The sequence below is a fragment of the Stenella coeruleoalba genome (genome assembly GCF_951394435.1).
Source record: "Stenella coeruleoalba genome assembly, chromosome: 14".
Lineage (NCBI taxonomy): Eukaryota > Metazoa > Chordata > Mammalia > Artiodactyla > Delphinidae > Stenella > Stenella coeruleoalba.
The window spans coordinates 23,027,166-23,099,254 of record NC_137160.1 but is presented as its reverse complement, the minus strand read 5'-3'; the positions used below and the strand labels follow the sequence as shown (position 1 = coordinate 23,099,254).

The following is a 72,089-nucleotide window of genomic DNA, read 5'->3' as shown; positions in this document are numbered from 1 at the left end:
AGCACTTAACCTGTGGAATCTGATTCTATCTCCAGGTAGAGTGTCAGACTGAGTTGAATTGTAGGACAACCTGCTGGCATCTGAGAATTGGATGTGGGGAAGCTTCCATGGACACAGGTTGGAATTGGGTCCAGGAACCCTTTTCACTTACTGTACATAATTTGAGGTTATGATAAATACCCTGTCTGACAAAAGCACATTGTTTTGTTTGATCACATACACTCACACGCAAGTCAGATACACTATAAATAGAGCCACTTGAAAATATAAAAATAAAAGGACACATAACTGGGGCAGTCACTTGACATTTCTGGACCTCAGATTCCTTATCTGTAAAATGAGGAGGTTGCACAAACCAGATGATCTCTGTGTTCCCTTCAAATTCTGATATTATTTTATTCCGTATTCTAGAAAACCATCCTCTGCTCCTTAAATTAGCAAGTTTATTAGTTTGAGCATTTAGTTTTAAGAGTACACAGGCCACTGTACATGAACGTGGTTAAGTGTATGCATTTGGTATAATACAGATAGAATGCCCCATTTCTACGTGTTTAAATTGTCTCCAGTTTTCAAGGCTTAATGCAAATGTCCCCCCCTCCAGGAAGTCTTCCCCACCCCTTCCAGCCAGAAGCAATCTGCCCTCTTTTGAACTTCCTCAGTTTTGTTTCACCCTATTTTATTGCACTTTCCAGTTTCTTCCACCTTCCAGCACCAATATTATGGTCAAGGATGTAAAAAATCTTATTTCTCTACTCAGTTGTAAAGTCCTTGGTGTCAAGAATGAAGTCTTTGGACTTCATGTGTAGCCAGGCACTTTTAGCAGAGGATCCTACAGGAGATGGATTCTCAGTAAATTGAGGGAAGAATGAAGCAAGGGAAGAAAAAAAAAAAAAGGAAGACGTGTGTTACTTAAAGGAGAGGACTTAGAGGAGAAGTCCTTTAAGGGAGTATTCAGGAGAAAGTGAAGAAGCAGAAAAGAAAAGAGAGCTGGGTTAAAAAGCCGGCTGATGAATGAAAGAGATTATGTCTAAACAAACAAGGGGCAGATAGAGGAGGGAGAGGGATGCATAGGAGAACGTTTTCTTTATGGAAGATGCTTTGCTTCATAGCCTTTCCTTCTTCTCTCTCCTGTTGCATTTCAAGTCCACTTGTTGAATGTGTTTACCTGCTACCGGAAAGAAGTCAGAGCTAGCCGTGCATATGCAATAATTGCAGACAGGCTTGCACTCTAAGAAGGCACGTTAATTCCTTCTCTGGGTTATAAGCTCTATCCCTCTGAAGGCAGTCAGCTGACTGACTTAGTCAGGAACTTTTCTCCACTGCAAATGAGCAGATTCGTTCCTACAGCGAAATCGCTGGAACATCTTATTCAGCCAAATCATTTCCTCTTCGACAAAGCTATGCCAGCTCTCACAGTGCCAGGCTGCTCCTCCCTCACCCAGGACATTGTCTTGATAAAGCAACTTAGCCTGAGTCAGCAGGGTCATGGGGCAGAACCCTCTGTCTTAGATAAGAGGCATATCACCCATATACTGCCTGTCTGACCATCCTTCCCAACTCAGAGCTTATTTTCATTTGATGCTAGCTTTGTTCCAACCATTGAGCCCCATCAGTCCATGTCTGGCTCCCCACGACTAGACTATCTTCATAGAGCCAGCACCTCAGACTCGAGGGTTCAAAATAGAACACTTTGCCTTTCCACACATCAAGCTTGCTTTTCTTTCTGATTCCTCAACCCTTGATAAACATCTCTCTCCCAGGTCAGGAAGCCTCCAGACCTTTCTACTAAGCAGCCCTTGGGGTTGCTTAGGCTTAGGCTGACCTGTGGCCGGCCAAACAATACCCACTTGTCATGCCAAATGAGGAAAGAAATGTTATGGAAGAGGCAAAAGGCTTTCAGCCCTCAAGACCTGCAGCTCAGCAGGAACTTGACGGGCAACGTGCTTCTCTTACTCCTGTTATTGTGGGTCCCCCCATGGCCAACAAAGAAGAAAAGAGTTTACTTGAACTGGAAGTAGATTTGGATAATTTGGAATTAGAAGATATTGACACAACAGATATCAGCCTGGATGAAGACATTTTGGATGACTGAATAATGCTTCCCATTTACTCAACTAAACAGATGCTTATTATGGACAGGTGTGGGTCGTCACCCTGACCACAGTGCTTTGGACTCTGAGAAACTCCTTAGATTTTTATATGTAGATACTGTGGTCCACTGAGAGTACAATACCCTCCTATTCAGAGGCGTTTATGTGTAGCATCTAAATCACAATGTTTCCTTGTTAACTAAGACTGCTGTGGGCTTTGATTTTTTTCATACTGTCATTAGACTGTAACTCATAAAATCGTCTGAATTAAAAAAAAAACAAAGCCCTTAACTCTTTCTCTCTTAGCCTAATTAAATGCCATCCATCTTTGCTACAAAGTCCAGGGATGAAGCGAGAGTTCCCCTCCTTATCCAAAAGTGGCCACCAAAGCCAAAATTAAGTCAAAAAACCCCTAATCAAACCTATTGTATAGCACAGGGAACTATACTCAGTATCCTGTAATAACTTACAATGGAAAAGAATCTGAAAAAAGAATATAGATAGATAGATATAATTGAATCACTTTACTGTACATCTGAAACTAACACATTATAAATCAACTATATTACAATAAAAATTTTTTAAAAAGATAATGAGGACTAGTCACACCACAAAAAAAAAAACAAAAACCAAACTTAATCACTTTTCCTAGGAGGGGTTTTATAGCCACTGCCATGGCACAGGAAACAGTAGTTCTCTATAAATACACAGTGCACCGTTTACAGTGTTCAAAAGGTCACAGCCTTAGGCGGCTTCCAGACTCTGTTTCCAGAGGCAAAGCCTATCAAAGCTCACTACTCCACCTACTCTGGCTGGACCTTCACTCCAAGACTGGGAAATGCTCACAGAACAGTTGAGCTGCCCGCTATCAAGTAGTTGGTTTGCATTTCTAACATTCTCCTGTTCCTGAGATCTGACCAAAGAATGATCACTTTCCATTTCCTTACATTTTTTTTTAACCAACGACACTTTTTTTTTTTTTTAATTTATTTTTGGCTGCATTGGGTCTTCGTTGTTGTGCATGGGCTTTTCTCTAGTTGTGCTAGCGGGGGCTACCCTTCATTGCGGTGTGTGGGCTTCTCGTTGCGGTGGCTTCTCTTGTTGCGGAGCACGGGCTCTAGGCACGCGGGCTCAGTAGTTGTGGTGCACGGGTTTAGTTGCTCCGCAGCATGTGGGATCTTCCCAGACCAGGGCTCAAACCTGTGTCGCCTGCATCGGCAGGTGGATTCTTAACCACTGCGCCACCAGCGAAGCCCTGGTCTTTGTTTTTTAAATAATAATTTGTTTTTGTTAAATAATTTAAAGGCTAAATTATTTAACTTCAAGGTCCTGCAAATCATCTTGTGCCTGTCGCTCTCACCTCATCATCTTGGTATCAATCAAACAGTCCTCTGTCAAAGTCTCCTTCTTTGGAGTCATCATACACCCTGAATACTCTTTCTTCACTTTGCCCATTTTCTGCTCAGCTTCAGGCCTCAGCTTTAATGTCATTTCCCTAGGAAAGCCTTCACTGATTCCTAAGCCAGATTACCTCCCCCTATTAAACACTCTCTGGCACCTTGTGCTTATCTCTTTGGAGAACTTATCTCAATTATAAAATTGTATGACTCGTTTAATGCCTGTTTCTCCCACTTAGTAGATTGTAAGCTCCATGAAGGCAAGAACTAGGCTTATCTTGCAGCCTTAGTGCCTGGCTTGATAACTTACAGATTTGTCCTTGCTACAGTTTGTTGAATAAATGTTAATTAATGTTTGAATTAAAATTAATGAGCTTTCCTTTACTTTTGTCTCTATATGAGATGATGGATGTTCATCAAACTTATTGTGGTAATCATTTCATGATATATGTAAGTCCAGACATTATGATGAATACCTTAAACTTGTACAGTACTGTATGTCAATTATATCTCAATAAAACTGGAAAAAAAATATGATACAATTAAATTAAATTAATGAGTTTCCTCACCCCTATCCCAGATGGGTTAGGTGTGTCTTCTCTGTATCCCCATTATACATTGTAATGCTCTTTCTATTACTGTACTGACATAATTACCTGCAGATGTGTCTGCTTCCCACCTCTCTTCACTCTGCAGTCCTTCACCTGCCCTGACACCTCCGTCACCTGAACCCTCCTTGAGGGCGGGGACAACCAAATGTTTGTTTGAAACCAAGTAGGCACTCAAAAAATGTTTACTGAATGGATGGAGCCTTTTGGGGGGAAAAGAACAGGATCAAAGGTGAAAACTCAGCATAAGACCCAGATTTGTGAGTCATCTCAATGGGTTACATTTAGGATTGAACCTTGGGGGTCACCCTTCATTATAGAGCAGGAGGAAGAGGAGATGGCAAAGGTGAGGCCAGAGATCCAGAGGAGTATTGTGCCAGGGACAACAAAGAGAGTTTCAAGAAGGAAGGACAAGTCCATTGGGACAAATTTTGCTGAAAGAATAAGGAAGTGGGCTTCCCTGGTGGCGCAGTGGTTGAGGGTCCGCCTGCCGATGCAGGGGACACGGGTTCGTGCCCCAGTCCGGGAAGATCCCACATGCTGCAGAGCGGCTGCGCCCGTGAGCCATGGCCGCTGAGCCTGCGCGTCCAGAGGCTGTGCTCCGCAGCGGGAAAGGCCACAACAGTGAGAGGCCCACGTACCGCAAAACAAACAAACAAAAAGAATAAGGAAGTTGAGGACTAAAAATATATGGTTGAATTCTACTTAAAAAAAGGAAGTTTTGCACAGTTTTAAAAAAGATTTGTGGAGATGGAAGCCAGATTGTATGAAATGAAGAAGGGAACATTTTCACAAGAGAGCAGAGACATAGGCTGTTTGTTGAAAGGGCTTGGCAGCATGGAGGCGAGTCCAGCTCCCCTATTTGGACAGAGTAAAATGAGCTCCAAGATATACAGACTGCCAACAAACACATGAAAGAATGCTCAACATCATTAATCATTAGGGAAATGCAAATCAAAACTACAATGAGATATCATCTCACACCAGTCAGAATGGCCATCATCAAAAAATCTACAAACAATAAATGCTGGAGAGGGTGTGGAGAAAAGGGAACATTCTTGCACTGCTGGTGGGAATGTGAATTGGTACAGCCACTATGGAGAACAGTATGGAGGTTCCTTAAAAAAACTACAAATAGAACTACCATATGACCCAGCAATCCCACTACTGGGCATATACCCTGAGAAAACCATAGTTCAAAAAGAGTCATGTACCAAAATGTTCATTGCAGCTCTACTTACAATAGCCAGGACATGGAAGCAATCTAAGTGTCCATCATCGGATGAATGGATAAAGAAGATGTGGCACATATATACAATGGAATATTACTCAGCCATAAAAAGTAACGAAATTGATTTATTTGTAGTGAGGTGGATGGACCTAGAGTGAAAGAGAAAGACAAATACCGTATGCTAACACATATATATGGAATTTAAGGAAAAAAATGTCATGAAGAACCTAGGAGTAAGACAGGAATAAAGACACAGACCTACTAGAGAATGGACTTGAGGATATAGGGAGGGGGAAGGGTAAGCTGTGACAAAGTGAGAGAGTGGCATGGACATATATACACTACCAAACATAAAATAGATAGCTAGTGGGAAGCAGCCGCATAGCACAGGGAGATCAGCTCGGTGCTTTGTGACAGCCTGGAGGGGTGGGATAGGGAGGGTGGGAGGGAGGGAGACACAAGAGGGAAGAGATATGGGGACATATGTATATGTATAACTGATTCACTTTGTTATAAATCAGAAACTAACACACCATTGTAAAGCAATTATACTCCAATAAAGATGTTAAAAAAACAAAAAAATGAGCTCCAGAATGTTCCTTGTCACATTTTCTTCTAGCTTCTCCTTTCTCCCCTAATAAGCACAGAATGGGTTGAATTCATGACAGAGAGTTCAATTTCTGTTTTCTCACTGTTGGCAAATAATGCTTATTGAATGTTATTTTCACAGTTGGCATGAAATAACATTCTATCCCTTCCCCAAACTTACATAAGGACTACTGCTGCTTTTCATGTCTATTAAGAAAATGTGAATGAAATCTAAAAATGTAAAAATCATTTTTCTTCACAAAAGGTGCTAAAATATATTTTTCTACCAAGAAAAAAGAATTGAAAATGCTTTTTAAAAAAATCTTCATGGAAGCTTTCGAAAATATATTCCAGAGCAATTACTCCAAGAGTAAGAATGTCAGGAATAAATTACTTTCTTAATACGTCTAACAATACGTGCCTCTGGCACAGGGAGAGACATGAACAAATTCCTCTTAACAAAGAACAGATGATGACTAACAGAAGTGTCCTAAATTACAGACCTTGGAGACTGGGAACTTTGGCCAGCTTTCAACTTGAAAGCAACCTCTGCAATGCTAGCCAGGTAAATCTGCATTCGTGTCATAATTCTGAGTCACCAGACTACAGGAAAGCCCAGGTAATATTGTCCCAAGCAACGCTCAACAAATTAAAATGGAGTAAAATTTACTGAAAGTCACAAAAGACCTTTTGACAGAGAATGTTTCCACATAACCTTGAAATTGGAGCTCTGACAAAAGAAATTGCTACAGGAAGCTATTTTCCAGTATTGAAAGTTGAACTCGTAAATTGCCAACAGGTAGAATGAGGTTCTTAGCTGAACTTGAACCAAAACAGCCTAGTACAGGGGTGTTCTTAACCATAGGTAGTATCTGAACTTGGACTAAGAAAAATGTATTTATTCTCACTAACCTCTACCTGGAATTTAGCATTTTCTTCAATTACGGATGTAGGTAACAAACTGCTACGATTATAGAAACCATGAATTTTCGTATCACCTTCCAGTTGTTGCAGGTACTGTGTAATATCATTTATACTCATCTTTACTAGTTATTAGACCCATCTTTAGATTTTTATTTAATGCAATATAAAGTAGCATATGTATTATTATACCCGAAATTTGAGGTTTAAAATATTTTGATAACTTCATTTCATTATAATTGGATTCCTCAGTTATTCTATGTATTTTATTTTATGCATTTAAGAAAACATCCTGAGGAGTCTGTAGGCTTCAACAGACTGTCAATGGTGTCCATTGCACACAAAAGATTAAATACCCCGATCTGGTATTTTATGAATAGAGCTTATGGTTCATCATTTCTAATTGCAGCCACAAAGATATGAACAACAGATTCTGTTTGCACCATTTGGTGCCCTTAGTAAGTTAGAATCCAGATATAATTTTTTCAAGGTTGCATTGTTTAGGACTAATCATTTATTCCATGTTGTTCTATGCAACTTAATTTTGGTTCAAGTGTAAGAAAGGAAAGATATTCTACTTCCCTTTGGATGCCTGTTAAACAGAATGCTCCCTATTAATTGCCGGAGCTGGTGCAGACCCCAACATGAACCATCAGAATTGAATCAAACCTCCAGGGAGGTCCCGGGGTCCCCCAGACATTCCTAAGATAACCAATGGCCATGGAAATAATATCTAGAATTCCCAGCCCAGGAATGCAGATTGGTGTAGGAGGTGATTCATTTTGGGAAGCATTTCAGAGTGCTAGTCAATCTAAGGTCAAAGAGCACTGGGAGGAAAGGCACACCAGGTTTCCTTTGTGGTTAGACCACATCTTGTTGATGTAAAAAATACGAAATATTCAACTTAGTGTCAGAGCTGTTCTAGGGTTCTGATATTCCATGCACCAAGAACCCACCATTTATTGCTCAGTAGGAAAATATATTGGATAATCAAACTCAAGTTATCAATTCAGGTTCTTCTATAGCTACTCTCTTGGCCAGAGAAATCTTGAACACTTTATAGAAAAATGTCCCTGTATTGCCCCCAAGAGACAGAATCTCAGGTAGCTTTTCATCCCACGTAGTCAGAGAGCCATGAAGCCTCCTGGGTCTATTAAGGACCTGTATATAAAATTATGCTCAAGATACCAGGAACACTACTTGGATGGTCAAGGCAAACATTCCTGAGATTTTGTTCCTAGACATTATTCAGAGACTTTACATGCATCCTATTCGGTGCAAACATTCCACCTGGTGCCTAGTTCGTAATTACACATCTGGTGAATTAACAATAAAATTGTACTGCTCAAGATTTAAGCATTACATACTCTCAGTGTGAGAAGGAAAGAATAACTGTTTGCCCTGGCATAAGAACCTTTTGAAGGTATAGAAAGTATCATGGGCTTCTTCTTATTCTGTATCTAGAAATAAAAATCCATTCACAGCAACATGAATTCACAGAATCTAGGACTTCAGGAGTCCTCCGTGCTTCTCAAGTGCTAATTTGTGTGGAACCGCCTAAACCTGTTGGATTCTGATGCTGTAGGTCTGGAGTGGGTTCCTGATTTCATTTTTCTAACAAGTTCACAGGTGATACCAATGTTGCTGATCCTGGAGTCCTCCCTTAAGAGCTTATAGATAATGATGGAGCCCGGACTAGGATTTAGAATAAGCAACACCAAGAAGCCTCTGACTCAGGAAGATCTTAGGGGCAGCCTTAGCAAGACCAAATCACTTTGGATCACTAAAAGAGAGAGGTTATTTCCACAATGACATGACATAGCAAATTTTTGCCTTACTCTCTCCAGTATACTTGAAAGTCTTAGAGAAAAATCAAGTGTGATACAATATTATCCATAAACATCAAAATGTTATTTTTCCTTGAGGAGTAAAGGTTCTTCGATTATTAACAAGCCTATGATATTAACCTCTTTGTTCTTCACAAAAATTTCCAGAACTTTCCTTAAAATATTTTGTTAATGAAGACACTGTTTATTATGCTATTAGTTTACTCTTTCAGACAGCCTGCAAAGTTCTATTTATTTTAATTATATAAAGAATTGTTAGCACTTTTATGGAGGTAATTATCATCATTAGCACATTATTGTATTTTGGGAATAATGAAAACATTGTTGTTTCTTAATGATAGTGCTTACCTTCACCAAATGTTTTTATGTCTCACCCCCAGACTAGGCTGACAAGTTTGTTTTTGCAGAGTGTCTAGCACAAATGCCTTTAGATATACTGTTTACTTTCTCTTGTATTTTTAAAGAGTTTACATTTTTAATAACCCTAATTTACTGAGGGATAATTCCCAGCAGCGCAGTCAGCATTCATTATTCATATTTCCTATTCTAAGGCAGATGGAGTTGTGTAAATCTAAACATGTGATTATGACTTCCCTGGTGGTGCAGTGGCTAAGAATCAGCCTGCCAATGCAGGGGACAGGTGTTCGAGCCCTGGTCTGGGAAGATCCCACATGACGCAGAGCAACTAAGCCCGTGAGCCACAACTACTGAGCCTGCGCTCTAGAGACAGTGAGCCACAACTACTGAGCCCGCGTGCCACAATTACTGAAGCCTGTTTACCTAGAGCCCGTGCTCCGCAACAAGAGAAGCCACTGCAATGAGAAGCTCACGCACCGCAACAAAGAGTAGCCCCCGCTCGCTGCAACTAAAGCCCGCGCACAGCAACGAAGATTCGATGCAGCCAAAAATAAATTAACTTAAAAAAAAATGTGATTAGCACAGTCTGCTTTAGCGATAGATGATGTGCCAACCTAAAACCAATGATCCTGCTCACGTATATTCTCATTACAAAGAGAATGATCTTCCATAATTCTCTGAAACATCAATAATATGGTTTTCCCTTAAGAAAACACATTGTGGTGTTTGGATTAAATCAAGCTGCTCTAGGGAATTACCTGGCGGTCCAGTGGTTAGGACTTGGTGCTTTCACTGCCAGGGCCCGGGTTCAATCCCTGGTTTGGGGAACTAAGATCCCGCAAGCAAAAAAACAAACAAACAACAACAAAAAAAAGAAAGAAATCAAACTGCTCTATTTTCATGGCAATTGATACAAAAGTTTTTCCAAGCATCCTTCTTTGATTTTGAGAAAGTGGGCAAATGTGTACCCATCTCGAGACAACTGGCTACACACGTCTTTAAACTTTGCCTAATGAAGTTTTACAGGGAAGTCATGTAGCCAAGTGTGCAGCATCAGCCTGCCCCTTTATAGCTCCTCCCACTTCACAGGTGAACCACCCCAACCAAAGGCAAACCCAGAGATGGTGGGTGGCCTCAACTCCCAACAGCACAGGACTCACACAGCCTGCTCCACACACACATGCTTCTGTTTGTTCAGTGACCTACCCCAATACGTATTTCTTCCTCCTAGTTTCCTGCTGATTTGGGCCTTGGCACCTTGTTTTACCAGATCACCGGCCTTGTAATCATCCTTCCAGGAAACGCTTGTGCCTTCTTTCCAGGCTCAGCATTTTTTTGTATTTTCTGCATGGCTATTTTGACAACTCCAGAAGGCCTGGTGAGCTACATTCTGAGCAGCCAAGAATGGTCCCCACCTTTTTCTTAGAGGGTCCAGTGGAGGACACCAAAGAGGAAAGCCTAGAAGAAAGGTATTAGATCCATAACAGTTTCCATGGAGAACATTTGCTCCAAAAGAAACAGCAGTGCACAATACAAATGGTTTATTTTATATATTTACTGGGGTGGATATAAAATTCATGCAGTAGTGTGTGTAAATTACGTCACTCAAACTTGATGAATTTTTACACATGAATACACTTGTATAGCTAGTGTCCAGATTGAGATATAGAATGTGTCTCTTTTCAGCCAACCCCCTTAAAGCTAACCTTTACTGACTTCTATCATCAAAAATTTCTCCTGGGCTTCCCTGGTGGCGCAGTGGTTGAGAGTCCGCCTGCCGATGCAGGGGATAGGGGTTCATGCCCCGGTCCGGGAAGATCCCATGTGCCGCGGAGCGGCTAGGCCCGTGAGCCATGGCCGCCGAGCCTGCGCGTCCGGAGCCTGTGCTCCGCAACGGGAAAGGCCACAACAGTAAGAGGCCCGCGTATCAAAAAAAAAAAAAAAATTTTCTCCTTAAAAGCTAAGTTCTCGGGCTTCCCTGGTGGCGCAGTGGTTGAGAGTCCGCCTGCCGATGCAGGGGACACGCGTTCGTGCCCCGGTCTGGGAAGATCCCACATGCCGCGGAGCGGCTGGGCCCGTGAGCCATGGCCACTGAGCCTGCGCGTCCGGAGCCTGTGCTCCGCAACGGGAGAGGCCACAACAGTGAAAGGCCCGCGTACCGCAAAAAAAAAAAAAAAAGCTAAGTTCTCATAACTCATCCAATCAGTCATTTCTGTGCTCACAACACCAAGTAAAATGTCATGATCATTTCTCACTCACAATAAATTTAGCTTTTTAAGTATTGTAATAAACAGTGTTTACATAAAAAGTTTTCTGCTTAATCCCAGCAAAATTGAAATTAAGAACTATACGTAGTTTTCCCCTAATTTATTTTGCCATAAGAAGGATTGGCTCATAAAAATGGGAAGAAGTTCTTGGAGCCAGTTGGGCTTCAGAATTTAGAAATTTTGGGATTTGGGAAAACATTATACGGAGCATATACTGTATGTTTTATAATATCCTCAGTGGGATCTGGGGTAGTGCCACAAAACATTCTTGTTACTGAAGAGAAACATGTGAATATTTACATTATGTTGGAGAAATGAAGACTATAGACAGCCTTGTGACAAATTCTTATTTGTCACCAAATAAATTCTGGCTCCACCAAAATTACAAAATCATGGGGAAAAAAAACCTTCTGGATTCCGGAATTATGGATAAGAGTTAGTGAACTTGTAGGTAATACATTATTTAAGGAACTTTTCTACTTAAGTCAAGATTTGCTCTTGTGCTCTTCCACAGAGCTTTCTAGGTAACCCAAGTTTAATCGCTTCTGGGAGTATGTCTCTGTTTGCCAGATGAGATGCTGCCTGATTCATGAATAAAGCCAATTAAATCTTCAAATTTACTCAGTTAAATTTTGTTTTTTAACAGATTGGAGACAGTGATGGGCTCCAAAGTGAATTTCCGACATTTGGGGACAATGAGAAACACAGGTATGGCACCCAAGAACTCTTTGAGTTCATTGTCTTTCTTTCTCATCATTTCTGAGGGTTGTTGAATGAAAACTTATTTCCTGGTATAGAGGAAACCGGTCAGCAGTTGGGAGAGAGGCTGAGTGCAGGAGTGCAATGGTTATCCTCAGAAGCTTCTCACCCTAGCAACCTGCCTATCTCTCCCACCATCACACAAAGTTAGCCCTGCACCCATGACCTCTGTCCAATCACATGGACACGGGACGGAATAGACATGCAAGAGGAGATCTCATGCCTGCTCTAGAGCTCTATTACAAAATTCAAATCTAGTCTATTTCAGGTGATATAATGGTAACGGCAATGAAAATAATCAATAAACAATCCATAATAGGAATAGAAAAGAGTTTTATTCGCGCCAAGCTGAGGACTATAGCCCGGAGCCACAGATTCGAGAAGGACTTGAATTGTGTTCTGCCAGGCTACAAAACGGGGGACGCTTATAAAGGCAAAACCCACAAAGTTGATAAGTTGTTTGTCAATAATTAGGATCGGAGCTGGCAAGAAGTTAGGGGGCTTATTAAGCAAGGATTGGTTGGGGTTTGAAATGGTGGCAGAGTTACAGGAGAGACGTTGAGACCATAATGTTGCAGCTGGCAGCTGCTAGCAGACATCGTTTTGAGAAGGGCTGGTGGTGTCCTTGAGTCTGATTATAGTTGAGAAAATTCAAGGGCTTCCCTGGTGGTACAGTGGTTGAGGGTCCACCTGCCAATGCAGGGAACGTGGGTTCGTGCCCCGGTCCGGGAAGATCCCACATGCCGCGGAGCGGCTGGGCCTGTGAGCCATGGCCGCTGAGCCTGCGCGTCCGGAGCCTGTGCTCCGCAACGGGAGAGGCCACAACAGTGAGATGCCCGCGAACCGCAAAAAAATATAAAAGAAAATTCAAGTTCTCAGTAATGCAGGCATGTGTCTGAAACCATATCCACAAGGGCCACTAGGCTCCATTTTGAATGTCTGAACCACAGTTATCCCATTTTGATTTTATTTAAAACTTTTTTTTAAATTAATTAATTTATTTTTTGGCTGTGTTGGGTCTTCGTTTACTGTGCGAGGGCTTTCTCTAGCTGCGGCAAGTGGGGGCCACTCTTCATCGCGGTGCGCGGCCCTCTCACTATCGCGGCCTCTCTTGCGGCGGAGCACAGGCTCCGGACGCGTAGGCTCAGCGGCCCTGGCTCACGAGCCCAGCCGCTCCGCGGCCTGTGGAATCTTCCCGGACCGGGGCACAAACCCGTGTCTCCTGCATCGGCAGGCGGACTCCCAACCACTGCGCCACCAGGGAAGCCCTGCCTTGCCTCTTTTTTACCCTTTACATCTTTAGTTAAAAACTATTATTATTATACTTTAAAAGCACACGAACCCGACTACAGTAAAGAATTTTGGGTGATAACATTTTCTGAAATAAGAATGAAGAAATATCCTCCAATATCATAACCGTGGGTGAGTATAGATGTATTAAGGTATGGTCCTGCAGCTTTCAAGATGACAATTTAGGGTTCCAGTGCTTTTCTGAAAGGGAACATTGAATATCTATTTATGGTGACTGTGATTGTAGGGATCATTAGTAAATTCCCTGCAGGCCAAAGTGTGTCAGCAACCGTGAAGAGTAGCAAAGAATTCGGCAGAAGAGCAACTCTTAGACAAAAACTGCTCAGAAACATAAAGCGTTCCTCAAGTGCGGAGGCTTCGCATTTCCTGGGTCCTCCCTCTTCTGCTTCTCCATTCTCCTGGCGTGTATCCCGCTCTTAATTCTCTGTAATCCTCTCCCTGCCTCCACTGGCTGTCCAGAGCCGACCCAAAGTCCCAGCCTTCCTCTCTTCTCGGGATCGGAGACTGGTACCCGTCGACACGCCCCACCCCACCCCATTCCCGGCCTCGCCCGCGCCTGCGCAGAGCCTCTTCTCGCGCGAAAACGCAGCCATCACCCCCAACCATACCGCCAGCCGCGGGAAGGCGAAGTCTGCGGTAGCCAGCCCCAGGTCTTTTCGTGGGGCGGCGGTATTCGTCTTATATCCGGACTCCCCCCACCCTACACGACCCCTCTCTCACTCCTTGGGGTCGGGCCCTTAAGGGCATGCACCTGGCCCTAAATGATAACCTCTAGCCACCAAACAGAGGAAGGTACTGCGAGGCTGGAACGCGGGTGCGCCAGTCGCGAAACCTCAAAGCGGAGCCCCGCCCCTCAAGGCTGGCTTCCTGTCTCCGTATTGGTCTGCGCGCCCGTCAGTCTCCCCCCATGGGGCCGCGCCGGCTGTACTCCCTGTTCCCTCTTCTCAGTACGCGGATTTACTGGCTGCCTCGGCTATTATCCATCCGACCCAGCCATTCCGATCCTGACCTGGAGCCGGCTCCGGAAAGCCTCGAGAAGGGGAGGGCCGAACTCGGCCGGAGCTGAGCATCGTCTGGGTGGGCTGCGGGACCGCGGCCTCTCCGCAGGCAGCACCACCTGTCGCCTGGCTAGACGTCGGGTAAGGCTCCGCACGGCTCGCAGCTGCGGGCGGCCTGCCGCGGCGGGGCCCGGGCGGGAGTTCCGGGATGGGACCGGGCGCCGGCCTCCTCACCCCGGCCCGGGGAGCCGAGCGCGGACCCGCCGCCGGCCTCCGCGCGTGCGGCCCTCAGGGTCCCAGCTTGGCGGATGGGAGGGCGGGGTGAAGGGAAGGGGTTCGTCGAGTCCCGGCTGAGACCGTGGGGAACGGTGGGGTCTCGCCACCCCCTGTTTGACCGTGGGCGGCTCTTCCCTGGCGCACGGTTTGGGAACGCGACTTCCCGGTCGAGACTCGCTCGTCCCAGGGCGCCCCCCCTTCCCAACCTGGAGTAAGGCCCTGCGGCTTCCTTAACAGGAGCATCTCTTATACCGTTTACTCCCGCGCCCCTTAAAGACCGATTTTGTCGCTCCAAATCCTTTTATCTAATAGTTCTCTTTTTCTGCAGGGGTGAATTAATGGCAGGACTTAGGCATTTTGTTTGTGTGTTGTGATTGTTCCTTGCTTTAAAGGACGTTTGTTGCAGGCTAGAAAGTTCTAAGATTGGAACGGTTCTGTCCATGCATGTGAAATGACATCTGTGGACCAGGATTGGCAGGTGTTTCTTTGACGCTGGTGATACCCATTTCTGCTTGTGTGGTGTTACACTGAGGTCCCGGATTTGACTTTCTTGGTCCCGAAGATAATTCTAGAAAATTTCCGTTGCCATTTGGTGAGAAGAAGCTTAATCAAAATAACAGACCTCAACAGAAGTGCTTCCTTACAAAACGTGTTATCGCATATCTGTTTGATTTACCTTCTTAATGTTTGTGGCAGTCACTTCAAAACAAAACAGTTGATAGCACTGTTATTTCTTTTAGTGTTGCAACTGATAACATGGAAGCACGTATTAATTGTTAATCAGGAGCCGAGTGCTGTTTTCTGCAAGAATTATCTCAAAGTAATGCCCTGAAGTTGGTACTCTTTATTATCTTCAGGTTACAAATGAAAATTAGAAAGGCTAAGTAACTTACCCAAAATCACAGGTTTTACGTGGCAAAGCCTGGATTCGAACTCAGGCAATCTAACTTAATAACTCCAGCCTCCTCTTAAGCTTGTATGCTCCTTAAGCACTGTTCGTGCTGTAAAGCTAAGTGCAGTGTTGTGCTCCTAAGTTTTGATCTTTAGTTGCCAAGCATTCTGGAAATTAGAGAAGAAACAGTCATTACCTTACAACACCCCCACATACACAGCTGTGTGTGTGCGCGTGTGTGTATACACATATATATACACACACTATAGTAGTTACACAAATGATAGGTAAATATATATTGTGTAACCACTATAACTATTTGAGTTATGTTACATGGTTTGCAGAAATAAAGGAAAACTGTTTAGCGTTATCTTCTAATAGTGGACCTTTAAATAGTCAACTGTGAGCAACGATTTATAATCTGTTATCTGATTCTTTTATGGTAGCTGTAAAGACTTAATTAAAAGTTAGGCATAGGGCTTCCCTGGTGACGCAGTGGTTGAGAGTCCGCCTGCCGATGCAGGGGACATGGGTTCGTGCCCCAGTCCGGGAAGATTCCACATGCCGCAGAGCGGCTGGGCCCGTGAGCCATGGCCGCTGAGCCTGCGCGTCCGGAGCCTGTACTCCGCAACGGGAGAGGCCACAGCAGTGAGAGGCTCGCGTACCGCAAACAAACAAACAAACAACAGCAAAACTACTACAATCTACCATCCCCATCCTTTCAAAACAACAAAAAAATTTTTTTACCACCAAAAAGGGAGGAAGATAATTACAACATGAAAACGAAGACAATAAATTTAGTATTATGAAAAACTATACTGGGGCTTCCCTGGTGGTGCAGTGGTTGAGAGTGCTCCGCAACGGGAGAGGCCACAACGGTGAGAGGCCCGCGTACCGCAAAAAAATAAAATAAAATAAAAATAACTGCATGCGTTACTTGAATATTTCATTGCAAAAGTCATATAGTTATAAAAAAAAAAAAACTATACTGAAACCATGCACCTCAGATTGGAACTTGAACCCACATGGCCGGGACTCAAACCTGGCCAAAAGCCAGATTGGGACTTGAACCCACGAGGCCAGGACTCGAACCCAGGGAAAACCCACAGTCTTCCAACTGAGATCACACACCTGGTTTCAGGACTTAATGAAGCTCAGGTTCCTGATGTCTCATCGCAGAAAGAATTCAGTGAGAGACAAAGTGATAGGTAAGAAGTGGATTTATTTAGAGAGAAACACACTCTGCAGAGGGAGTGTGGACCGTCTCAGAAGGCGAGACGCCTTGGGAGAAATGCACTCAACAAACAGAGTGTGGGCCATCTCAGAAGGTGAGAAAGGCACCAGGGTATGGGGTTGTCAGTTTTTATAGTGGTGGGTAATTTCATAGGCTAATGAGTGGGAGGAGTATTCCAGCTGTTTCAGGAAGGGGTGGGAATTTCCAGGAATTGGGCCACCGCCCACTTTTTGATCCTTATGGTAGCCTTGGAACTGTCATGGCACCTGTGGGTTTGTCATTTAGCTTGCTGATGCTAAATGTCATTTAGCTTGCTGATGCTAAGTTAGAATGAACTTTTACTGGGGCTCAAGGTCTAGTGGAAGTCGTCCTGTCTGCCATCTTGGACCCATTTGGTTCTAATCTGCTTATGTCATGTCCTTGGGCTATGTCATTCTTTCAAAGGTTGTGCCCTGCCCCCTTCCCTCCTATTTCAATACTACGTTGTCCTAGTTTTTCTCATTTGGTTATAGACTAGTGAAAAACGTGTCTCAGACAGACACCAATTCAGAGACCATTTGGGAATGACTGGGTGACATAACTGATTCCAAGCTGGTAATTAGCTGCGTCCAGATTCAGACTGACTGCAGAGCTTGTGCTCACTGTACCTAGTCATGACCTCTCTCTAATTTTGGTCTCTATTACATTGAACTTCTGCTTTCTACACCCCAGCTAGGGGGCCAGGGAGAGTATTCTCCAGCAGTCAGTGGCCTAGCAGTTTCAGTCCCAGTCCAGTTTATAAACACCACCCAGAGAGTAAATTCACTAACCCCCAGGGCAAGGCAGGATGAATGACACACCAGAGGGAGAAACCACAGGCATACCTCAATAGCCAGGAAGCTCAAGTAAGCAGCTTGAGTTTTCATATTTGTTCAAAATGGGAAGCCCCACCTTATTTTGTTTCCTGTTTTTACTTCACTCATTTTTACAGTTCCTCCATCCTGTCTGTATAACATGAGGAGTTAGGTGTGGGTTTTCCCCATTTTGTCCAGTTGCCTCCAGCTGCTATTAAGCCTGCTGTCTGTCTGTCTGTCTCTCTCCTTAGTCCTTGGTTCTATTTTTGGCAGAGATTGGTTTTTCTCCTTAAGTTTTTTAACTTATGCCTACTTGTTTTAAAGACACTATTAAAATTACTTTTATATTTTATTTTACTCTCTATCACTTAGTCATAAAGTAATCATTTGAGTGCTGTAACACTTTACTCTTTAAGTCTTTAATACTTTTCTGCATCTATTCTCTCATTTGATCATTATAGTTACCTATGAGGTAGATTTAACAGGTAATCTTTATTTTACAGACTAAATTCAGTATTTGATAGAAGTGAAATTTTAGCCAGGAGCTGAAAATAGAAGATTTTATATGTCAGAATGCTGATCTTAAGTTAACTACTGAAGGGAAAAACTTCCTTCCTACTCACAGACTCAACTCTTCTGGCCACCAAATGTGTTTTTTCCCCACACCCAGGAGTTCTCCAGCTCTAGGCAGACACTGACGGGGTGTGCTACAACTTAATTCTAACACTGTCTACCTGGTGGTAACTTCGGATCCCACAAGTTAGGGACTCAGCCCGGAAAGACTGCCCCCACTTCAGATGCCAATCGCAAGCCCCAGGTTTTGACCTATCCTTACCAACCAGCTGTAAATCAGGGCTTCCCACAGCCCCTTACTCAGGTTAGATCATTTGCTGTAATGGCTCACAGAACTCAGGGAGACACTTTACTTATATTTACCGGTTTCTTATAAAAGGATACAACTCAGGAACAGATGGAAAAGACACATAGGACTAGGTATTGGGGGTGGGGTCGGGCAGGGCATGGCGCATCCTTGCCCTCTGCTCTTGCCACCCCCCAGCACCTAGATGTGTTCGCCAACCTGAAAGTTCATCAACTCTCCTTGTTCAAAAGTTTTTATGGATCTTAATCGCCATCGTTCCCACCCCCTTTCCCAGGGGAACTGGAGTGGTACTGAAAGTTCCCACTCTCTAATAATCACTTGGTCTTTCTGGTGACCGAGGTTCTGTAGTGGCCTCACCCTAAGTCACCTCATTAGCATAAACTCAGGTCTGATCAAAAGGGGCTGCTTATGAATAGCAAAAGATACTCCTGTCACTCAAGAAATTCCAGCAGTTTTTAGGAAGTCTGTACAAGATCTGGGGACCAAGCCCAAATATATTTCTTATTACACCACAAGTACTAATTGCAAAGTGTATTTTTCTCAGATAGTCTTTGATTTTAAATAAAGTAAAAGGTATTCCATACTGTTGTAGATTTTCCTACCTCACCAATATGCTGCAATACTAATCCAGTCTTTTGGTACCAAAGTTTTAATTGTGATAAATAATGCTTTCTCTCCTGGAAGAACCACACAAACATGATCAGGGCTGCACTTTCAATTTCTGTCTTTTCAGCATTTATTTTGAAATAATTTGAAAGACGTGGTTGTATACATCATACTTCTTGGCCCCTTAATACTTCACTGTGTATTTTCAGAAAAGGATACCTCTTACATATGGTTATCGAACTCAGAAAATTTTAAATTATACAAGACTTTTACGTAAGTTACAGTATATCTCCCAGTTTTGCCAGTTATCCCAGTAATATCCTTGATGGCATTTTGGGGGATCAGGTTTTGCATTTAGTTGTCCTATCTGTTCGGTCTTCTTTAGGTTGCATTGGTTCTTTAGTGTTTTTCATGGCATTTACATTTTTGAAGAAAACCAATCAGTTATCTTATGGTGTCTCTCATGATTCTTTTTTATTATCATTATTGAAATACATTTGACATGAAACATTGTGTAAATTTAAGGTGTACAACAGGTTAATTTGATACATTGTAATATTGCCATTGTACTGATAATTAGCACCTCTGCAATATATTGGTATAGGTATATACCTATACCTATAGGTATAATTACCTAATTATAATTTCTTTTTAGTGGTTGGAATAATTAAGTTCTAGTCTCTTTGCAAGTTAGATGATGATAATGCAATATTGTTGTCTGTGTTCACTATGCATTAGAGCTCTAGGACTTATCTCTTAGGCCTCTTGTTGAAAGTTTGTACCTTTAAACAACATCTGTCCTATCCCTTTCCCCAATTCCCGTCTCTCATGATTCTTGATGTGCTTATGATCATTTAGATTTCTTGTTTTGTGCCCATATTTAGGTACCATATTTATATGAAATATCCAGAATAGGTAAATACAAAAATACAGAAAGCAGACTGGTGGTTGCAATCACTGGGGGAGTGGGGAAAACTGCTTACTGGGTGTGATATTTCCTTCTGGGATGATGAAAATGTTTTGAAACTAGATAGAGGTGGTTGTACAACATTATAGATTTTCTAAATCCCTCTGAATTGTTTATTTTAAAAGTTAATTTTGTTATGTGAATTTCAGCTCCATAAAAATTAACTTAAAATCCTAATGTAGATGATTTTGCTGCACCCCCATATACAGCCCATGGATTTCTCAACAAATAGAAATTCCATTTAAAAACTATTGCATGATAATTATAATGGTTTATGATGATTAAAGAAATAAATGAGCGTTGCAAATTGATATTTGGTAGAAGAATTGATATGCAGAAGAATCTATTATATTCCCATCAGTAAATATTTAACGTTTAATGTCTTATGTAGTTTTCCATTTTGAAAAATTCTCATAATGTTTGCGATGGATGTGAAAGGACAAAAACATGTTTTCAAGACAATTCGCCTGATTTTTAAATATTACATAACAGGTTTTCTAAAAACAAAAAAATTTTAGTACACTGAATTTAAATATTGAATATTACTAATACCTTAAAATATGACGTCTAGATTAAGAATCTGGATGGCTTCACTTCCTCTGAAAGTGTGTGCTCCAGGCTTTTCTATTATTTACATTTCCACCTTCAACCTAAACTCTCCCACACCTGTTTACATTGAAATCACTTCCATGAAAACACTTGCTGTTTACTAGATGTTTCATACCTTGCCACACTTGTGTGGATTAGAAAAAGGGTAAATATTTGGCACACTGTAGTAGGTAATACATAAAGAGTAGCAATGATTATTATCCAAGGACTTAGACTGTTGTCAGGAAAAGTGAATTTTTGCCTTCACCTTATGTATTTTATAATCCCTTACAACCTGTAGAAACATAAATGTATTTTTTAAACATCTTTATTGGAGTATAATTGCTTTACATTGTTGTGTTAGTTGCTGCTGTATAACAAAGTGAATCAGCTATATGTATACATATATCCCCATATCCGCCCCCTCTTGCGTCTCCCTCCCACCCTCCCTATCCCACCCCTCTAGGTCGTCACAAAGCACCCAGCTGATCTCCCTGTGCTGTGCGGCTGCTTCCCACTAGCTATCTGTTTTACATTTGATAGTGTATATATGTCAATGCCACTCTCTCACTTCGTCCCAGCTTACCCTTCCCCCTCCCCGTGACCTCAAGTCCATTCTCTACATCTGGGTCTTTATTCCTGTCCTGCCCATAGGTTCTTCAGAACCTTTTCTTTTTTCTTTTTTTAATTCCACATATATGTAGCATACAGTATTTGTTTTTCTCTTTCTGACTTACTGCACTCTGTATGACAGATTCTACGTCCATCCACCTTACTACATATAACTCAATTTCGTTTCTTTTTGTGGCTGAGTAATATTCCATTACATATGTGCCACATCTTTATCCATTCATCTGTCAGTGGACACTTAGGTTGCTTCCATGTCCTGGCTATTGTAAATAGTGCTGCAATGAACATTGTGGTGCATGACTCTTTTTGAGTTATGGTTTTCTCAGGGTATATGCCCAGTAGTTGGATTGCTGGGTCATATGGTAGTTCTACTTTTAGTTTTTTAAGGAACCTCCGTACTGTTCTCCACAGTGGCTGTATCAATTTACATTTCCACCAACAGTGTAGGAGGGTTCCCTTTTCACTGCACCCTGTACAGCACTTATTGTAGATTTTTTGATGATGGCCATTCTGACTGGTGTGAGGTGATACCTCACTGTAGTTTTGATTTGCATTTCTCTAATGATTAGTGATGTTGACCATCCTTTCATGTGTTTGTTGGCAATCTCTATATCTTCTTTGGAGAAAGGACTACTTAGGTCTTCTGCCCATTTTTAGAATGGGTTGTTTGTTTTTTTGATATTGAGCTGCATGAGCTGCTTGTATATTTTGGAGGTTAATCCTTTGTCAGTTACTTCGTTTGCAAATATTTTCTTCCATTCTAAGGGTTGTCTTTTCGTCTTGTTTATAGTTTCCTTTGCTGTGCAAAAGCTTTTAAGTTTCATTAGGTCCTATTCGTTTATTTTTGGTTTTATTTCCATTTCTCTAGGAGGTGGGTCACAAAGGATCATGCTGTGATTTATGCCACAGAGTGTTCTGCCTATGTTTCCTCTAAGGTTTGATAGTGTCTGGCCTTACATTTAGGTCTTTAATCCATTTTGAGTTTATTTTTGTGTATGGTGTTAGGAAGTGTTCTAATTTCATTCTTTTACATGTAGCTGTCCAGTTTTCCCAGCACCACTTATTGAAGAGGCTGTCTTTTCTCCATTGTATATTCTTGCTTCATTTATCAAAGATAAGGTGACCATATGTGCGTGGGTTTATCTCTGGGCTTTATGTCCTGTTCCATTGATCTACATTTCTGATTTTGTGCCAGTACTGTAGCTTTGTAGTATAGTCTGAAGTCAGGGAGTTTGATTCCTCCAGCTCCGTTTTTCTTAAGATTGCTTTGGCTGTTCGGGGTCTTTTGTCTTTCCATACAAATTGTGAAATTTTTTGTTCTAGTTCTGTGAAAAATGCCATTGGTAGTTTGATAGCGATTACATTGAATCTGTAGATTGCTTTGGGTAGTGTAGTCATTTCACAATGTTGATTCTTCCAATACAAGATCATGGTATATCTCTCCATCTGTTTGTATCTTCTTTAATTTCTTTCGTCAGTGTCTTATAGTTTTCTGCATATAGGTCTTTTGTCTCCTTAGGTAGGTTTATTCCTAGATATTTTATTCTTTTTGTTGCAATGGTAAATGAGAGTGTTTCCTTAATTCCTCTTTCAGATTTTTCATCATTAGTGTATAGGAATGCAAGAGATTTCTGTGCATTAACTTTGTATCCTGCAACTTTACCAAATTCATTGATTAGCTCTAGTAGTTTTCTGGTAGCATCTTTAGGATTCTCTGTGTATGGTATCAGGTCATCTGCAAACAGTGACAGTTTTACTTCTTTTACGTTTTGGGTTCCTTTTATTTCTTTTTGTCCTCTGATTGCTTTGGCTAAAAATTCCAAAACTATGTTGAATAATAGTGGTGAGAGTGGGCAACCTTGTCTTGTTTCTTATCTTAGTGGAAGTGGTTTCAGTTTTTCACCGTTGAGAACAATGCTGGCTGTAGGTTTGTCATATATGGCCTTTATTATGTTGAGGTAAGTTCCCTCTATGCCTACTTTCTGGAGTTTTTTTTATCATAAGTGGGTGTTGAATTTTGTCAGTAGCTTTTTCTGCATCTATTGAGATGATCATATGGGTTTTATCCTTAAGTTTGTTAATACAGTGTATCACACTGATTGATTTGTGTATAGAAGAATCCTTGCATTCCTGGGATAAACCCCACTTGATCACGGTGTATGATCCCTTTAACGTGTTGTTGGATTCTGTTTGCTAGTATTTTGTTGAGAATTTTTGCATCTATCTTCATCAGTAATATTGGCCTGTAGTTTTCTTTCCTTGTGACATCTTTGTCTGCTTTTGGTATCAGGGTGATGGTGGCCTCGTAGAATGAGTTTGGGAGTGTTCCTCCCTCTGCTATATTTTGGAAGAGTTTGAGAAGTATATGTGTTAGCTCTTTTCTAAATGTTTAATAGAATTCTCCTGTGAAGCCATCTGGTCCTGAGCTTTTGTTTGTTGGAAGATTTTTTTTTTTTTTTTTTTTTTTTTTTTTTTTTGTTGGAAGATTTTTAATCACAGTTTCAATTTCAGTGCTTGTGATTGGTCTGTTTATATTTTCTATTTCTTCCTAGTTCAGTCCCGGAAGGTTGTGCTTTTTTAAGAATTTGTCCACTTCTTCCAGGTTGTCCATTTTATTGACACAGATTTGCTTGTAGTAATCTCTCATGATCATTTGTATTTCTGCAGTGTCAGTCTTTACTTCTCCTTTTTCATTTCTAATTCTACTGATTTGAGTCTTCTCCCTTTTTTTCTTGATGCTACTGGCTAATGGTTTAACAATTTTGTTTATCTTCTTAAAGAACCAGCTTTTAGTTTTATTGATCTTTGCTATTGTTTCCTTCATTTCTTTTTTATTTATTTCTGATCTGATCTTTATGATTTCTTTCCTTTTGCTAACTTTAGGGGTTTTTTTGTTCTTCTTTCTCTAATTGCTTTAGGTATAAGGTTAGGTTGTTTATTTGAGATGTTTCTTGTGTCTTGAGGTAGGATTGTATTGCTATAAACTTCCCTCTTAGAACTGCTTTTGCTACATCCCATAGGTTTTGGGTCGTCGTGTTTTGACTGTCATTTGTTTCTAGGTATTTTTTGATTTTCTCTTTGATTTCTTCAATGATCTCTTGGTTATTTAGTAATGTATTGTTTAGCCTCTTTTTCCATCCCCTCTCTTTCAGTCTGTATGTGTCCCTAGGTCTGACGTGGGTCTCTTGTAGGCAGCGTATGTACACAGGTCTTATTTTTGTATCCATTCAGCCAGTCTATGTCTTTTGGTTGGAGCATTTAATCCATTTACATTTAAGGTAGTTATCGATATGTATGTTACTGTTACCGTTTTCTTATTTGTTTTGGGTTTGTTATTGTAGGTCTTTTCCTTCTCTTGTGTTTCCTGCCTAGAGAAGTTCCTTTAGCATTTGTTGTAAAGCTGGTTTGGTGGTGCTGAATTCTCTTAGCTTTCGCTTGTCTGTAAAGGTTTTAATTTCTCCATCGAATGTGAATGAGATCCTTGCTGGCTACAGTAATCTTAATGTAGGTTTTTCCCTTTCATCACTTTAAATATGTCCTGCCACTGCCCTCTGGCTTGCAGAGTTTCTGCTGAAAGATCAGCTGTTAACCTTATGGGCATTCCCTTGTATGTTATTTGTTGCTTTTCCTTTGCTGCTTTTAATATTTTTCCTTTGTATTTAATTTTTGATAGTATGATTAATATGTGTCTTGGCGTGTTTCTCCTTGGATTTGTCCTGTATGGGGCTCTCTGTGCTTCCTGGACTTGATTGACTATTTCCTTTCCCATATTAGGGAAGTTTACAACTATAATCTCTTCAAATATTTTCTCAGTTCCTTTCTTTTTCTCTTCTTCTTCTGGGACTCCTATAATTCGAATGTTGGTGTGTTTAATGTTGTCCCAGAGGTCTCTGAGACTGTCCTCAATTCTTTTCATTCTTTTTTCTTTATTCTGCTCTGCAGTAGTTATTTCCACTCTTTATCTTCCAGGTCACTTATCCGTTCTTCTGCCTCAGTTATTCTGCTATTGATTCCTTCTAGGGAATTTTTTATTTCATTTATTGTGTTGTTCATCATTGTTTGTTTGCTCTTTATTTCTTCTAGTTCCTTGTTAAACCTGTCTTTTATTTTCTCCTTCTATTTCCAAGATTGTGGATCATCTTTACTATCATTACTCTGAATACTTTTTCAGGTAGGCTGCCTATTTCCTCTTCATTTGTTTGGTCTGGTGGGTTTTTACCTTGCTCCTTCATCTGCTGTGTGTTTCTCTGTCTTCTCATTTTGCTTAACTTACTGTGTTTGGGGTCTCCTTTTCTCAGGCTGCAGGTTTGTAGTTCCCATTGTTTTTGGTGTCTGCCCCCAGTGGGTAGGGTTGGTTCAGTGGGTTATGTAGGCTTCCTGGTGGAGGGAACTGGTGCCCGTGTTCTGGTGAATGAGACTGGACCTAGTCTTTCTGGTGGGCAGGACTGCATCTGGTAGTGTGTTTTGGGGTGTCTGTGAACTTATTATGATTTAAGGCAGCCTCTCTGCCAATGGGTGGGGTTGTGTTCCTGTCTTGCTAGCTGTTTGGCATAGGATGTCCAGCACTGTAGCTTGCTGGTTGTTGAGTGAAGCTGGGTCTTAGCGTTGAGATGGAGATCTCTGGGATAGCTTTTGCCGTTTGATATTATGTGGAGCTGGGAAGTCTCTGGTGGTACAGTGTCCTGAACTCGGCTCTCCCACATCAGAGGCTCAGGCCTGACACCCTGCTGGAGCACCAAGAGCCTGTCAGCCACTCGGCTCAGAAGAAAAGGGAGGAAAAAAAAGAAAGAATAAAGTAAAATAAAGTTATTAAAATAAAAAAAATTATTAAAATTAAAAAGTAATGAAAAAAGAGGGCTTCCCTGGTGGTGCAGTGGTTGAGAGTCCACCTGCAGATGCAGGGGACGCGGGTTCGTGCCCCTGTCTGGGCGGATCCCACATGCCACGGAGTGGCTGGGCCCATGAGCCTTGGCCACTGAGCCTGCGCGTCCGGAACCTGTGCTCTGCAACGGGAGAGGCCACAACAGTGAGAGTGAGAGGCCCACGTACCGCAAAAAAAAAAAAAAAAAGAAAAAAGAAAAAAAGAACAACCAAACTGAAAAACAAATCCACCAATGGTAACAAGCGCTAAAAGCTATACAAAAAAAAAAAAAGGACAGACAGAACCCTAGGACAGATGGTAAAAGCAAAGCTATACAGACAAAATCACACAAAAAAGCATACACATACACACTCACAAAACGAGAAAAAGGAAAAAATATATTTTTTTTAAAAAAAAAGGAAGGAAAAAACAAATCTACCGATGATGATAAGCTCTAAATACTAAACTAAGATAAACATAAAACCAGAAACAAATTAGATGCAGAAAGCAAACGCAAGTCTACAGTTGCTCCCAAAGTCCACTGCCTCAGTTTTGGGAACATTTGTTGTCTATTCAGGTATTCCACAGATGCAGGGTACATCAAGTTGATTGTGGAGATTTAATCTGCTGCTCCTGAGGCTGCTGGGAGAAACTTCCCTTTTTCTTCTTTGTTCACACATCTCCCGGGGTTCAGCTTTGGGTTTGGACCCGCCGCTGCGTGTAGGTCGCCTGAGGGCGTCTGTTCCCCGCCCAGACTGGACGGGGTTAAAGGAGCAGCTGATTAGGGGGCTCTGGCTCACTCAGGCTGGGCGGAGGGAGGGGTACGGAATGCGGGGCGAGCCTGCAACGGCAGAGGCCAGAGTGACATTGCACCAGCCTGAGGCATGCTGTGTGTTCTCCCAGGGAAGATGTCCCTGGATCACGGGACCCTGGTTGTGGTGGGCTGCACAGGTTCCCGGGAGGGGAGGTGTGGATAGTGACCTGTGCTCGCACACAGGCTTCTTGGTGGCTGCAGTAGCAGCCTTAGCGTTTCATGCCCATCTCTGGTGTCTGCGCTGATAGCTGCGGCTCGTGCCCTCTTCTGGAGCTCATTTAGGCAGTGCTCTGAATCCCCTCTCCTCACGCACCCGGAAACAATGGTCTCTTGCCTCTTAGGCAGTTCCAGACTTTTCCCCGACTCCCTCCCTGCTGGCTGTGGCTCACTAGCCCCCTTCAGGCTGTGTTCACGCAGCCAACCCCAGTCCTCTCCCTGGGATCTGATCTCTGAAGCCCGAGCCTCAGCTCCCAGCCCCCGTCCGCCCCGGCGGGTGAGCAAAGGAGCCTCTCAGGCTGGTGAGTGCCGGTCGGCACTGCTCCTCTGTGCAGGAATCTCTCCACTTTGCCCTCTGCACCCCTGTTGCTGCGCTCTCCTCCGTGGCTCCCAAGCTTCCCCCCCACCCACTGCCCGTCTCCGCCAGTGAAGGGGCTTCCTAGTGTGTAGAAACTTTTCCTGCTCCACAGCTCCCTCCTGGAGGTGCAGGTCCAGTCCCTATTCTTTTGTCTCAGTTTTTCCTTTTTTCTTTTGCCCTAGCCAGGTAAGTGGGGAGTTTCTTGCCTTTGGGGAAGTCTGAGGTCTTCTGCCAGCGTTCAGTAGGTGTTCTGTAGGAGTTGTTCCACATGTAGATGTATTTTTGATGTATTTGTGGGGAGGAAGGTGATTTCCACGTCTTACTCCTCTGCTATCTTGAAGGTTCTGCCAACATAAATGTATTTTGAAAAAATTTTTTCAGTTGTGGGAAGTGAAGCTTTCTAAATATGCTTTTGAAAACTGATCCCTGATATTCATGCAGTTCTATAATATGTTTCTCATCATCTTTATTTGCTTTGTTTTTCCCAGGTGAGAGAAACGATGTTGTCCAGGTTTAAAATAGTTGCCACTCCTTGTACTCTGGCATGTCGTCATTTGCACATAAAAGAGAAAGGCAAGCCACTTATGTTGAACCCAAGAACAAACAAGGTTAGTAACATTAATTCTAACACACATTTTCTCTCTTCCTGGTAAAGGTTTGATATATTTTAGACTGATGAAGTATGAAATTTTTGTATTCTGTAGCTTTATACTGAAACTGTTCGGAAGTGTGCATGAACTTTTCTCTTTTCTCCGCACTGCGACAATTATGGCTGCTTTATACCTCCCAAATTTCACCCTCACAGTTTCTACCACCCAAGAAAGATTGAGTTTATTTCCTAGTTCTAGCTCAAAAGCAAAACAAAACAAAAACCCAAGAGTAGCATATTGGCCAGAACTGTTGGCCAGATGCAGTATATTTAGATTTATCCCGTTTAGTCATATTGTCATTTTTATAAATGTTTGGTAATTTCCTAATCCCTGATGGATTATTCTAACTGCCCTTGGAGGGAAAGAAATAGAAGGGGCCTTTTATTTCCCCCCCTAGTATGCTTACCTGCACACTGAAGAGTCTAGTTAAGGGATTTTTATCAATATTGACTCATGTGGAGAAATGGCATGTATCTAAAGGAAAATAGCTCAAGATCAGCCGAAGTGTAACTGAAAGTAGGGTCCAGCTGCTCGCTGCTCAAAAGCCATTAAAGAGGCAAGATTGATGGAAAGTTAAGTTTGCTTTATTTTGGATGCCAGCAATGAGGGGGGAGGGCAGATGCCCGTCCAAAGGCATACACGCCCCCCACAACCAGTGGGCAAGAGCTTTCATAGGTCGAGGGAGGCGCCTACGTGCAGAAGCAGCACAGTCAGCTCTGACAGTCATCTTGACATTGGTCGTTGGTGGTCCGACCAGTGTCACTTTGATTGTTTTAGGTACAGTTAATCTTCAGTTCCAGGGTCGGTTCTCATTTCTTTGAGGCCAGTTCTCGCAATTGTGGCAGCTTATGTCATGGCTACAGCCTGGTCATCACATAGTTAACTTCTTCCACCTGGTGAGTGTTTCAGTATCTATAAGACAGCCCCCAGGATACAGCTCAGAATGTTATCTGTAGCCCTTAAGGAGGGACTAAAGGGCCTTGACTATGCTTAACGACTAAACTATTATTATGTGGTCTCCTTTGACTGAGGACCTGGGGGTGGGCAAAGACCATAGGGTCCTGCTCTGTTGCAGAGGGAGGTACACTTCTGTGTAAATTGGGAGGGCATTGCGGTTATGTAGATGAGCAAAAGAGGTTTGGTGGAACAAGTGGCATTGGAAGACAGAAAAGAGTAGGAGAAGGGCAGGTGAGAGGAAGGTTGTTTCTGCTGACTGTTAAAGAGCTAATCAAGACATCGATTTTAAACTATGTTGTCTTCACTTACACCAGGCCAGCAAATTTAAGAATTTTATCAACTATTAACGTAAATACTTAATACATAAAATTATTTCTTTAATAATCATTTTAATTTCTACTGTACATTATAAATAAAACACTTTTGAGTGTCTCTTAAATCTAAATGGGAGATAGGCAGTGAAACCATGTGTAGCTACTCATTTATCTTTGGCAATAGGATAGGTAAAGCACTTTTAAATGAACACAGTTCATTTAAAACTGTATAAAAATACAGGGGTTTTAACCCCTTTATATTTTCCAGCCTTAGATAAAATCTTGTAAGGAGCAACATGAGGCACAAAGGATTTAGTGATTTGAGTCTTCTCCCCCTTTTTTCATTATAAAAGTTCATCAATTTTGTAGGTCTTTACAAAGAACCAACTTTTGGTTTAATCTTTTAATTTTTCCGATTGTTTTTTTCTATTTTATTTATTTATTTTCACTGTAATCTTTATTATTTCCTTCCTTCTTGCTTCAGGTTTAGTTTGTTCCTTTTTCCCCCTAGTTTCTTAAGATGGAAGGTTAGGCAATTGATTTGAAATCGTTCTGCCTTTTAAAGTTACATTTACAGCTACAAATTTCCCTTAGCATTATTTTCACTGTATCCTATAAGTTTTGGTATGTGTGTTTTAATTCATCTGGAAGTATCTTCTAATTTCCCTGTGCTTTCTTCTCTGACCAATTGGTTTTTAGGAGTGTGTTGTTTAAGATCAAAGTATTTGTGAATTCCCCAAATGTCCATTATTAATTTCTTTTATTTTTAATTTTTTAAATTTATTTAATTAATTAATTTATTTATGGCTGCATTGGGTCTTCGTCGCCATGCGCGGGCTTTCTCTAGTTGCGGTGAGTGAGGGCTACTCTTCATCATGGTGTGTGGGCTTCTCAATGCGGTGGCTTCTCTTGTTGTGGAGCATGGGCTCTAGGTGCACGGGCTTCAGTAGTTGTGGCACGCGGGCTCAGTAGTTGTGGCTTGCAGGCTCTAGAGCGCAGGCTCAGTAGTTGTGGCTCACAGGCTTAGTTGCTCCGTGGCATGTGGGATCTTCCTGGACTAGGGCTCGAACCAGTGTCCCCTGTGTTGGCAGGCGGATTCTTAACCACTGTGCCACCAGGGAAGTCCCCCATTATTAATTTCTAATCTCATTGCATTGTGGTTGAAGATCATACTTTGGGTGACTTAAATCCTTTCAGATTTATTGAGGCTTGTTTTATGGCCTGATGAATGGTCTGTCCTGGGGAATATTCCTTGTGCACTTGAAAAGAATGTGTATCCTGCTTCTTTTGAGGGGAGTGTCTGCTAGGTCTAGTTGCTTTATGGTGTTGTTCAAGTCTTCTTTTTCCGTGTGGATTTTCTGTCTATTTGTTTTCTCCATTATTGAAAATGAGATATTGAAATTTTCAGCTTGTTGAATTGTCTTACTCCCTAATTCTGTCAGTTTTTGCTTCATGTATTTTGTTATCTAACAAAATATGTTTATAATTGTTGTATCTTCTTAATGGATTGATGCTTTCAGCAAAATGCCCTCCTCTAGTAACATGTTTGTTTCAAAGTCTATTTTGTCTGTTACTAACATAGCTACTCCAGCTCTCTTTTGGTTACTATTGACATGGTGTATCTTTTTCCATTCTTTTACTTTCCACCTATTTGTATCTTTGAAACTTGCCACCTATTTGTATCTTTGAATCAAAGTGTGTCTGTTGTAGTCAGCATATGATTGGATCATGTTTTTTTATCCATTCTTCCAATCCTTTTAATTATAGAGTTTAATCCATCTACATTAGTGTAATAACTAATAAGGTATGATTTATGTCTGCTATTTTGCTATTTGTTTTAAAATGTCTTATGTGCCTTTTGTTCCTCTTTACTCTATTGTTCCCTTCATTTGTATTAAATTTTCTATCATGCCATTTAAATTCCCTTGTCTTTTCTTTTCCTGCCTATTTCTGAGTTATTTTCTTAGTGGTTTGCCCTGGGGATTACAATTACCATCTTTAAAACAGTCTAGTTCAGTTTGATACCAATTTAATGTAAACAGTACACCGAAATTTTGCTCCTGTAGAGGTCCATCTCCTTCTTTTATGCTGCTTCATCATACAAATTACAGAGTACAAATTACATTTTATATGTTGCATGACCGTCAACACAGATTTATAATTACTGCTTTATGTAATTGTCTTTTAAATTGGGTAGGAGAAAAAAAGACCTACAAACAAAAAGTACATTTATACTGTCTTTTATATTATGTAGTCATTTTATCCGTGTTCTTTGTTTCTTTGTGTGGATTTGAATTATTGTCTAATGTCTTTAATTTAGGCCTGAAGGACTCCCTTTAGTATTTCTTGTGAGACGAGTCTGTTAGCAATGAATTCTCTGTTTTTGTTTACCTGGAATGTCTTAATTTCTCCATTTATTTATTTATTTATTTATTTATGGCTGTGTTGGGTCTTTGTTTCTGTGCGAGGGCTTTCTGTAGTTGCGGCGAGTGGGGGCCACTCTTCATCGCGGTGCGCGGGCCTCTCACTATCGCAGCCTCTCCTGTTGCGGAGCACAGGCTCCAGATGTGCAGGCTCAGTAATTGTGGCTCACGGGGCTAGTTGCTCCACGGCATGTGGGATCTTCCCAGACCAGGGCTCAAACCCGTGTCCCCTGCATTGGCAGGCAGATTCCCAACCACTGTGCCACCAGGGAAGCCCAATTTCTCCATTTTTGAAGGATGGATTTGTAGGATTTAGAAATTCGTGGTTGACAGGTTATTTTTCTTTCAGCACTCTCTATGGCCTCCGTGGTTTCTGATAAGAAATCGGCTGTTACTCTTTTTGAGGATCCCCTGCAGGTGATGAGTCACTTCTCTTTGCTTTCAGATTTCTGCTGTCTCTGGCTTTTGACAGTTTGAATATGATGTGTGTAGGGGTAGAGTTCTTTAAGTTTTTCTTGATTGGAGCTATTGAGCTTCTTGGATGTGTGGATTAATGCTTCTCATCAAATTTGGGAGGTTTTTAGCCATTATTTTTTCAAATATTCTTTAGCCTTTTCTCTCCTCGCCTCTGGGCCTCCTGTTATGTACGTGTTGGTACTCTTGCTGGTCTCTCAGGTCTGTTCATATTTATTCCTTATTTTTCTTTTTGTTTGTTTGTTGTTGTTTTTAATTTTTCCTTTCTATTTCTCAGACTGGATTATCTCAGCTGACCAATCTTTAAATCTGATGGTTTTTTCCTTCCACCACTCAAGTCTGCTTGTTGACCCCCTTTAGTGAATTTTTTATTTCAGTTGTTGTAGTTTCAATTCCAGAATTTCTATTTAGTTCCTTTTTTATCTTCTCTGTTTATCAGTATTCTCTATTTAGTAGGATGTCATTCTCACACTTCTTTTTAGTTCATTAGACAATGTTTTTTTTTAGTTTTTTTGATATATTTAAAATAACTAACTTTTTTCTTTTTTTAAATTGAAGTATAGTTGATTTACAATGTTTCAGGTATACGGCAAAGTATATTCTTTTTCAGATTCTTTCCCGTTATAGATTATTACAAGATATTGAATATAGTTCCCTGTGCTGTACAGTAGGTCCTTATTGTTTATCTGTTTTTTATATAGTAGTGTGTTAATCCCAAATTCCCAATTTATCCGTCCCCTAGAATAACTAAAGTCTTTGTCTAGTAAGTACAATGTTTGGGCTTCCCCAGGCAATTTCAATTAACTGCCCTTATTTCCTGTATATGAGTCAGACTTTATGTGTTTTGTTGCTGTTGTTGTTTGTTTGTTTATTTTTTGCTTGCCTTATGATTTTTGGTTGAAAACTGGGCTTTTAAAATAATGTGGCTGCCCTGGAAACCAGATATTCATTCCTCCCAGTCGTTTCTGAACTAATTCCTTCTTCTTGTTATGTATGCCTACTGAAGTCTCTGCTTTGTTAACTTAGTGATCAGCCAGTGATTAAACAGAAACTGAAATACCTACAGCCATTAAATCTCCCATTCTTTGCCAGGGGGCTTTGTGTACCTGCTGGGGTGTGCCTTCAGGGCTCAGCCAGGCAGTTTACAGCTACGCATCAGCCTTCACTTCCTGTTTGCACAGAGCCTCAAGGTTAGCCAGAGGTGGGAGCTTAGGGCTTTCTCAGGTCTTTCCTGGACATGCGTACAGCTGTGCATATGACCTTCTAGGTTCTCAGGAATATGTCTCAGCATTTCAGAGTTCCCCATGGACATCTCATTTCTCAGCTTTTCCTTTTCAGCTTTTTGGTTATTAGCCTGTTGTTTGCCCCAACTGTTACCTACTGCCTTGGGGAGCTGCTATGTTAAATAATTGCCTCTGATTGTTTTCAACAGACCCTTCTGGCGGGAAAGGCTGTTCACACTGCCTGAGCTCCAAGTCAGGTCAAATAAAGACAGCCTTGCAGATAGGGTCTTCCAGGTCAGATAATAACAGTTTCCTGGATATGGGGCTTTAGAGGAATCTCCAAACCCTCCTGCCTTCTCCAGTGACTGCCCGGCTCCGATTTTCAAAGCGACTGTTTCACAGTGATTGCGTTTTCAAGGTTACTGTGGAGCTGGGGAGGGGAGCTAGGAACAAGGCAAGTTAAAATGCCATGAAGCTTGCTGTTCTCACTGAAATTCAGCAGTTTTTCTTGAATAAATGCTCTCCAACTGCTGAAAGCTTTGGTTAATTTCCAGAATTCTGATCATTTGGCCAGGGTTCTTGTTGCTTTTATGGAGGAAAAGATTTTTAGAAGTCCTTTCTCTGGCATTTTTACTGACATCATTGATTAAAAAAAAAAAAATTTAACCCATAGCTGAATACCAGAAACTGAAAAAGAATTTATTACATAGGTTAATTTTTCTTAAGTAGCATTCTTCCTTCCCCCTCCCTCTGTTCAGCCTCACTCCTTTCCAGTCACGGTAGCCTCTTAGTTTGGTTTGTGTTCTTTCAAACCGTATTCTGTTGATTTCATTTTTAACGTATGCATATATCTGTATATAATATGTACTTTACGGGGGTTTTCTAAACATAATAATTAACAGTGAATTTGTTTTGATTTTCAACTTGACTTTTTCTCCTAACTGTGTATCTGGGAGATCTTTCTACTGCACACTTAGAGATACATGTTTAAGTGTGTTTATGGAAATACCATAGGTTGCTAACTCTTCCATAATTGATGGACTTTTAGTTAGTTTGTAATAGGCAAGAGAACTGGAAACAGTGCTACAACTAATCTCTTCATATACACGTCTCTATATATGAATATATCTCTAGGATAACTAACTAGAAGTAGAATTGCTTTGTGTGCATTCAAGATATGGAAGCGACCTAAATGTCCATCAAAAGATAAATGGGTAAAGAAGATATATGTACACACAATGGAATATCATTCAGCCATAAAGAAGAATGAAATTCTGCCATTTGCACCAATATGGGTGGACCTGGGGTATTATGCTCAGTGAAATAAGTCAGACAAAGGCAAATACTGTGTGATGTCACTTATATGTGGAATCTAAAAAACAAAACAAGTGAATGGATATAACAAAACAGAAACAGACTCACAGATATAGAGAACAAACTAGTGGTTAGGAGGAGAGGAGAGGCAAGGGGAGAGGGGCAAGATAGGGGTAGAGGATTAAGAGGTACAAACTACTTTGTATAAAATAAATAAGCTACAAGGATATATTGTACGGCACAGGGAAATATAGTCATTATTTTATAATAATTTTAAATGGAGTTTAATCTATAAAAACATTGAATCACTATGTTGTACACCTGAAACTAATATTGTAAGTCAACTATACTTCAGTTAAAAAAAAATAAAGTATGTGCATTTTAAAAAAATCTAAGAGTACTTTGAAATTGGCTTTCAAAGCCTAAACCAGTTTATATTCCAGCAATGGTATGTGAGAGTAATTCTTTTACCATACCCTCCCCAGTACTAGATATGATCAATCTTATAAATTTATGAAAGTCCGGGCAAAAATGATATCTTGTTGATCTTTTTAAGTTTATGTTTAAATTGTGTTTGGTAGGAGGCACCATTGCTACCCCTGTAAGTAATAATTTTTAATCCTTTTGTTTTTTCCTTTTTAGGGGATGGCATTTACATTACAGGAACGACAAATGCTTGGTCTTCAAGGACTTCTACCTCCCAAAATAGAGACACAAGATATTCAAGCCTTACGATTCCACAGAAATGTGAAAAAGTTGAATGGCCCTTTGGAAAAGTAAGAGTTGATTAGATGTTTAGTTTTTTTATTGGTGTTCTGATCAGAAAAATTGGGAGTATTATGATTATTATCGCATGAGAAATATACAGTCTCAATGAAACTTTTGTTTTAGTCAGTTGGTTTATAATGATTGTTTCCTTCACTTATTTTCACTATTGTAAAATTTAGCAGAAATCAATATTTTATGGTTAAAATCACAGAGCATTTCAGGTTTGAATGGAATGTTAGAGGCTATCACCTAATTTGCACCCATTCTATTCAATAACTTTTACTGATCCCCTACTTTGTGTGTGCCATTGCTAGCCACTGAGGATATAAACTGGGTGATAGATAGGGTGGCCATGTAATATATCGTCCAATCCCAGACACTTTGGGGAGTAAAAAAGTAGTAACTGAAACTGTCCCGGGCAAATTAGAATGTATGGCTACCGCAGTAACTCACAGCCTAGCCTGCCTTCTAGGAGCTCATCAATAGATGGCTATACTATGACTGTCATTGTATAGCACAGTGAGAAAAAGGGACCTGTAGAGTACCTTCTGAAAATGTGAAGAGGGGTGCCAGCCGAGCTAGGGGAGTCACTTCCTGGAGGAAGTGATGCCTGAGCTGAATTTGAAACAATATGTTACAAGGAGCAGGCAAAATGAGAAAGAAGGGCAGGGTATTCTGGTAGAGGGATCAGTCTGACTGTAGAACTAAAAATATTTATTGGGTTTATAAAATATAGAGGATTATTGGATATTGGTGACTAGTGAGAGTGGTTTCTTTACATTATGGGGCATATATATATACATGAAAATATATATAGTCTCGAACTCATGTTACCATGGAGGGAAGACAAAGTCAAGAAGTGGCGTGAGAGTTAAAGAAGAGGGAGGAGAGTGTTAACGGGACCTGAAGACAGGAAAATCTGAAGTGTATATATGTGTGGTGGGGGGCAGGGAATGACAGAAAAGGACCCCAGAGAGTGTGCCAACTGAGCTGCATTTGGAGAGCATGAGTAGAGGACTGTGCCTGGTCAGAGGGTGTTCCAGGCAAAGGGTGTGTCGGCGTATGCTGCAACTCCAAGGTCAGAGTTGTGGTGCATTTGAGGAAGTGAAGTAATTCAGTATGAAGATGAGGCTGGAAAGTAGTCATTGAGGTCTAGTTAACTATTTTAGGAGCTTAAGCCTATTAAACTGGCATTTGGAAGCCATTCAGGGAGAATAGAAATGATCAGAGGTATGTTTTTAAGAGAAGAATAGGATTGGAGCAGGGGAACAAAATTGTGAGAATAGAGACTACAACACTGTAAAACATCTACACTCCAATTAAAAAAAAAACTAACTTTACTATATTTATTTTTAATTTTTTTCAACAATACCTCTGTGCTCTTTTAATCTTTGGTTACTTATTCTCTAGTTTTTAGCTTAATGGTTTGTTTACTAAACAAACATAGAAGCTTTAATCCTAAAATAAAAAAATAAAATAAAGGCTGTTGCTTTGATGCCTGTGGTGTTAATAAGGTTTGAAAAAAAAAGGTTCTTGAGGTAGCCCAGGTGAGAAGTGACGGTGGCTTGGGCTGGGTGGGGATGGAGGGAGGAAATAAATATTTGAAGGGTATTTCACAGGTAGTCTCTGTGGGACATACTGATTTATTAGGTTGGGGTGGGGGAGGGTGGGAGAGGAAGAAATCAAGAATGGACCCTGGATGGATTCCCATTTGATCAGATGATAACAAGAGGAGAAACAAATGTGGGGAAAAGACAATGAGTCTGTTTTAGACATATTTAATTCAGTGTGATTACTGGTTTTTCAGGCCAACATCTCCCTGTTTTCTAACCTTTATTCTTTAAAAGCTGTTATTTATATATTTATGTGAATTGACCATTGCCTCCTTTTGTGCTACCTGTGTGCCCTGTATAGAACTTAAAATGCCTATAAGCCTCCTGGATTATAAGCTCCATGAGGGAAATTCCCTGGTGGTCCAGTGGTTAGGAGTCCTTGCTTCTACTGCAGGGCAGCATGGGTTTGATCCCTGGTCAGGGAACTAAGATCCTGCATGCCATGTGCTGCAGACAGATGGATGGATGGATGGATGGATGGATGGGTAAATAAATAAACAAACAAACTCACTCCACGAGGACAGGGGCACTTCTTAATCCCTGGAGTTCAGAATAGTACCTGGCACGTAGTATTTTGTAAATATTTGAATGAATGCCACTTTATTTCCTTATTTACGTGTCAGTCACCTTGAAGATTAGGTCCTTGAAGGTGGGGCCTCATGGTAATTTTTGTGTTTCCAGTGCCTGATACAGAGCCTGACTCACAGTTAGAGCTCAATAAATGTTACCTGTTGGTTCTGTTATTACTCTTTTCATCATCACCATCTACCATTTAAGCACATTTTTATTTTTGTTGATTTTTAGTCCTGGGTATTATGTAATGATAATATAGGGTTTTGTTTTCCAGGGGGAGGGAGTCCTCAATTTTAGATGTTTAGATTTGACTTCAAAGGCCAAAGTCTTTAGCCTAATGCTGGCTGATGTAGATATTATTTGCTGTGCTTAATTTCAGATACATCTATATAATGGGAATACAAGAAAGAAATGAGAAGTTGTTTTACAGAATACTGCAAGATGATATCGAAAGTCTAATGCCAATTGTATATACACCAACAGTTGGTCTTGCCTGCTCCCAGTATGGACACATCTTTAGAAGACCTAGGTAAGGCTTATTTTTAAAAATATATTTGCAAATGACTATTGCGTAGAAAAAACATCACTTCATAGCCCCTATTACATTTCTATTTTATGTATTGCAGTCTTATCCAACCACATTTCCCACCTCACAAAAGCTTAATTTGGACCAAAAGGGATTAATAAAAATCTAACATGTCATATCTTTTATTTTGTGGAAATACCATCATTTATTCCTAACCTTCTTTAAGTATTTATGATTGTTAGAGGAAATGTGCATTTTTGTACCAAAAAAAAAAAAACCCACAGTATTCTTAATTTTGGTGGCATATTCTGCAGAATAATCATAAAAGTTTTTGACAATCCGGCCAATTAAGAGATAGATTCTCATTTTTTTATCAGCTTTATTTCTATTGTTTGTCCTTTTTTATGAATTTACACAAATTTTACTTTCAGATAGTTCAAGTACCTCCAAATATTTTAAGTGGAAAGGGTACTGGAATGAGCATTGGCTCAAGTCTTTGAATAAGTTACTTTATTCCTCCGAATCTGTTTATCATAAGGTAGGAATACCAGTATCTTTCAAAGAGCTGCTGAGAAGGTCAGATGAGGAAACTGATGTGACAGTTTTTTGTAAACTTATAAGCATTGTATAAATGCTATTTTTACTTAATTTGAGTTTTCTTCTCTGTTCCTCTAACGTGTAATCATTTTCCACAATCCTTATGTTTTTCCCATGTCCTGCTTACATATTGGTACAAATGTAGAAATGCAAACACTGTGTGATAGCATTTATCTTTAGTCTCCTCTCATGTAGTGTAGTGGCTTTCAAACTTTAATGTGCATATGAAACATCTGTGGGGCTTACTTAAAATGTTCATCCTTGCCAACTTTCCTCTCCTTCCTATTCCCAAGATTCTGATGAAAAAGAGAAAGGTCTGGAGGTCCGGATTGTAATGAACACCGTCGGTGATGGTGTTGCAGGTATTCCCCGGAAGACACTTTGAGAACACTGTCTGTTCTGTCCTATGTGCTGCCATCAATTAATATGTCTAAGCACTTCTGTGGTATAACCCAGCTGTTCAGCTCTTTTATAGTTTCATTTTCACTTATAATAGTACTTCCCAATCCAGATTAAAGGACAAAGGAAAACAAAAAGATACTGATGCCTGGGCCCCAACCACAGAGATTCTGATTCAGTTAGTCTAGAGTTGGGCCCAGGTGTTGCTGTTTCATAAAATCTCCTGGTGTGATTTTGATGTGCACCCAGAGTTGAGAACTCACATGAAACATAAAGAGCTTTTGGGTGAGGGCAGATACTGTGTATCACTTGTGCAGTGGCAGTGGTTTTTTGTTTGTTTTGTTTTTTACGTAGAAGATGGTCAGTAGGTCTTGGTTGTTTAAGTCCAAGCTAGTTAAATCAGAATCTCTGGGGGTAGAACCCTGGCATTTTAAAAAGCTCATCAGATGGGCTCCCCTGGTGGCGCAGTAGTTGAGAGTCCGCCTGTCCATGCAAGGGACGGGGGTTCGTGCCCTGGTCCGGGAAGATCCCACATGCCACAGAGCGGCTGGACCCGTGAGCCATGGCCGCTGAGCCTGCGCGTCTGGAGCCTGTGCTCTGCAACGGGAGAGGCCACAACAGTGAGAGGCCCGCGTACCGCAAAATAAATAAATAAATAAATAAAATAAAAAGCTCAGCAGATGATTCTACTATGAAGCTCTGGTTGAGAAACCGTTTAAACTGATTTAAGCTGGGATAGTAATGCCAAAGTTAAGATGTCGATGAGAAGAATGGATAAGCATCAAGTTCCTACTGTATAGCACAGGGCACTGTATTCAATAGCCTTTGATAAACCATAACGGAAAAGAATATGATAGAGAATGTATATATGTATGTATAACTGAATCACTGTGCTGTACAGTAGAAATTAGCACAACATTGTAAATCAACTATACTTCAATAAAATAAATTTTTTAAAAAGGATATCAGTGAGAAAGTTAAGAATCAGTTTGAAGGCACTGGGAGCCCATTGGCCCTCGTCTTTACTTGGCCTGTTTTCTAGAACCTATGTTTCTTTTTTCTGTCTCTCTTCCTGCCTTCCTCTCTTCCTTTATTGAAATCTGGATTATCTCAATTGGATAACAATATACAATGTTTAAAATAACTTTTTACTTTTTCCTAATGCTTCAAGGATGGATTTTTTATGTGAAATTACTATAGTTTTCTTCTCTCCCTTCCTGCTCCTTCAGATTTCAAATTTTCAGTTTCAGTGACTTTGGACAGTAGTTTACTTAGCTTTATCGTGCTTTCCTGCATTGGTGGGTTGTCTTTATATTGCTTTTTACTGGAGGTATATTGAGTTTATTTGAATAGAAGATGTGGATACATTTCTTCTTGGGTAAAAATGATCACATCATTTAATAATAACCTTTGTTGCAGCTACTATGTGAACAATGCAATTACAGTTTGAAGTGGTTGAAAATAAACCTGTGTGACTTAGGTAAATCTGCTTGGAAATGACAGTGTCTTGATGTTTTACTAAAATATCTAAATATTCCAATTATGAACAAAAACTTAGAAAAAACCAAAAACTGTTGTGAAATGCAAAAGTGTTTTTGTTCTGTTGCAGGGGATTATTTATTTCAATCTCAGACAGAGGTCATGTTAGATCAATTGTGGATAACTGGCCAGAAAATCATGTTAAGGTACTAATAGCACAACCTTCCTTTCACAATGTTTTTTCTTTCTATGTAAGTTACCTCTTACAAGGCAGAATTTTCAAAAACAGTTTTTTTTCATTGTTGCTCTGATTTATTTTGTACTTGCATACATGTAGATTTAGTGCTCTGAGGAAATCATGATGGTAATTATAAAATGGGTTACTGGTATAGAGTTTGCCCTGGGAAAGCAACTGGGCCTAGTAAGGTGAGCCTGTTCACTTTAGTACCACTGGTATCTCTTGCCTTCTCTATATTCCTTTACTTTTTCAGTTAATATTATTCTAGGTAAAGAAAATACATTAAAATGCCATAAAAACTTTTATTCTGGTGGGCAATGGGGAGGATTCATTATGTCTTTTTTCTTCTAATTCTAAGATAGATTTAGATCCTTAAGCAAATATACCACTCTTAGCATTTCAAATTTAGCAAATATAAACAGCTGTCAATCTGGCTGTCTTTCATAAAACAAAAACGAATGACTTCTTTAAGATCTTTTGGTAGGCTTTAGTGTTTATTACAGGCAGTAATCTCAGTTGCCTTTATTGCGTGTTTTCCTCACCAAAATAATCTTTGATGAATTATCATTTGTTCTAATAACCTAAAAAAAATTTGGTCAGATAATTAAATTCATAGTATCCTCTTAAAACCTTGTAGGTGTATTTTTTATTCTAGATTTTTTTCTCCATTGCTAAGGTTTTTCTTGTTTGGCTTCAGTTATTATTTGGAGTAACATGTTATTTCTAAACTCTTTTTTTCTCTTAGGGTTAATCTTTATCAGAAGTTCCCCTCTCCCCGTTTTAGTCATTGTGAACATATTCAAGTTGATCCTCTAGTCAGAAGCATTCTACTCCTAAACCAAAGACACAGGGAAATCAAATCTAGTTAATTCTCCTCTTTACATCTATATTCTAGAAACCCTAGAATTTTAAGTATTCTTGGTTGGTTAACTTTGAAAGTTAGTTAAGAAACAATTTTATTTTTAAAAGTGAGAGTGAAACTATGTGAAGAGAATCTTTTTTTGAGGTTTTCTGTTTTGTTTTTAACAGTAGCTTTTCTGAGATAAAATTCACATACAATGCAATTCACTGGCTTAAAATGTAAATTCAGTAATTTGTAGTATATTCACGGAGTTGTGCAGCCATCGTCATTGAGAACATTTTCATCACAGCTCCCTCATCCCCACCTTGCCAGAAAAGCCCTGTACCCGTTAGTGTCACTCCCCACTCAGCCCTAGACAACCACTAATGCACTTCTCTCTCTGTAGCTTTACATGTTCATGTGAATGGAATAATCTAATACGTGCTATTTTGTGATGAAGAGAATCTTTTTGTGAATGTGTTTCTTAAGTGCTCCATTTTGGACAACTTATAATTTATTTTACTTTATCTTATTTGTAATTAAGGCTGTTGTGGTGACTGATGGAGAGAGAATTCTGGGTCTTGGAGATCTGGGTGTCTATGGAATGGGAATCCCAGTAGGAAAACTTTGTTTGTATACAGCTTGTGCTGGAATACGGCCTGATAGATGCCTGCCTGTGTGTATTGATGTAGGAACTGATAATCCAGTGAGTAAAATCATTTTCCCCCTTTGACCCTTCTCCCATATTAAAAAAAAAAAAAAAACTGCTTTATTACATTCCTCTTTTGAAGAAATATAAGAAGAGAAAATTCTGTGATTAGATATTAGCCTTTGTCTTAAACGCCTTTTAATATTTATGCAAATAATAGTAAATTGATACTATTAAGTTTTTTGAAGAAGGGCAATAAAGTTTTAAAAATTATTAACTTCTTTATTTTACAATTTTCGTTTTATAGAATGTGTTTAAACTGTTTGTATAACAGAATGCTTTTATTTTTACGTTTGTTCTCTTTTATAGGCACTCTTAAAAGATCCATTTTACATGGGTTTATATCAGAAAAGAGATCGATCACAACGTTACGATGATCTGATTGATGAGTTTATGAAGGCCATTACTGACAGGTATTTTTTAAAAGTTTGAGTATATGAAAGCATCTCTTAAAAAAAAAAAAGGAACCACAGTTTTGTTTTCCTTTATCTTTTGTGAAGATAGGTAGAAGGAGATTAAATTTTGGAGAACTTAGGTTCTTTCCTGCCTGATTCGATGTGCTGATGTGTGGTGATACCCTCTGCCTTGCCTTCCTGAGTTATCTGACATCTTGAGCACACTGAAATCTTGAAGTCTGCACTCACTGCTCCTAAAATCCCCTCACTGTGCGGTTCTTTCAGCCCTTGGCATCCAGGCTGACTCCACCATTCCAGTGAAACCCTTGTGCAGCTTTCGTGTTTTAAATTCTGACCATTTGGTCTTCTTCTCTCTCCTCTTTGCAGCATCTGACCAGGTTTTCCACTCCTACATCCTTGAAATTGTTTTCTCTTGACCACTAAAAGATTTTCCTAACTTGGTCTTTCTCCCACCTTTTTTCTTTCCTTTGTCATCTCCACTGGTTTTTCTTCCTCTCTTATTAAATGTGGGTGAATACATAGTTCTCTTCTCTTCTCATAGTCTTGTAAGCTATGACCTTTATGCACGTGACTCCTAAGTCCATGAATACCCATCTCTGTAGTCCCACATCCCTCTGAGGCTTGCGTTCCCAACAGTTGGAATCCTCCATCCAGACATTTTGTTGCTCCTTCATATTCATGTCCAGAACAACTCCTTCCCTTTCTAAATTGCCTATCTTCTGTAAATCCAGCCTCTAATAATGGCATTAACATGGTTGACAGGGTTGTTGCCAGACCTTTGATCTTGGTCTAATCTTTGACTCTTTCTCCTCCTCCATCAACCCCGTATAGTGTCACTCAATCCTCACATCCAGTTGGTACTATCCCTTAAATGCCTCAGAAATATATCTCCTCTTTTCCATTGCCACAGCCTTTCTGCAGATCTTCATCTCTCTTTTGGATTCTTTAAAACCTTCCTCCAACTTCTCTCCATTTCCTCTCCACCTTACCACCAGATTAGTCTTTTAAAAACATGCACTTTGTTATATCATTCTTTTGTTTGAAATCTATCAGTGGTTTCACGTTGCCATAGGGTAAAGTCCAAACTCTTTATGATCTAGCCCTGCCCTTCCCTGTAGATTATTGGTACATGGAAGATAGTAAAAAATTAACTCCTGGGCTTCCCTGGTGGTGCAGTGGTTGAGAGTCCGCCTGCCGATGCAGGGGACACGGGTTCGTGCCCCGGTCCGGGAAGATCCCACATGCCACCAAGCGGCTGGGCCCGTGAGCCATGGCGGCTGAGCCTGCGCGTCCGGAGCCTGTGCTCCACAACGGGAGAGGCCACAACAGTGAGAGGCCCGCGTACCGCAAAAAAAAAAAAAAATTAACTCCTTTTCAGAATCAAAGTTGACACATCTAAAACTAAACTTTTTATCTTCCCCAAAATTGCCATCTCCTCCCCTTCCCCTCATTTCCTTACCTTGGACAATCAGATAGTATCTCTTAGTCATCCAGGCTGCCTTGGCATTTTAACAGCATCTCTCTCACTTCCCAGGTGGTCCTCATCGTCAACTTCTTTTTGTTCATTCTGATGTCTCATAATTGTCCCTTTCACTTCCTGTGGCTTCTGCTTCAGATCTTCTTGTCGTCCTGTCATAATAGCTGCCTAGCTATTTGTCCTTCTTTCTCATCTCTCCCCAGGTTGATATATGCTGTGTATCGCTGGCAGGTTTATCCTTCCTAAAGGGAGTCTCAGATGAATTCTTCCCTTCTCTAGCCTTCAGTGATTCTAGATCAGATACGGAATAAAGTCCCCATTCCCTAATTTTGCATTCATCGTTCTCCGTTATCTGGCTCCAACCTACCTTAACCAACTTCTCCCTTATACTTTCATATAGACCCTGAAATGTATAGCCAGACTGTTGAAAATTCAGGGTCAGCAAAATACACCTTGTTTTCTTTCTACCGCTTTACTTTTTGTTCTTTCAGGACCCAAATAAAGTCCCACCTCCTTTTCAAGCCTTCCCTTACTCCACCCCACCAAGATGATTGATATCTTTTTCTGAATGCCAGTCAACTCATACAGCAATTATTCTTTAACCTCTTATTTAATATATACTTTCCTGTGTTGCTGTTTAACTGTGAATGTAATGAAAATTCACATATCAAATATATACTTTTTGAGACTCAGAGACAAAATCTCTTGCTTTTTAGGAAGTTACTTGTGCTTACATGTGCTGGACACCCTCCTAGGCACTTGGTAATAGTTTATGCAGATTAATATCCCATAGGTCCATCATAGTGCTACATTCATTTTAAGAACCCCATACATTTTTCAGAATGAGTAATAGATTTTTCTACATTTTGAGTTCTAGTCTTTCACAGACTCTGAAAATTGCCAAATGGCCTTAAACGAACTAACTTTGTACATTATTTTAAAATGTGATCATAAGGACTATTAGACAGGAAAGCTGTTTAAAAGTGGTATTTTCAACACAACTGTTATGGGCTTTGCTGTTTTTAGATATGGACAGAACACACTTATTCAGTTTGAAGACTTTGGAAATCATAATGCATTCAGGTTCTTGAGAAAATACCGAGAAAAATACTGTACCTTCAATGATGATATTCAAGGTAAAGCAAAAGAAAACCTTAGGTTTTTGATTCCTACTTAAAATTTTTTTTAATGTGCCTACTTTTTACTTTACAATGTTTTACTTGTCTTACAGGGACGGCTGCAGTTGCTCTAGCCGGTCTGCTTGCAGCCCAAAAAGTCATTGGTAAACCGATCTCAGAACACAGAATCTTATTTCTTGGAGCAGGAGAGGTAAAGTTCCTATAAGCTTTTAGGATTGAAAACCAACACTCTCCTTTAGAATTGGAAAATGGGGTATAATGAACTTATAATTTTGTTGAGATAGAGGGTGTGAATTCAAGATCAGTGTTGTGAATAGGTAATTTAAAATGTTTGGAAAGAATATCACAAAGAATCAAGCTTTGTGTGCTTTGTAAGGGAAGAATAGGCCCAGTATTCCTCATAACATAATTCTCATAAATAAAGTAATTTAGTATTGCGTCATACTCTAGTCCTTGTTTTTTAAAATTTATGTTTTGTTGCACAGGCTGCTCTTGGAATTGCAAATCTTATAGTTATGGCTATGGTGGAAAATGGCCTCTCAGAAGAAGAGGCGCAAAAGAAAATTTGGATGGTTGACAAATTTGGTTTATTATTTAAGGTAAGGTACTTAAAATTTGGAGAAGCAAAAGAAGTTTTTATAGTGTTATGTTTAGTTATTTTTCATATTCAAATCATAATCTCTGTGTTGGCACCAGACTTATTCTTTCTTGCTTTATTCTCTGACTCTTGACCTGTCTAAAACCTAGTGGTTTTTCATAGGAATTCAGAAGTTTCTAATTAAATCATTAGCAGGACATCTGATATTTGAGCAGAAATTCTTTAACCCTTTGGAGATCATAATCTCTTGTAGCAATCTCATGGAAATCTAAGGACCTTTTCCCCAGAAAAAGGCACATATTCCTAAGGTCAAATGATGGATAATAAAGAGTTTTATCCCAGATCAACTTGGTATCCTTTGGACCTACCTGCCTTCCTATCATTGATTGCCATTTTTAGTAGCTTAAGAAATGCCTTATATCTTATACTGTGTAACACATTGAAATGTAGGTAAACTGTCTCATAGTTGAACTTATCCAGTACACAATGCTGTTGTATTTTTGCCATATATATTGATATAGAGGTTACTTGTCATCTACACCTTTGGGCAAGCTTATGCTAGTGTACTTTGCTCCAGTTCTGAAATCTTTTCTTAATTAGTACCAGTATTCTATTAGTACAAAAAATAAAATGAAAAATTAAAGTATGTGAATGAAAAATCTTGAATGCTTAAATTATAACTAATTTTTTTAAGTGTTTAAAAATGTACCAGACATTGTGATAAGACTTTACAGGTGTTACCTCATTTAAAGTTTTTTTAAAAAGTCTCATTTGATCTTATCAAAAATTCAGTGAAATTTTACAAATGAGGGAAAGAAGTTTAAAAAGGTCAGCTCACTTTTCCAAGATCATCACGTTATAAGTGATGGAGGTAGGATTCACACCCAGGTAGCCTGACTGTGAATCCTATGCTCTTAATCATTCAACTGTGCTGCCTCCCAAAGCTGTAACTGCCATATTTGCTTGTATGTAAGATACAAGGATTACAAGACATTGTACTTGGAAGGCTACATCTGTTTTTACATATATATATGTATATGTTTTTACATATATATATATAGATATATATGTATCTGTTTTTACTAGTACACAATTATGTTGGTGTTTCTTTTTGGGATGTTGGTTTTTATAAATGTTTTGTGATTCTTTATCATATTTGTAATGAGTCGAGTTTAGAATGAATACAAGTGAGAAGAAACCCTGTGCATCTGCACGTTCAGGGTATATTTTTCTTTTAAGATGAGTTTTAGGCTTCGTATCTCTCCTGAGGACCCAAAACACTGCCCTCCTTTCTGAGATTTTGAGAGTTTCCTGTTGAAGCCCTCATGGAAGAGCTGTGGTCTTCCTGGGAGCAGGCATGTGAAACCACTGTTCTGAGAACTTGGATCTGTTGAGGCTGTATTTCACTCATTTAATTACTTCCCAACCAAGTGATGATGGTGTGCTACCTTTCCCAGCCCCTGCTGGTCCTTACCTGGGGTTATTCTGAAGTTCTGATAGAAAAAGTCACCGTTGCATGGGAGGTCTCCTCTTTTAACAAAATAAGGATTTCTCAGCCTAGTTGGTTTTTGCCTTCCACATGTTTTTGTCTGCTTTATATTGTTGAGAAATTCTTCATTGTTCCAGTGTGTCAGTGGTATATCTCCTGCCCTTGTGACACTACTAAGGAGTTAATTTTTACAGTTTTTGACCTGGGATTTGGTGAGGAAAGTATGTTCCTTCATTCAGCTATCTTGAACCAAAATTCCCCTTTCCTCTTGTTTCTGAACTTTTGGTAGTGTAAGTCCATGATGTCTATCTGAAATTCTGAAATCCTAAAAACTCTGAAATCCCTGAGTTTTTCTTCATATTCATTTGGTTATAAATCTGACAGACCTGAACTCACCTACTAACTTTGGTAGCAAGACCAAAGAGGGTATTTCTAATCTTCACCTTTTGTACTTGGTGTGACTATTCATAAGTTCTGTTCAGTTGTGGAGAGCCCATTGCGAGGGTATTTGTGATATATTATCATAAGACAGTTCTAAAATATGAAATTCTGAATTTTAAAACACAGCTAGCCCAGATAAGGGATTGTGGGCCTTTGTGCCCTATTGGATTTAGGAGGACTTCACAGAGTAAATGAGTTTCTGAGAGGGATTAGTAAGTTTCTGGTTATAATGGAATTTGATTTGTATTTTATATTTGGGTTTATGAGCAATATGAAGATAGAATTGGAAGATATGGGTTAAAAAGAAAGGTACATTGGGCTTCCCTGGTGGCGCAGTGGTTGAGAGTCCGCCTGCCGATGCAGGGGACACAGGTTCGTGTCCCACATGCCGCGGAACGGCTGGGCCCGTGAGCCATGGCCGCTGAGCCTGCGCGTCCGGAGCCCGTGCTCCGCAACAGGAGAGGCCACAACAGTGAGAGGCCCGCGTACCGCAAATAAAAAAAAAAAAAAAAGGTACATGAAAATGAAAAGATATTCTTATTGTAGAAACAATATGTGACTTATAATGATGTCTTTTCAATTAATCCTTAATAAGCAATTACTAAAAAACTGTATTTTATCTAAAAATTCAGGGGCGGAAAGCTACAATAGACAGTCATCAGGAACCATTTGCTCACTTAGCCCCAGAGAGCGTACCTGATACTTTTGAAGATGCAGTAAATATACTTAAGCCTTCAGCTATAATTGGTAAGTAAAGTTGTTGTCAAGTCATTCTGTTACTTACCTGTGTAATGCCAGTCATAACTTCCATGCAGGATTACTCAAAATGAAATGACAGATTTTACCTAGCTTTCTGCATATATAATGTTTTCTATGATAGCTTTTTTTAAATTGGAGTATATCTGATGTGCAATATCATATAAGTGACAGGTGTAAATGTAGTGATTCACAATTTTTAAAGGTTATACTCTATTTATGGTTATTATAAAATATTGGCTATGTTCCCTGTGTTGTAGGTGGTAGCTTTTAGGTACAGTGTGTAAAGTTGTGTTAATGGATGTTGCTTGTACTTTTAACTTCTAGAAGCTGTGTGATTGAGCATGCTTTGCTTTTAGAGTTGGTATGACTGGTGGGCTCAAAACCTGAAAAAGACCAAGGTTATTTGACAGACCAAGAAAATCCTATGCAGAGTTAAAGATTTTCACTGGCAACAAAGCTGTAAGCCTTTGGTATGTTTTAAGAGTCAGGCATTGCATAGCTGACATCAGACTATGCAACATGGCATTAAGTTCAGAGCAGAAAATGTAAAAGTCTTTAAAAGAGGGACTATTTCATTTCCTATATAGCTGTAAGATTTGAAGCTATAATTTTTCTTGTAATTTTGCCAATTTCTTGGAGGAGCTCTGTGAAATGTTAAATAGTAAACTTGCTGTTTTAAGTCTCAAACAGTCTTTATGGTTAGGAAAAGGATGTCTGTATTAGCTTCTTCACTGATTAGAACTCATAATTTTTTAGAGTGAGAAGTAATCTTAAAGATTGCAAGTGTGTCTCTCTCAAAACTCAGTATGGAAACCTAAGAATCTGTCCATTGACTCAGTCCCTGGAGGGTCAAGGAAACAAAAAGAAAAAAATGTTTAATTCTTTTAGAACTCATGGATTCCTAAGACTATGTCCACATACCTCCACATGGGGAAACACTGAGTAGAAGTTCCTTTTTTACATGAGAAAAACAAGCACAGAGATGTTAAGCAACTTGCCCAAGATTTGTGAATATTTCCTATAGCCAGTAGTGACCGAGCAAGCACTAAAACTTTGGTCTCCAGATCAGTATTTTTCTCTATTACATATCAGTTTATAAAATGGAATTTAAAATTTCTTTGACTGTTGAATGTAAGTCTTATTGGATGAACTGTGTAAGCACTCAGCCGAGGCGTTGCTTGGTCATCCCCAGATTCCCACCATGGGCTAAGTATTCTTCCTTCATGCCGTGCTTCTATGCACTGCGTGCTTAGCACCTGTTACAGGTTTTCTGGTTTTCTGTTTACTCTGTTGTTTTTTCTCTCAACTATAAGCTGCCTGCATTATGCTCATTTTTATATCCTAATGGCCTAATACAGTGTCTCAGACATTGTAGGGGCTTATTAAAAGGTCATTAAACTGAACTCTATCAAGAAAGTGGATTGTGGGGCTTCCCTGGTGGCGCAGTAGTTGAGAGTCCGCCTGCTGATGCAGGGGTCACAGGTTCATGCCCCGGTCCGGGAAGATCCCACATGCCGCGGAGCGGCTAGGCCCGTGAGCCATGGCCGCTGAGCCTGCGCGTCCGGAGCCTGTGCTCTGCAACGGGAGAGGCCACAACAGTGAGAGGCCCGTGTACCGCAAAAAAAAAAAAAAAAAAAGTAGATTGCTTTAGTCAAGAAGATCTTTTATCACTTCTGAACTCCTATTATTTTATAATGAATACCACAGAGTTTAACAAGTTAACATTTGAGGTGCAAGTTTTTAATTAAAACAATTTTTTTAATTGTGGTAAAATACACATAACATAAAATTTGCCATAACCATTTATAAGTGTACAGTGAGGTAGTGTTAAGTGCATTCACATTGTTGTGCAACCAATCTCCAGAACTCTTTTTACCTTGTAAAACTGAAGCTCTCTGTGCACCTGAAACTATCACAACATTGTTAATCAGCTATACTCCCATATAAAATAAAAAGTTAAAGGGAAAAAAAAAGCTGAAGCTCTATGCCTGTTAGACCAGTGGTCCCCAACCTTTTTAGTACTAGGAACCGGTTTCATGGAAGATAATTTTTCCACAGACCAAGGAGGGGGATGGTTTGGGGATGATTCAAGCATATTACATTTATTGTGTACTTTATTTCTATTATATTACATTGTAATATATAATGAAATAATTATACAGCACACCGTAATGCTGACAGGAGGCAAAGCTCAGGTGGTAATGCGAGCAGTGGGGAACGGCTGTAAATGCAGATGAAGCTTCGCTCCCTCACCCGCCGCTCACCTCCTGATGTGCGGCCTGGTTCCTAACAGGCCACAGACTGGTACCAGTCCGTGGCCCCGGGGTTGGGGACCCCTGTGTTAGACAACAACTACATGATGGAGGTAGTCTTATACTCTTTTTATTGCCCACAATTTACTATATCTGGGGTAGACAATAAATATTTAAGTGAAAATTTTTAACATTTTATTGTTTCTCTTTTCAGATTTAAGATTGGAATTATCTCAGCAATGCAAAATCTTATCTTTGTAATGGGATAAGCACAGGTCTTATCTTTACCTGTGCTTTTGTTGTGTTGTTATAGAAATGCTATTGATGAGAAGGCTATGTTTTACTTGTAATGAAGTTCCTTTTTTTTCCCCCCTTATTTTATTACAGGAGTTGCAGGAGCTGGCCGACTTTTCACTCCTGGTGTAATCAAAGCCATGGCTGATATCAATGAGAGGCCTGTAATATTTGCATTAAGTAATCCTACAGCACAAGCTGAGTGCACAGCTGAAGAAGCATATACACTTACAGAGGTATTAATAATAGTATGAATTGGTTATGTCTATTATTTTCCCTCTATTAGCCTATTAGTTATACATTCTTGAATAATTCTTTTTATGGTTGCTCTAGAGATTACAGCATGTATCCATAGATCGTCAAATTCTGATGTAAATTATTGCTTGTATCAATTCTGGAAAGCAGTTACTTTATATATCCATTTTAATACCCTCAGGCCTTTTGTGCTATTGTTGTGCATTTTAATTCTCTCTATATTTTAAATCCCCAAAGACATTTCTTTTTGTTTTAAACAAAAATTATTCATTTAGATTTACCTACATTTTAATATTTTCTATTGCCATTGTGTCCTTCATGCATACCTGTGCTTCTATCTAGGATTATTTCTTCTACCAGAAGAACTTACTTTAAGTGTGGGTCTGATGAATTCTCTTGATAATTTCTTTATTTTGCCTTCATTTTGAAGGATATTGTTTCACTCTGCATGTAAGTCAGAGTTGGTAGATACTTTATTTCAGAACTTTGAATGTATCGTTCTTTTGTTTTCTGACTTCTGTTTTCTTTTTGATAGACCATTTTGTCTTCGGTTTTAAGCAGTTTTTCTACTATGGACTTAGGTGTGGTTTTCTTTGTATTTATTCCACCTGAGGACTGTAGAGCTCCTGAATCTGTGGCTTAATGTCTTTTTGGACACATTCTGTCTCTTCTCTTGTAGGAATCCAGTTATGTGAATGTCAAGACTTTTTCACCATATCTAATATGTCTCTTACACTATTTTCTATGTATACCATCCCGTTTGTTCTCTGTGTTTCAATCCTGTGATTTTCTTTGGACTTATCTTCCAGTTTGCATATTCTCTTTTCAGCTGTGCTAAATCCATTGTTAGGTTCTTAATTTTATTGTATTTTTCACTTGTGGAATTTTATTTCATTCTTTCCATAATTCATTAATTTAGCATCACAGACTTAAAATCACATATTATAGAAATAATCAATTTATAAATACTACTATCTTGCCCTCACATGTCATGAAATAATTGTTTTTACCCTCTTCACATGTATCTTCACCATCATAGGGCCATTCTTTTGAGTCATGTGACAGCTCCCTGGAACAAATTTTTACTTTCATCTAAATTGTTTAAAATTTAGCTCTTTTGAATTCTTTGACACTGCCACTGGGTTATATCCCAGGTAAAAGTATCTGCTTGTATACTGTTAGGACAGTTCTTTTTCCCTTACTGTTCTATAGAGATATATTTGTAATCTCCACAACGTAATCACTTCCTGTATTGTTCTTGCAAGTGATCTTTAAGTGACTCTAGGAAGTGATTTTTTTTTTTTAAGTTGGTTACAATGTTGTGTTAGTTTCAGGTATATAGCAAAGTGATTCGGTTATATACTTTTTCATTTTTTTGTATTTGTTTCCATTATAGGTTATTACAAGATGTAGAATATAATTCCCTGTGCTATACAGTAAATCTTTGTTGTTTAGGAAGTGATTTTTAAAGCCTTGTTTACAGTGATATATAGGAGTAGTAATTGTTAGGTCATACCCTTGAGAAAAATTAATAAATTTTATAAATGTTTTTGTCTCTATTAAAAGTATTTTATTATGGAAAATTTCAAGCATATACAAAAGTAGAAAGAACAGTATAATTAACTCCCATGCACCAATACCCTGCTTCAAAAGTGATCAGCTTATTGCCAATCTTGTTTCTTCTACATCTTACTCACCTTAGAGTTTGAAGCCAGTCTCAGACATATCATTTTATTATAAATATTATAGTATATCTCTCAAAAGTTAAGGATTCTTTTAAAAATATAATCACAGTATTATCACACCTCACAATTTTAACAATATTTTTTAATTACTTATTTGATTCTTTTGTATAGCTTTCAGTTCTCTGCTAAAATTTTGTCTTGTCATTTAATTTCTTGAATATATGAATCATAATTAAGGTTAATGTCTGATAGTAACAAATATCTCACTCTCTGTGAGTCCATTTCTATTATCTGTCTTTCTTCTTGGTTATCCAGTTCTTGTCTTTTTGTAAACCTAGTTTTACTTCTGTCTTTCACTTCCTTATTGAGTGCTAGGTAGTGTGGATGAAGGATAGTAGCAATAATTTGAGGCTCGGAATGAAGTTACCTTCCTCCATAGCAGCTTTGCCGTTCCTTTTGGAGGCTGTTAGTCTGGGGCAGCTCCATGTAATTCAGCAGGATGTGGTCCATGGGAGGCCTCATCTGTTTCCACAGTTTACGGTTTCTCTTGGGTATGAATCAAAAACCTTGGGGTATTTTTTTTTTTTTTTTTTTTGTGGTACGCGGCCCTCTCACTGTTGTGGCCTCTCCCGTTGTGGAGCACAGGCTCCAGACGCGCAGGCTCAGCGGCCATGGCTCACGGGCCCAGCCGCTCCGCGGCATGTGAGATCTTCCCGGACTGGGGCACGAACCCGTGTCCCCTGCATCGGCAGGCAGACTCTCAACCACTGCACCATCAGGGAAGCCCAACCCTGGGGTATTTATCAGCACCCCTCACCCGTAGTGGTCTCTGAAGTATACTTTTTCTCTCTCTGTCATCATGAGACTCCTGACAACTTCAGTGCTCAGGCACTCAGCCACAGGTTTTCCTTTTGAAATCACTCACCTGAAGGAGGAAAGCTTCAAATGCTGGGCCCAAATACCTTGCTTTCCTCTTTTTTTGGATACTGACTGTCTCCACTCCAAGCTCTCCCTATCTTGGTAGCACTCCCACTTCCTTAAAACATATTTTTAATATATTTTATCCAGTTTTTCTCATTGTTACCAGAGGGAGAATTGGTGTGAAACAACCTAGAAGACTGTTGCCAAAGTAGAACTCTCAGAACTTTCTGAACTTAATATTCACGCTCTTGATATATTTAGCATTGTTTTTTTCTCATTGTTACAAATTTTATTTTGACACATATATTCTCTCAAAATTCCTTTTGTTTCTATATTGCCACTTTGTGTTAGTCAAAATAAATTTGCTTGACTAGTGGCTTCCAACAGTTATAATAATTACTGAAACTTCTAATAATTATTGAAATCTTTTCTTTTGAACTCATCCACAAAGTCAGCATACAGATATATTAAAAAAAAAATCAGTCTCTTTAGTATACTGTCTTACTTCTTTACCAAAGAGTTGTATTACTATTAGCTTGATTGCTCATCCTCTTCACCTGTCTTTACTACTTAAAACTAATGGTTATTGCCCCCCAAATTAAATCTTAGTCTCACACAAAGACTAGTTGATAAATATACTCCATGTATTATGGGTCTTGGCATTTCCAAAATATAAAAAATTTAAATGTTTTGGGCAGTAGTAGTATATCAGTAGAAGACTTCAAACATTTAAGAATTTTATTTTTTGAATAAATGTTATTGTAATAGATGTACACCGTTTGGATGAATAAAAATTCCTCAAGGAAACCAGTTTGACACACTGTATCAGTTCTGAGATGCAAATTTTCTCGCAATTTTTATAACTTTGAAATTGTGTTATCTCTTAAAAATGGCAAAAAAGCATTGTGTCATAGTTTAATTTTACATAATTTTTTTCTTAGGGTTACATAAAATAATGGCATAAATGTATGTTTTTGTAGTTACTGCTAAAATTTTAAGTGTCCTTTTGTTTTTGGTGGAGGGATGTCTCAGTGCTAGTCTAACACCCTCTGCTGCTTAGCGAGAAAAGTGCGTTTAAAAAAAAGTGTTTTTATATTTTAATGGCCAGTTGCTCAAAGAACAAAGAATAGGCTAACCTGGACTTCAGAATGAGAATACTGTTATCATTAAGGTCTTGCCACATTTAAGCTATAGGTTGATTATGAAAGAAGAAAAATTAAAAGAAAAAAAGATGGCCTGTTGTGACCACCTAGAGGGGTGGATTAGGGAGGGGGACACAAGAGGGGGAGGATATGGGGATATATGTATACATACATATAGATGATTCACTTTGTTATACAGCAGAAACTAATACAACATTGTGAAGCAATTATACTCCAATAAAGATGTTAAAAAAAAATGGCCTGGAGAAGATGAACTGCTGTTGAATCTTGCCATTCTAGAGAAGATGCCCAAGATCTTTCTAAATCTCCAAATTTACTGACATGAGGATATAACATTTTCCCCATAAAGAGCTATATTGTATAATCCACTTTATAAATCTATTAAAATTAATGGTGGCACAAAAATAATCTATATTATTATATACATTGTGGTAACTCGTATGGCATTAACCATGATCTTCAAAGAAACAAAATTTTTGTCACAAATAAAGCTAGGCTTAGAACAGGTAGAGAATGGTAGTAACTATCCGTAGAAAATTCTATAGCTTTCTGGAGTTGTAGGTCCAAGACACTCACCTGGGCCCACCACTGGCACAGTTGACTTGCTTCTACACATAAACCTGAGATCATTTTGAAATTGAAAGTATGTCTTGTAAAAGTAATAATTACTACACATGGTAGATCTTCAGGTTGTCCAAAGGGTCAAATTCTTGAGTGCTAAATCCACTAATACCAAGGGTCTACTATATTTCAAAGAATAATCACTCTTGCTATAATACACATCTGTAGATGTAGGGAAAAGATAAAGTATTATCTAAACACTTAAAATAACTCTGTCAAATGTTTAGGTGTCATGTCATTTTGTGCATCCTACTGTGTGGAGATAGTTCAGCTTTCTGTGAATCACCTTTTAACTTCATCTAAGTAGCTGTTTAAACATGACTTCCTTTAGTTATACCTCAAGTATTCCAAGATAAGTTATCCTGTTTGAAAACTATTGTTTTCTTGCCTTTTTTTTTTTTGGTCAGGTAGGGGTGCGACAGATGGAATTTGTGGGGGAAAATTATATATAAAGGATTTATAAATTAACCTTCAGGTACTTTTCAATTCCATGGGCACCAAATTCTCTTAGAAATACTGAAGGTGCTAGTAAAATGTATTATATGCTGTTATAGAGCACAGTACTAAAATTGGTGGATACAACAAATTTGGAGACTTCCTTTTCTTTAACAAGACAACATGCCATGTTTTTCTGGAGTGACTGTGGTTATACCATATGCCTGTTCTATAAACTTCCTATCTAGGGGGCATTGTAGCATAATAGAAAACCATGGGTTTTAGAATTATAAAAATCTGGATTCAAGATTAACTGCTATAGTTATGATGTGTGACTTTTTACAAAGTACTTGGAAATATTTAAGCCTTTGATTTCTGAGATTTTTTAAAAATATATATTAGTGAAATGGAGATGATAATCTCATAAGCCTTCTATGTGGGCTAAATTAACTGAGTTAACACATTTAAAGCACCTGGTACAGAGCCAGAAACAGCAGATGTACAGTAAATGGTAGCAGTTTAATTTTTCATGTTTTCCCCTCACTCACAGATGTTTATAGCAGTCTTTATTATTAGGGATGATATTTTTTTGCCGTCTACATTTGTTAAGTTTTAAAGGAAATAGAAGTGTCAGGTTTTAAAGAATTTATTAATGGACTTTTTCAACTTTGAATGCTTGCTATGCATAAAACAAACCTTATTCTAATAAGGATTTGAATGAGAGGATTATGTTTTATAGTAAATTATGCCTATTTTGCAAGTAGTATATTGGTCTACTACAGGGTTTAATTTTGTTTTAATTCACCTCAATTTTCTAGTCCACATAAAGTAACAAAATTGAGGTTATTTCATTTCTCAACAGGGAAGGTGTTTGTTTGCCAGTGGCAGTCCATTTGAGCCAGTGAAACTCAGTGATGGGCAAGTCTTTATACCAGGTCAAGGAAACAATGTATATATTTTTCCAGGTAAATGCCACCATTATTTATGTTATAGAGTAATCATTAATAATTACATTAAAATTCCTTATGAAATTCTTTAGAATTTAAGATTTAAAAAACAATGGTATTTACAGGATTTTGCTATGAATGTACAGGAAAACTCAAGGAATTCAGCAAATCCAACTTGCTCTATTTCCCCTAAAAATTTATTTATTCATACCGTTCATTAAATTTGTTTTTATTATAGAAATAAAGTAGTACATGGTTCATAAAAATGCAAAAGGAACAGAATGTTAAAAAATTATTTAACCTATCTCCCCTTGGTACCTCCTTATCATACTTATCAGCTATAACCACTGTGGTTTCCTTTGAGTTTTTCTGATGGTTACCATCATGACTGGCACACTTCTCCCTTATCTTGATTCTTCCAACTCTAGACTGTATGTGTGAACTTCCAACTGTGAAATCTAAGTAATAGTCCACACGTAATACCTAATACCTCCTAATACCTTGCTTTCTCTCTCTACCTGTCAATTTCTATTACTACTTTTAGTTTTCCTGGTAGTTACCTTTATCTCTGTATAATAAAGAGCTTTTGTAAGCAATTTAAGACAGTTTTTATTAGCTTGCCATAGTAAAAATGAAAAAAAAAATCTGGTGTTTAGCTTTCTTATCTCTTCTTATTTTATCTCTCAACTATGGTTGGTATTTCTACATTGCAGAGAAATTTTTGAAACTTACATTGTGTTCTGTTGTTTTCCATGTTTTGTCTCTGGATTGATTCTGAAATTACATGATTATATGTTACTCATGTCTAAACAAGAGTGTGGTTTGATAAATACAGTAGAACCTGCAATTCTAGATCAACAAAACTTTTGACACTCAAAGTCTTTTAAGTGTCAAGTATAATGAATCCTCCTCTAATTTCTTGCCAGCTTCCTTCATTTCATCCTGATCCTGCCCCACAGCAAATCATTTCTGTGGTGCTTCTCTCTTGCCCATGTACACTCTTCCTCTTTGTGTTGGTCTCATTTTTCTGGAATACATCTTTGAATAAGTTTTTTTATGAAGCATGGATGAAAACTGAGTTTTTATGTATCTGAAAATGTCTTTATTTTGTTCTCTCGCTTGATGGTTTGGTTGGGTAGAGATTTGTAGATTCAAAGTCATTTTTGTCAGACCTTTGGAAACATTTCTCCATCACTTCCAGTGGCCAGGGTTGCTGATGAGAAATCTGGTGTCAATGAGATTCTCATTCCTTTATACCTACTAGCTTTGTCTCCCTAAAAATGTTTCAGTGTTTTCTTTATCTTTAGATCTCTGAAATATTAGTGGGATGCATCCAGGTTTGGGCTTTATTTCCATCATGCATGTCTGCAGGTGGACCAATTCACTATATTTTCTTTTCCAAAGGATTTTTTGTTCTGTCTTTCCCCCCCCGCCCCTTATTTCTTTCCTTTCATTATTTCTGTTTTTCCCTTATGGAACTTGTGTTAGACCATGGTCAAATCCCTCTGTTGCCCTGACTTGTAACTTTTATTCATATTTTCACCTCTTACCTTTTTTATTCTTTAATATGGGGGATTTCTGTGGTGTTTGTTAATTTATCTGTATCTGTTTTGGTTTCCTTTTTCCTTTTTTTTTTTAGCACTTCTAGTGTATGTTTTGTTTCAACAGTCTTATTTTATTGAAAATTTCAAACATATACAAAAGTAGAGGGAAGAATGAAATCCCATGTTCCATTCTCCCACTTTTTGGCAGTTATCAATTTGTAACCAGTGTTATTTAATCTATACTCCCACCCACTCCACCTTCACTGGGTTATTTTAAAGCAAATCAGAGACATCATATAATTTCATTAATAAGTGCTTCAGTATGTGTCACTAAAAAAAATAATTTTTAAAAAATTAAACATAACCATAATAGTGGTATCACACCAAAGGAAATAAATAATAATTGCTTAATATCATATCATCAACTCAGTAGGTTCAAATATTATTTTTCACTCACAATACCTTTTCTTGTCATAGAATAACTTTTTAATAGCCACTTTTTTTTAAGCTTGCAGCATCCTTTCAGATCTCTCCTGAGAGTTATTAAGATTCTTTTAAATATTTCTTCCTTTGTGCTGTTTATTTTCCAGAAGTTTCTGGTAATCCTTAGTTTATTCATTTTAATGAAAGAATTATGTTGAATAAAATAGTGATTTGGCATGAATTTCCTTTGTACTTGTGTCTTTCTCCTTGTGGGCCTCTCCCTGAATAACTGACCGCAGGCTCTAAGATTTTAGGACAGATTTATCGCACACATAGGCTGGCATCAAGGAAGCACGTTATTATAACTGTTGTTAAAATAAAGATTTTGGGCCTGTGAATATCCTAGTGCACTTTCGTCCTTTTTCTAGTGCACTTTCCTCCTTTTCCCCCCAGCAGAGTGGTTGTGTAGAGTTCTGCTCTGCTTGTCTCTTGAAACCTAGCATCTGTAACAGAAACTCTGCCATCACTGATGATCCCCTTGTAGAACTTGATAATGTTCAAAATCAGTCTGTTCCATCCAACAGTATTTCTCTGGCATAAAGACCATGAAAATAATACTTCTCTGCTGATTTTAACAAAGCCACTTTTAATATCGTATTTGACTAACGGAGAATTCGGCAGTTGATTGCTTTTATATAACATTTCAATGTTCTAACTTTATTAATAACAGTTATTAGGACTATAAATATAGACAAAAGAATGACTTGGTAGCAGAGGTTAAAATGGGCTTAAAAACAGGATTGGCCAAAAGAACGATCAAAAAGCAGTTAAAAACTCAAGGCTTTGGAAATGTTTGAATTACCTACTCCAGCAATTATACCTGGATGAACAACACAATTAAAACCTAAAAGGGCCAGAGCCTTCCTAATCAGGAAGAAGTGACTTAGAGGTAAAGCTGTGCTTTTCATGGAGAGAGGTCAAGAGTTGGGAGTCTGGCACCTGTAAAGGATGGGATGCTAGTGAGCCACCTCCCACTTTGGGCTGCAACCTTAAAGGACTGTACCTTGGAGTGTGGGTATAGTTTGCACTTGAGGTGATCTGGAAAACCTCAAGCCTTTGTTTTGGCCTACCAGCGCCCACAAGTGCCTGGCAGAAGCAAGCAGAAGTCTTCTCTGGTACAAGATAACACTATCCTATTCCTCAAGTTACTTTTACAAATAAATTTTCAAATACAACCCTAGTTAAGAAATAAAAGATAATGAAGCACATAAAGAGACAAGCCAACACAAGCCAAAAGTAGCAGATACAACAAAAAGAAAACTCGGGAACTCTAAATATCAGACAAGTGCTATGAAACAAATACGCTTATTATGTGTATGGGATAAAAGCCAAGCTTGAGAAATTCAGCCAAGTAACACTAAATTCTGCAATTGAAAAATACAATAAATTAAGAACTCAGTGAATGAGGCTTACAACAGATTAGACCAAAGGAAATTAATAAACTGGAAGATAGGCCAGAAGAAAGGATCCAGAGACCAAAAAAGGGGGGAAATATAGAAAAACAGATATATACCGTTAATTGATATACATCTAATTGAGGTCCCAGAGAAAGAAGAGAGTAAGTAAAGCAGAGGCAATAGTTACAGGCTTCATGGCTGAGAACTGACAGATGACATCACTACACAATATTCAGGAAGCTCAGTGAAATCCACATGGGATAAGTAAAAAGAAATCTACATCCAGTAACATCCTTGTGAGGCTTCAGAAAACAACAACAAAGAGAAGACTGTGAATTCAGCCAGAGCAAACAGATTTCCTTCAAAGGAATAATTGTCAGGCCAACTGACTTCTCAACAGCAACAAGAGGCCAAAAGACAATGGAGTGACCTGTGTGAGTGGTTTCTACAAAATACTTGTGAAGCTAGAGCTCATTACACAGTGAAAAGCCCCTTCAAGGATTAAAACAAAATGAAGATATTTTCAGAAGAGGAAAAACAGAGGATTCACCATCTGCGGACATGTAAGAAAGGAAAGTAAATTCTAAAGAGTATTCCTTAGGCAAAAGACAAGTAATCCCAGCTAGAAGTTCAGAGATGTAGGAAAGAATGAAGAGCAAAGAAAGTTGTGAATGTTTGAGTTAAACAAAAGGAACGTTTTATGTGTTGGGCAAAACAATAATGACGTGGGATTTTGAAAGATATAGAGACAAAATTAAAAGGCACAATAATAATAGCTTATCGGTTACATAGAGTTAAACTGTTAGGAAATCCTAACTTCCATTGTCTGGCAGGAGGGCAAACTAAAAATTAACATGAAACTTTGATCAGAATGCATGTTATAAATTTTAAGATAACCACTAGAAGACTAGAAGAACTTCCAAACTATGATAAGAGAATATTAGGGGAGGAAATGAAATGATTTTTTTTTTTTTAATCCAAAAGGCAAGAAAGAATAGGAAAGGGAATATGGAACAGACAAACGTAAGAAGACAATAGATTTTGCCCCAAACATTTAATTAACTACATTAAACGTAGATGGAACGAATATTCAACTTAAAAAAAAATTATCTAGAGGCTGGGTTAAAATAATGAAGCTATTAACCACCGTGATCCTCTTCCCATCCCTGAGTAACTGAGTTACCATACTTCCCCACTCTGGCCAAAGACTGCTGGGATACTCTTTGAATAGTGTGAAAACCCGAATAGGGTTTGCCGTATTCGTGCTCATAGCAATCAATTTTTTAAGTTCCTAACTCTTACATATGAGAAACACTCAAAGGAAGGGATTTTAAGGAAAATCCCTTATATGAACAGTTTATTTCATAAAAAAAACTAAATAGACAAACAGAAAAAAGCAGTTTAGGAAAAAACAGATTATGTGGGGAAATGGAATGTTAAAAAAAAAAAAAAAACAACTATCAGTATCCTCATGGAGACAAATATTCCAGACACAAGACAGAATTTTATTTTTAAAAAAATTCGAAAACAAAAATGAGCTCTGGAAAATGAAAAGTTTGGTAGGAGGATTATAAGAAAAAGTTGAAGAAGTCATCTGGAAATAGAGCAAAGATCAGAGGATGGAAAATAAAGAAAAGAAAATTAGAGGACTAGTCCAGGAGGTGCAATATCAGAAAGTAGGAATTTCAGGGAGAGAGAACAGAAAAGTGGAGGGAAGGAAATTATCAACGACTTCATGAACATTTCCCCAAATTGCAAGACCCAATTTCCAGATAGGAAGGGCCCACCTACCAAGTGCCAAATATGGTGGGCGAGAGTAATGCACCTCAAGGCACACATTGTGAAATTACAGAACATTAGGTACAAAAAAAGATCCTACATACTTCCAGAGATGCAACAAAAAGATAATTGTTGAAAAAGGATCTGGAGTCAAATTGGCACCAGACTTCTCACCAACAATGCTGGAAGCTGTGAGGTATTGAAATAATGCCTTACAATTCTGAAGGAAAATTATTTCCAAATTAGAATTTTAAACCCAGACAAACTATCAAATAAAGTGGAAGGTAGTAAAACTGTGAGTGTGTGTGTGTGTGTGTGTGTGTGTGTGTGTGTGTGTGTGTGTGTTGGGGTGCTGGCGGGGGCTCTTCAAAAATGCAAGATTTCCAGAAATGTATCTCCTATGCACTGTTTTTCAGAAAACTACTGGAGAATATATCCTACCCAAAAAAGGGAGTAACAAAAATACTAGGAAGAAGTGAGATTTAGGAAATGGGCTCAACTTAGAAGCAAAGGGAATCCCCATGAAGATGAAGAGAGTTTCTAGGATGACGGCTCCATATCTGGAATGGAGAACAACCAAGCCAGACTGGAGTTTCAGCAGAGATTTATTCTCGAGGATGAAATTAGAGAAATGTGAAATAGCTGAAATTACTAGATGATTTAGACAACTAAATGAATAAGTGTCTCAGCATGAAATAATTTTAAGTACCGAAAAATCAAAGGAAAAAGCAGGACAATAACCTTAGGGAAAACAAAAAGGCAGAAGAGGAAAAGTTAGGATATAATGTTAATACACGGCTCAGCTGTGAAGAGCACTTATGAAGTCATAATAATACAAACACTGATTCAACCAAAATTATGCTCTAACTATATTGGTAAGAGGGCTGGAAATGTGCAAGAAAGCTAAATACTTATTTCCAACAGGAAGGAGTCGGTGATCTCCAAAACTCAAAGTCAATCAGAAGAAATAGAAGCAAACTGTGAGAGAGAGAAATACTAAAATAATCAGCTAAAAGAATTAAAAGTAGTTACTTCTGCAGAGCAAGAAATGGAGGATTAGAGATGGACTGGGAATTGATTTTTTTTAATTCAGTATCAACATTTTTTTTTAATATTTATGTATTTTTGGCTGCGTTGGGTCTTAGTTGCAGCGCACGGGCTCTTCCTTGTGGCGCATGGCTTTCTCTAGTTGTGGCGCGTGGGCTCAGTAGTTGCGGTGCATGGGCCTAGTTGCCCCACAGATTGTGGGATCTTAGTTCCCCAACCAGGGATCGAACCCCCATCCCCTGCATTGGAAGGCGGATTCTTAACCACTGGACCACCAGTGAAGTCCCGGAAATTTATGTTTTTGTAACAACTGTTGATGAATTGTATGCATTTGTAATTTTGATAAATGTGAAAACTAAATTGAGAAAAGCCATTTGATATTTCTAAAATTGTTTCTTCTAATAAGTAAGAATTATAACAGTTAAAGATCACTTAATTTTAGTGCTCAGATTTATCTTGCCTGCTTCACTGTTTGAAGGGGCTCTTTGGGGTAGGGGTGGGTTACCATTAATTTGCTTTAAATCTAGGAATTTATTTGGCTACTTTCATAATTGGAAGTGACCTTACTAAGTAAACTATTTAAAATGTATTCCAGGTGTGGCTTTAGCTGTTATTCTCTGTAACACCCGGCATATTAGTGACCATGTTTTCCTAGAGGCTGCAAAGGTAAATGTTTTAAATATTGTTTGGTTATTTTATAAAGGATGAATTATAAAGCTGAATGGATCTTAAAAACAGAGAGAATGGGTTAAATCTGCCTTATGAGTGGAAAGGAAGTTACTCATCCGTTGCTTTTTTGATTTACCTTCTATTTTGCATAAAATTAATTTATCATTTTTCCAGTGTTGGATTGTAAGCTATGAATCTTTTCATAAATACTGTACCTGTATTACACATATCTGAAAGTAACGTAATTGTGACAGCATAGATAAAATGTCTTTAAATCTGATTTTTTAAAAAGTCTTTAAATCCGGTTATTTCTTTACTGTTTAGTGGTAAACGGTTTTAATTTCTGCAGTGGTTTAAGTGTATTCCTGCTAGAAATAAGGAAAACATGTTACCTGTATTATTCTCTGCTCCCCCAACCCTTTCCCCATTTTATTAGTCCTTATTATTCTGTTATTTAAGCAAACAAAAGTAAAGTTCTTTTTTTTTCTCTTCAGGCTCTGACAAATCAATTGACGGATAAAGAGCTAGCTCAGGGGAGACTTTACCCGCCACTTGCTAATATTCAGGAAGTTTCTATTAACATTGCTATTAAAGTAAGTAATAATTTATACCTCTTCACATAAATTTTAATGGTGTTTTCTTCATGCAAGTAATACAAGTTCATTAGAGAAAAATCAGAAACATTTAGAGGGTGCAAAGAAATTTTAGGTTGCTCATATTCTTACTACAGAATATAACTCACATTTGTTGCCTTCTATTGTTTTTTCGTCCCAAACACATAATAAAAACGCACACACATGCAGTCACCTGTGCCTGTTTTTAAAATTGGTTTCTCACTGCGGTTTTTTCCACTTAATATACTGTAAGCCTTTCCCCAGGTAAATCAATAATAATTCTCATGATCACTAATGCTTCATGGAATTCTCTTTGTTATATCATAGTTTGCTTAACCATTTCTCTATTTTGGGGGACATTTAAGCATCTTTCGTTTTGTTAGAAATAATACTGTAGTGAACATCCTTAGATAAGTCTTTATGTGCATTTGTGATCGTTTTTTCTTAAGATAAATTTCTAATCCTAAGAACAAAAGGATTAACATGCTAAGGCCTCTGATACACATTGCCAAATGATTCTTTTTTTTTTTTTTTTTTTTTTTTTTTTGCGGTACGTGGGCCTCTCACCGTTGTGGCCTCTCCCGTCGCGGAGCACAGGCTCCGGACGCACAGGCTCAGCGACCATGGCTCACGGGCCTAGCCGCCCCGCGGCATGTGGGATCTTCCCGGACCTGGGCACGAACCCGCATCCCCTGCATCGGCAGGCAGACTCTCAACCACTGCGCCACCAGGGAAGCCCCAGAATACCTTACTATTGTAAAACAACTGAAGAATTTAGAGCCCAGAATTAGGATGAATAGAGTTCAACTTGAGAATTACAGGATATTACAGGTGGGACAGATTTTGGGATGTATCAGTTGGTTAGATTACTGGTGTGTCCGCATGAAAGGTAGTACATGGGGAAATAGACGGAGATCTGTGCTGGGGTTGGTATAGGAGCAGAGCCCCCAGGATCGTCTCTCTTCCCCCTCCTCCTCTGGTGTCCTGAGGCTTTCCTTTTTAGGAGCCACGGGATTAGGTGAGCAGACAGTGCTGTGTATCTGTCGCCCAGCACCACCCACAGCCACTGGGCAGCCCCATACAGTCACCGGTCACCTGCCACATGCCTGCTTGATCAAGGACGACTCCCTCCCATCTCAGGCCTTGCCCCCAGCCTTCTCTGTGGGTACAGATATGTTTCCTACAACAGACTGGGCAATACAGTTGACCCTTGAACAATGCGGAAGTTAATGGCCGACCCTCTGCGCAGTCGAAAATCTACATATAGCTTTACTGTTGGCCCTCAGTTTTCCGAGGTTCCGCATCCACAGATTCAACCAACTGGGGATCACGTAGTACATATTTAGTGAAAGAAATTCACATATAAGTGGACCTGCACAGTTCAAACCCGTGTTGTTCAAGGGAATTCTGTCTCAAAATAGAGTGAGGTTGAACTCCTAAGACCAAGGACTATCTTGGTCTATCTAATTCCCTTGGAATTAGTTCCAAGGGAACTATCTAATTCCCTTGGAATGGGAATTAGAGGAGGAGAAAGACATAATTGTTTGATTTTTTTTTTTTTTTTTACCACGTATCACTGCATTGTTTTAAAGTTAAAATTAAACCATAACTTGAGAACTTAACTAGATGACAGGCACCATGCTACCCTGTGCGGAAGCTCTTCATACTACCCCATCTTACATCAAAACAGAGAGTCACGGGCTTTATCTTCACCACCAGTCATTGTGTGTGGCTTGCCACAAAGATCAGAAATTCATTCAAGCCAGTTTAGGTGGGAAGTAACCTAGCTTAACTGTTCAGGGTCTGGGACCTAGAATCAGAATGCTTTGGGTTTGAAACAACAGTTCTCACTTTAAATAGCTTGGGCAAGTTACTTAAACTCCTCAAACTTTTGTGTGCTCATGTATAAAATGAGAATAATAATAGTACTTGTGTCCTAGGGTTCTTGGGAGGATTAAATGAGATACCCACGTAAAGCACATAGAACATGCCTGGCACTCAGTGATGGTGGTGGTGAGTTGCCATGTATAGGTTCTAGCCCTAACTTTACTTGACCTTATAGTTCTGGTGTCCAGCACCTGATTTATAATAATTTCTATGTCTTTTAATTCAAGTTCTAGAGGAAAAACATCTGGCTCACTTTGGGTTAGATTTTCACCCTAGCCCAGTCACCTATGACTAGGAAGTAGAGTCTCCTACACACGGTCTCAGCAGGGCGGTGGGGAGGGACACAGGTGGGGCGGGCTACCAAGTAGGTCTGCTGGACCAACACACGGTAGAGCTTAAAATTATTGAAGTATTAAGGAAATGCTGATAATAATTCGGGGGGGGACTTTAAAGTCACTTTAAAACACATTGAACTTATGGTGAGACTGCAGATGTTTTTACCTTTTAATAGTATGTGAATGTCTTGAAGTGAGTCAAAGTAATGTTATTTTTTATTATGAAAAAAACGCCATTCTTCCAAATTCATTACTTTGTGTTTTAATAATACTTTTTCTCTTAAATGGGGAGTCTACACAGTAATCTTTTTTATTTTTCAGGTTACAGAATATCTATATGCTAATAAAATGGCTTTCCGATACCCGGAACCTGAGGACAAGACCAGATACATTCGAGAAAGAATATGGCGAAGTGAATACGATTCCCTGCTGCCGGATGTGTACGATTGGCCAGAGCCTGCGTCACGCCCTCCACCAACAACGGAATAGAAGCACACCACTGATAAACACTTTCCATGCTTCAGGGACTCCTTTCTTCAGACAAAAAGAGAGGACGTTCTCAAATTTATGGGTTTTTTCTGTGTTTTATTCTCCCCTACCACTTTGCTTATTTTTTCCCATGAATCTCCACTTCTGTCTGTACAGGATGGACCTGTTGACTACATTGTTAATGCCCACCTGCACCCTGAAATCAGATAACCATTATGCTTTCATTCTGATTTGTAGCTCATACCACATCAGAGATATTAAAAAGATACTTGCGAGTGTCTTCATTTGTGCTCCTGTTCACTCTTGCCAAAGTATTTGCTATTTACTATTATAGCTAATCATCTTCTCTCACCCAGTTCTTCTAGGGCTACTAAAATAGAAATTTACTTCTGTGGATATGAGTACAGAATTTTGGGAAGAAGCCAAATTTAACCAAATTCTAAGGACAAATTGTCAGTATCTAAAAATGTCCTTTTATTTCTGCTTCATTTTACCTTCATGCTCTGAAATTCCTTTTCAGTAGATAGATCAGGAAAAATCTACTCTATTATGTATTTTCTGGGACTAAACTGAGGCTTAACTATAACGTGGGAGAAATGTGAAGTACTGCCGCCTTTAGACAAATAAACTAGTCATTGTTTTCAAGAGTGTATAAAAATCTCAGTGTAACTTTTTAAAATAAATATCTTAAATTGCTTCAATTTTGCTCTTTTATTGCCCAACGAGAAATTCAGGTTTGCTTATTATGAAAAACACATATTTTTATTTTCTTCTAGATGATTCTAAAGAAGGGGGTATAGGATACTTGATGCATAAATTATGATTTTTGACAGCGTGTGACCTAACAGATTAGCCATATGTTTCACATCTAAATGAGTCATATTTAGACTCATCTATGAGTCTATACCCTTATTCCAGTGGTGATGCTCTTTATTACTTGATATAATTTTGGAATGTTCATATGATACATTCCTTTAACTGTCATTAGTAGTGACAACTCTTTCTCCATTGAAGATGGATTTAATTGTTTGAAACCACCAAAATTAATTTAGAGCTAAGTGGGAATGAATAAAGCAGGTGTTCAGACCAGTAAATGTCATTTTTAATCCCAGTAAAATGGGTAATAACTGGCTAGTGAGACCAGTTTTCTTATGTGGCTTACACATTGGAGAGTTCCTACAGAACAATCCCAAACATTTTGAGAAGTAGTATTGCTATATATGAGCCTAACATAGTTTGCTTTGGGGGAACAAACAAAACTTAAATGCCCATTCTAGAATATTAACTACGAAAAATGATTCATAGCTACATATCAGTGTGCACATTATTTGATATTTCCCTCCACAGTCCTTGATATGTTAGATGTGATATTCTGCAGGGAGATAAAAAGGCTTCATTTTTATGTTCCTGTCTCCTTTTACCTATAGGTAGAGATTGATTCACAATAATTTTGAATATAATTCAGTGTTTTTAAGAATGCTCAAAGTAGCATTGCCATTTGGAGTATGGGAAAATGCAGTTGGTTAAATCCACTTAATAGATGAGTAAAGTCAGAGGTATGTTATATCATCAATCTGTTTTGTAAAAAAAGCAATCAGGTCACAATTGTTTTTTTCAATTAAGGATGAAAGGTTTATGTTTCTCATATTACCTTTGTCAAAACAAAATCATCCACAAAAATATTTTCTGTGAAATCTTGATTTCAGTTTAACATTACAAGTAAAATAATTACAGACCTGTTTTTCACCTAATGCTTATTGAAGACGGGAAAATGTAGAATTAAAGTAATTTTACTAAGATGTTTGCTTATTAAATATGCCTAATACAGTATACATGGAAATTAAAAATATTTTAAGGAAAAAACAAGGCCAAATGGCATATAGCCTGCTTGCTTAAATAAGACAGAAATCATATTTATACTTTAGAAGCTACTTATTATGTGTTATTTACCAACCAGTATTTTAAGAAGTAACAGTTTTTTGGATACAAATTAAAATGTTTTAGTATATAAGCTAAGAATACAGGCAGGAGCTAACAGCATGGTGGGAAGGGAGGTGGCATAATGGCAGCAAACTGGAAAAGAAATGGACCCTCTATGGAAGCTTTTACCCAGCGAAAAGGTAATTAATTTGAAAAATAGCAATGGACAGTCATTTTTATTCCTTTGAAAAAAGAAGAAATTCTGTAGATTAGTCTGTCACATTATTTAGTGGGAAAAGTGAGAATACATAATTTTCTAATCTGAGACCACCCACCTGTACTGTGAAATAAATTGGATAACTAATGAGGGTAAGGTTTATTGACTATAATGGGAAAAGTGTTAAAGATTTTGGTTAAAACCTTAAGGGATGGATTCTTAACCAGGAAGTTGCCACCAAGTCACTGTGAAGCTTTAAAATGCAGATGCCTCTGCCTCCTCCTTTAAGGCCCCCTGGACCACCTGGAGCAGGGCTGTGGCAGGTGTATTTTCAGTAGGTCCCCAGGTGATTCTGGTGCACACACTTCCCCTCCCCTCCCAATCACTGTCTTAAAGTGGATGTCCAAATCATGTGGAGAGCTAACTAATTCCTCCTGCTGATGCGGTGGGTCTGGGGTGGGGCCTGAGGTCCTGCATTTCTGACAAGCTCCCAGGTGATGCCCGTGCTGCTGGTATAGAGAACACACTGAGTGGCACTGCTCCAGAGTACTGAGTGTGGTGTGCGTTTAAGTTTAGTGCTCAGATAGTATATACTTCCTCTGAAAAAGAAAACTGAAATTCTGTTCTTTCATCTATTTTTTGTTATGTATAACTTACCTAGGATGTTCATAAGAACAAAAATACAGAACTTTTAAACAGCTTATTCTGAAAATATGTAAATAGAACATTGTTCAATTCTAAATTAGATTTTAAATATATTTGTTAAGGAAAACATAGCAACTAGTTTTCATTTATAAAAGATTATCAAGTGGACATTTGTTCTCCGTTATTATTTGTCTTATGATATGACTTACCCTATCCTTTGTCTTTTCTTTCTCTAAATTATCAGCCTCTGGAGAAATGAGATTCTGCATTCTCCTTTGATAAGGAGTTGCTAGTGAATTAAGACCAAAGCATAACAATTATCAAGGGGTATGGAGCATTATTTACTCTCAGATAACTGAGAAAGCCCAAAGGGGAGAGTAGAGGAGTGGGAGAAGTCTTGCCTTAGAAAAAATACTTCATCCAAATGCTCCTGTTGCTTTTCCCAAGCCCATTCAGTACCCCTCAAAAATAACCTCTTCAAACTTTGAACAGCTCCAAGGTTGAATTCACCAAAATGGAAGCAGCTCTGTTGCGCATACATACTTGAGAACATTAATATAAAGCTCAAAGCTCTCTACTGGGATTCCATTTAAAGGGACTGTCCTAAAGAATGAAGTAACACCAGTATCGTAATTCCTCTCCACAGGTGCAGGTACATTGCTGACTTTATAGAAAACGGCAGAGAGATTCATTATCTACTTTGGCTCTCAACTGATTTATGATTTGTACTTTCATGTACATCTAGATGTTAAAATGAAATAAATCCTCCACAGACAAGCTAAATAAAGTAACATACTTAATATTTAAAATATTCAAGACAATTTTACTACAGAAAACTTACCTCTCATCTGAAGTCAAGATGTTTTAATATAAGTGGACAAAAAGCTCAATGCTTTGTTCCAAATTTTATAAATTAATCTGGGCCTAATTAGGACAGGACTCTTATTGCATAATTCCCTTAATCCTTGCCAGCAGTTTCTCAAATAAACCAGTGATTAGATTTTAAAATAATAATGATTTTCGTTACTTGGGTATGGAAAATAGTGCCTCTCAAAGAGAAAAAGTCAGGGTCTGGAAATGTGTACAGAGTTCAGTGACGTAAAACACAAATTAAGTCAAATGACTGGGATGCTTTGTATATTTCTGTAGCAGCTTTTTGCCAGTAAACTGACTCTTTGATATGGCTATTTAATCAATCCTGTTTTTCCCAAATAAAAACTTATTTTCCACTTTGCTCTTTGGGAAATTACCCCTACATTCAGCACACTTTTAAAAGTTTTAAGACGAAGGGGAGATTTATGGGTATATACTCCCCAATTTTCAGTATGTCCTTTTTTGTTCTAGGAAAACTGTTCCCCTTTATTTTCCTAATTTTAAGTGTACGTTCTAGCAAATCATTGATTCCTACATAGTCACTGAATTATCACCAACACGTTAGGTATGTTCAGTTAGCAAATGATGATAAACTAAATTTTATGGATAGCACCTACTCTGCAGGGCATTGTCCTAAGCAGCTTACATGCCTCAGCGTATTTAATCCTCAC

At 38.9% G+C, this 72,089-nt stretch overlaps 1 protein-coding gene across 1 annotated transcript; it reads left to right on the top strand.

The window, feature by feature from the left end:
• The first annotated feature begins 13,873 nt into the window (after positions 1 to 13,873).
• Positions 13,874 to 68,637, top strand: ME2 (malic enzyme 2). The gene is made up of 16 exons (XM_079941931.1): positions 13,874 to 14,515; positions 28,018 to 28,137; positions 35,527 to 35,660; positions 38,218 to 38,367; positions 40,970 to 41,045; positions 42,463 to 42,624; positions 42,937 to 43,040; positions 45,547 to 45,656; positions 45,752 to 45,849; positions 46,145 to 46,258; positions 48,820 to 48,934; positions 51,586 to 51,728; positions 57,435 to 57,537; positions 64,365 to 64,435; positions 64,933 to 65,031; positions 67,596 to 68,637. The coding sequence occupies exons 1-16, from the start codon at positions 14,138 to 14,140 to the stop codon at positions 67,761 to 67,763; spliced, it is 2,145 nt and encodes a 714-aa protein (XP_079798057.1). The 5' UTR covers positions 13,874 to 14,137; the 3' UTR covers positions 67,764 to 68,637.
• Positions 68,638 to 72,089: the final 3,452 nt, after the last annotated feature.

Bases quoted from the DNA above. Each gene is read 5' to 3' on its own strand.
- ME2 (XM_079941931.1), top strand. From the start codon at position 14,138: ATGATAACCTCTAGCCACCAAACAGAGGAAGGTACTGCGAGGCTGGAA. The intron at 41,046-42,462 runs GTACTAATAGCA...TTTGTAATTAAG, and splicing joins GGCCAGAAAATCATGTTAAG to GCTGTTGTGGTGACTGATGG. The intron at 45,850-46,144 runs GTAAAGTTCCTA...TTTGTTGCACAG, and splicing joins TATTTCTTGGAGCAGGAGAG to GCTGCTCTTGGAATTGCAAA.